At 46.9% G+C, this 71,188-nt stretch overlaps 1 protein-coding gene across 1 annotated transcript; it reads left to right on the top strand.

Annotated features, from left to right (window-relative positions):
* The first annotated feature begins 29,292 nt into the window (after nucleotides 1-29,292).
* On the top strand, nucleotides 29,293-65,478 carry SLCO2B1 (solute carrier organic anion transporter family member 2B1). Its single transcript, XM_078390237.1, has 14 exons — nucleotides 29,293-30,146; nucleotides 34,884-35,021; nucleotides 35,138-35,300; nucleotides 38,381-38,602; nucleotides 42,749-42,847; nucleotides 51,516-51,646; nucleotides 55,995-56,106; nucleotides 57,996-58,160; nucleotides 58,954-59,146; nucleotides 60,443-60,602; nucleotides 61,911-62,080; nucleotides 62,447-62,511; nucleotides 63,329-63,449; nucleotides 65,053-65,478. Exons 1-14 carry the CDS (start codon nucleotides 30,078-30,080, stop codon nucleotides 65,201-65,203), a joined length of 1,959 nt encoding a protein of 652 aa, XP_078246363.1. The 5' UTR covers nucleotides 29,293-30,077; the 3' UTR covers nucleotides 65,204-65,478.
* The last annotated feature ends 5,710 nt before the right edge of the window (nucleotides 65,479-71,188 follow it).

Here is a 71,188-nt window from a genome sequence, read left to right as displayed (position 1 = left end):
ATCTAGCCCAATGTGTAGGATTCTGAAGTGTCTACTTTGCTGGTATGGTATCACACAGTGGTTCCCAACCTGTTTTGAGTGGTGACCGCCCCCCTTTTGTAACGCGGACGTAACCTGTGACCCACCACCACCACCGTTTTTGCATTTTTAAAAAAGGCTATGTCCTCATTCCCTGACATGTTGAGGCTTTTGATGGCGGCTGCTACTGCCCTTGAGAGGGGGCTCTTGACAGTCCCCCGGACTGCAAGGAGAACAAACCTATCCATTCTAAAGGAAATCAACCCTGAGTGCTCCCTGGAAGGACAGATCCTGAAGCTGAGGCTCCAGTACTTTGGCCGCCTCATGAGAAGAGAAGACTCCCTGGAAAAGGCCCTGATGTTGGGAAAATGTGAAGGCAAGAGGAGAAAGGGGACGACAGAGGACTAGATGGATGGACAGTGTCATCAAAGCGACCAATGTGATTTTTGACCCAACTCCGGGAGGCAGTGGAAGACAGGAGGGGCTGACGTGCTCTGGTCCATGGCGTCACGAAGAGTCAGACACGACTAAACGACTAAACACACACACACCCCTTTACATCCTATTCAGGCTCGGGCACGTCGTGAGAATGGCTGATGGTCAGATTCCAAAAGATCTCCTATATGGAGAATGAGTGCAGGGAAATCGTCCCAGAGGGAGACCACAGCTGCGATACAAGGATAATAATAATAATAAAATAGTCCTGGTCATCCCTTCTCAGAGAGGAGAAGCTTCTTTCTCCTCCCAAATGACCTGTTTCTCATACATACACGTACACACTAACATTAATATCCTGCCCCAAAAGGTTGAGGGAAAAATTATTTAAGAACACCTATAAGGTGACCCCTGACCCCCCCGAAACACTTTGTGATCCCCCTCCCGGTTTGGGGTCACAACCGCCAGGTTGGGAAACTCTGATATAACAGATAGAGTCTTGATCTTGGACTCAAGGGACATGGGTTAAAATTTGTGCTTGGGCATGAGAACTTACTGGGAATAGCAACGATAAATCACTCCTTGAGCATGTTGTATACCTTGAAAACTCCATTAGGGTCACTGTAGGTCAGACATGAATTGATGGCAGAGAATAACAATAACGGTGAGACCTTGTGAAGATGCTGGACTCGGTTCTAGGTGGACCTCTGAAGTGATCCACCAGTGCTCCTTTTATGGCTTAGCAAGACTCAAGACATTTCTCCAAATTCTTCACCATACATCAGACCTGACACAGCCAAGCTAAAAATGCACGAGCTAGCCCTTGGTTGCAATCCATTTAAACTGAGAGCCCTGTGGAGTAATAAGGAGTCATTAAAATATATTAAACCGGCTAATGTGCCATGAATGTAGAACATTGTTCTTCAACCCGAATTGGGATTTGGGCAGAACAGCAAAAGCTAAAAACAGATGAGAAGGAAGGTCAGCTTGAGGGGTAGATGAGCTGGGCTGAACGGGAACCAAGCATCGCTGAAGAGAGGTCCTCTGGCAAAGGGGGATGGTGTTTGGTGAAGGTACGATCTGCAGTAACCTAGGGTGGCTAAAAGCAAATGTAGCAGACCCTTCTTTCAAGGTACTACAGGGTTGCTTTGACAGTAAACACCAACATGACTTTTCCAGCTGTACAGTTTTTAGATTTAGGCATCCTTCCATCTCAAGAGACGAGGGTAATGTGCTCTGAATAGAGGTCTTGGAACAGCGCCTAGTGTGGCTGAGAAGGCCAATTCGAGAGTGACCATCCCTTCCACACTAAGGACAAATCCAATCTGTCCCCTGTCCATCTCCCTGATTTTGCTGGTTTCGGGACGGCCTCTTGGCCTCGGCCTGTTGGATAAGGGTCTCTTCAAACTGGGAGAGGTCATGATGCATCGCCTGCCTCCAGGCTGAACGCTCAGAGGTCAGGGTTTCCCATCTGTTAAGGTCCATTCCTAAGGCCTTCAGATCCCACTTGCAGATCTCCTTGTATCCCAGCTGGGGTCTCCCTATGGGGCGATTTCCCTGCACTCATTCTCCATACAGGAGATCCTTTGGAATCCGACCATCAGCCATTCTCACGACATGCCCAAGCCAACATAGACGTCGCTGGTTCAGTAATGTATACATACTAAAAATTCCAGCTCTTTCTAGGACTACTCTGTTTGGAACTTTGTCCTGCTAGACTGCACAAGGAAGCCATTGAAATCCACAAAAACCAGCAGAGGTTCAACAAAAAAGAAGAAAGCAGCCTGCAAAAGGTCAATGAACTCTACCCAGCTACAAGGACCAGTGATCACTGCACACAGAAGACCAGCGAACAACACCCATCAATCACAGTGACAGATCATCTCCCCCTCCCTTATCACAACAAGACACCCACAACAACAAAAACAGGCTGATCACCATAATCACCCAATGTCCTGAAAAGGACAAAAGCTGATCCCACAGCTATAAATACGCAATTATCCCACACACTGCACCAGAGCACAGACAGAGTTCTGACTCCTGTCTTCTGAAGATGCCGGCCACAGAGAGACTGGCAAAATGTTAGGATGAAAAACCTTAAGAACACGGCCAAACAGCCCGGAAAACCTACAACCACCATCGGATCCAGGCCTTGAAAGCCTTCGACAATACATCAAAGGATTTATTATTTCTTTATTTTCACTTGTCTTATTCATAGGTTGCCTTTCTCTCGGTAAGGGTACTCAATGGAGCTCATAGCATTAAAAAAAAAAAAAACAACAGCAAACAAACCAGAAATCAAAGCAGAATGTCATACATTAAAAAACCCAATTAAACTATAACGTTTGTTCTATAAAGTTGAAGGCAGCAGGATAAGAAGATGGCCCAATAAGAGATGCATGGATTCCATAAGGGAGTCCCACAGCCTTGAGTTGCCAAGACCTGAACAGAATTGTTGAGGACAAGACATTTTGGAGGCTGCTCATTTAATTGGGTTGCCGTACGTTAGAGGTGACCTGATGCCACATAACAACAACAACAATGAATACATTGTTAATTGGCAATTAACAGTGTATTCCTTACTGTTGTAGGGCTCCTAAATGTGTATATAAATAGGGAAGAACAAGTACTCAGTCTTTTCAAAGTTCGGGAGAAGATCTGGAGCAATTTTGTAATTTCCACTGAGCTTTTGCCATTAATTCTCAAATTTTTCTGCTCTATTATAAATCAGATGGAGATGAATGAAGAGTAATAAAGGAACAGTCTAATGTGATGCATGAATTATATATGTCCCATTTTAAACCTGGAGTTCATAAAAATTGCATCAGACATCTTAATAGTTGAGCTTGAAATATATCTCAGTTACCCAGCTTATAACTGGCGAGGTGCATATGGAGGTACGTGACCGTATGAGAGTGCAGCCCTTTGGAATAGTCGGGGGTGAACGGGCTATGCAAAAAGGAGCTTCCAATTGAGTCTCCGGGCTTCATTGGGGTCAATTACCTCTTGGCTTTGGCCTGGGAAGCCATCTTTCATGCCAGAATTCAACCCTAAAATGAAAGAATGAAGCTTGGCTTTTCCCATAGAGTGCCAGGCCCACCTTATCAAAGCCTCCGTTGGAGTAAGGTAAAGGTAAAGGTTCCCCTTGACAATTTTTGTCCAGTCGTGTTCGACTCTAGGGGGCGGTGCTTATCCCCGTTTCCAAGCCATAGAGCCAGCGTTTGTCCGAAGACAATCTTCCGTGGTCACATGGCCAGTGTGATTTAGACACGGAACGCTGTTTACCTTCCCACCGAGATGGTACCTATTTATCTACTCGCATTTGCATGCTTTCGAACCGCTAGGTTGGCGGGAGCTGGGACAAGCGGCGGGCGCTCACTCCGTTGCGTGGATTCGATCTTACGACTGCTTGGTCTTCTGACCCTGCAGCACAGGCTTCTGCGGTTTAGCCCACAGCGCCACCACGTCCCCACATTGGAGTAAGGGGAGCTTAAATCTGTCTGAGACCATCAGTCGACTATATATCAATGCAGTAGTGATTGTGATGTATTTTTCTTTCTATCTCCTCCGTACAGGGATTTGTTCTTTATTTGTCCCTGGACACATGCAGTCATGTTGCCAGTTTCTCAGGGTAGGGGTTAAATGGCTTCTCAGAGCAGCCAGCTCTCTAGAGAGGATAGATAAGAAGAGGAATACGTGACGGAGGAAATATAATCACATTCTTCCCGGAACTGTAACAAGTTACTACTGTATGAGGAAGAGTCCGTTCTAATGCTCCTGAGATGACTTCTATTCTTTTCCTTGAACAGAATTTCTTGAACGTTTGTAGGCAAGGATAGCAGAAATGGGAGTCACACAGAGGCATGCGAAATGGGTTGCCCTTTTTGCCACCAGCAAGAAACGTAAGAAAACATCACTTAGGATGGTCCAAAAGAACGACTTGTTTATTTATTTCATAGAATCATAGAATAGTAAAGTTTGGAAGAGGCCTCTAAGGCCATCAAGTCCAACCCCCTGCTCAAGGCAGGAATCCAGATCAAAGGAGAGGAAGCTGAACACCTTCCATATGCGTTGTCTCCGACACATTTTTGGCATCACCTGGCAGGACAAAGTTCCAAACAGAGTAGTCCTGGAACAAGCTGGAATTTTTTAGCATGTATACATTACTGAAACAGCAACGTCTATGTTGGCTCGGGCATGTCATGAGAATTGCTGATGGTCAGATTCCAAAGGATCTCCTGTATGAGTGCAGGGAAATTGCCCCCGAGGGAGACCACAGCTGCGATACAAGGAGAACTGCAAGTGGGATCTGAAGGCCTTAAGAATGGACCTCCATGGATGAGAAAATTTGATCTCTGAGCACTCAGCCTGGAGGCAGGCAGTGCATCATGGCCTCTTCCATCTTGAAGAGACATTTGTGCAGCAAGCTGAGGCAAAAAGGCAGTCCCGAAACCAGCCAAATCAGGGAGCTAGATGGGGATACAGATTGTATTTGTCTTCAGTGTGGAAGGGATGGTCCCTCTCGAATTGGCCTTCTCAGCCACATGAGATGCTGTTCCAAGTCCTCCATTCAGAGCACATGACCATCATCTCTCGAGACTGAAGGATGCCTAAATCTAAAAAATAATTTGGTACCCAAGTCTCTATAATAGTTACTTCTTTAAGCTGCTGCAGGACTCTGATTTGCTGCAAATCACTAACACCATCGTTTACCCTTCTGAAAACTATAAACATGATTCTTGGTCTTTAGATGGCAGCATTAGCAAAAAGAACTCACTCTGGCTTTGGAATTCTTCCTCACAAGATTTTTTTTAAAAATGATTAACTGATAGAAGTAATTCATTTCATCCAACGACTCTCAGTTTTGATCTATGAAGCTTCCTTTCTGTTTTCTGCCTGATTTGTACAACATTCCTTCCACTGATTTCATTATCCCCTTTGTGGCCCGACCTGAAATCTTTTTTTCCTGCTACGTCTTTTTCTTTCCTGACACAGCGTCCATTGTATAAAAAGCTCGGTCCCTGCCATCTACTCAGGGACATCATGAGAAAGTCTGGCAGATGGTCCCGGACATCTCACAGAAGTCAACGGGCTTTTCTAGGCAACCTGAGAGAAATGATCTGCGTCTCCTCCATCTTTCGATCATTTTGTCCATCGGGAGAATTCTCCAACTGCCTCAAGCAGTGCACTTTGGTGGCCACTCAAGAACAGCAAATTGTTGGTTAATTAACTTGCTGTTGCAATTTTGCTGCAAGGAACAGGGACAGCTGCTTTTGGGAATCTTCCGTCTCATCTGCCAAAACAGTATGTCTGGCTTTGGGCACTATGCGTGTTGACACGGATGGGCCGGTACAGTGACTCCTGGCTTTTTTTCAGGTTGTGATCCCCTTTCATCAGAACCAAATAACCTAACCACCTCCCCACCATCTTTGCATAGAGGCATTTTTAATAGAGCAAAGTCATCCCTTCTCAGAAAGCAGAGGCTTCTGTCTCCTGCAAAGGGCCTCTTTCTCACACATACATGCTAACTTTAATACCCCACTTCAAAAGGTCAAGGGAGAAATTCTATAACAAGGGGTGCAACACATACAGAGCAACCCAGGACACCCCCCCCCCCCGATAAAACACTTGGAGACTGCCAGTTTCGGAAACACCGGACTAGTGGAATCATTTATGGGTGCTTGTCAAGTGCACTCTCTAGAGAGGAACTGAAGCAGATACCCGTATTTCTTGTCTGCTTCACACGGCAGGCATAAGCTGGTGGCAAGATCACATGAAGGGTGGATTGGCTATTATATCGTATGCTTTCGTTGCTTCGCTCCCTGCTTCCATGGCTTTGCAGAATATTGTACAGACCCGTCTCTGAAAAGACAAGCCTGTGAGTTGTTCTTCGTAGCTCCTCTGTCTCTCTTGAGGCTGCAAAGCACTTACTTGTGTGGAAAGAAAGAACTGTTCTGCCTTTCAAACAGGGTTTACTTTATTTTGTCGCCTTCTGATTGTAAAATGAATTTTTAAAAGGTGGCCAAGGTCGACACAAGGGACTTTAATTGTCAGGAACAGGTACGACTCCAAACTGGGAAGCTCCTGTTCTGTATGTACTGATGCCTCCGTATGTGGTGGGTGGGGAGCGAGGAGCTGGTTTAAACCGCACGGCCTTGAAGAGATCACTTACAGCCGAGTGCCTTTGATTACAAAGGATCCTTTGAGCTGCTTTGTGTCCTGGGGCCTTGAAGGACGCAGGGTTCAAATCAAGTCAATGCATTCTTTGCAGCTCTGTAACACACGGATCGTGATCTTAAGATGCGAGTAAGCAAAACTATCTGTCTGGAGGCTGAAGGCAAGGCTTCTCAGAGGCACAAGACTCTCCCCAGGCTAACTGTTACAAGAAAAAGTGACACGGCACCTTTAAAACAAACATGCAATGATCACATTTGGAATGCTTAAGGTTCCATGGATGGACAGGGTCACCGAAGCGACCAACATGACTTTGACCCAACTCTGGGAGGCCATGGAAGACAGGAGGGCCTGGCATGCTCTTGTCCATGGGGTCACGAAGAGTCAGACACGACTTAACAACAACAACAAGGTTCCACTGCTTGGCACCACTTTGGGATAAGTAGCATACAAGCATACTTCTGATCTAGGTCTTTGGCGACCTGTAAGTCCGCTCCACATTTCTCAGGAAATGTTACTGCTCTCTCCAGTTGATGAACTGATCTTCAGATCTGCTGCTCACCAGTGAGGTAGTGAATATGTGTGTGGTGTTATCTGGCAATTCTCAAGAGAAGGCATCCAAGCCTTCAGTTTGACTAGTCAAGTGATCTCAAGGCTGGAACTGCACAACAGACTTATCCCAGTGAATCCTGAGTATTATATTTTGACGTCAATTCTGAAAATTTCCTCGCCTATAGACATCTTAAGGTCCCAAACAGCCTGAAAAACCTACAACAACCATCTTTAGGTCCCTTATAATTCTGGGCTGTCAAGTCAGTTCTGTCATAGGATGACACTTTCTCAGGGTTTTCTAGGTAGAGCGTAGTCACAAGTGGTTTATTATTCCCTTCCTCTGGGGGGAGCCCTGGGACTGTGCAGCTTGCCCAAGGCCACCCGGGCTGGCTCTTAAATCAAACCCTCGATCTCTGGCTCCACAGCCAGATACCTAACTCACTAAGCTATCCAAATACCATATTCCCCGATAGCTCCTTAAAAAATAAGTATTCAGCAAGCTTAAGTCTCTAGTGTCGATTAAAACCAGAGAGGTTTTGATAGCAATTTGTTTAAAAATTGAAGCAAATAATGTTGACATGAAGAAACAGACTTTTTAGATAGAATAAAACAAAGAAAATCCCCAAGGATTAATTGTATGTGAGTGTCAAGGCAGTCTTCTTTCATCTCAGCTTGCTGATTAGTTTGCTTAGAGCCTGTTTACACTAAAGGAATAGTTCGGGATATGCGTCGGTGTAGATTTAAATCGACTCTGAGGCACGTGGTTTATTCAATTTTTCCCCCAAATTACCAAAACAGTCTCAGTTCGAGACCACCTGTGGACAGGAGCTTGCATAGTGATTTGAAAAGGTCTTCCAGTGGGTGAACTACTGTGTTAATTAGCCATTTGACCACCTTGGGTTAGCTGTGGCTCCTTGCTGCCTGCATCAAAAGATAATCATTCTCTCAGCAATGAGAGGCTCCAGAGGCTGGGGACACCACATCATCTTCATCCTAAAGAGAAAGCATTGGTGACTATTGGGGAGGGGGTGGACATTTACTTCCTGATGTTGCACACATAGATACAGGTGCATGCCCTGAAAGGTACCATATTTTTCCATGTATAAGATGCCCCCCCACTTTTTAAATCCAAAATTAAGAAAAATAAGTGGGCCTTAGCAAGCATAGGGGGAAGGGATCAAAGCCCTGCAGGATCACTTTGATTCCTGCTTTCCCCTCCACTTGTTTTTGTTCTCTCCTCAACTTAGTTCTGTGTATAAGACGAGCCTCAATTTTTAGTCTAAAGATTTTAGACAAAGGTATAGTCTTATACACAGAAAAATATGGTAGCCTTCGCCTGTAAAGTGGTGTCTGCTTGAAGCCCCCCTTGATTCATCATCTTCCAGCCAACTGCAAAACTTTGGACTGTTTGTCCTTTCCTGGCTCCACGTCATCTCAATCTGGTTCCCCCCACAACTGCCGTCTCGGCCCCCTATACCCATCCAAACAGTGCCGTCTACCCTTGAAAAGTCACTAAGGAAGAATCTTGACCTTATTCCAGAAAAGTGAAATAACCGTGCTGCATAACTGCCAAACAATCATCACATTGACTTGCAAGGGATGTAGTATTAATGCTTCCCAAAGGCCAGCTCCTTGTGCTACGTTGTGTGGCTGCTTGATTTCTTCCTCCTGAGTGGATTTCCTGTGGTTAAAAGGGGGGGGGAGATGGAAGACACAGTGGAGAAACACAAGAGGTTTAGAAACAGTAGATGGTGGAGCCTGGATTGCTCATGAAAGAGGTGGAAGGACTTCATAAGAACCTTGTATGTCTCTTCAGAAAAGTGCAGACACCGCTTTCAGTGCAACACAGCCTCATGGTTTAAAGCAGGGGTGTCCAACCTTTCACCTTCCCTGGGTCACATTAGAAGATGAAAATTTGGTTTGGGCCGCACATAAATTTGGTTTGGGCCGCATGGGGGGGGGCAGCCCTAGCCATCCTCCACAGCCCTGCTCCAAGCAGAGGCTGCCAGCTTCGACTCCGGTGGCTTTGTGGGGCTGGGAAGAGGTCCACCTATTGACGGGGACAGCGCAATGCAGTCACGCAGCCCCCCTGTCCCCTCCCCTCCCACCCCTTCCTTCCCTCTCTCCCCCTCTACTGTTGTGACATGCCCCAGCCGCATTCCGGCCGCAAGCGCCGGCAGTGTAACTTGAAACTTTGGAATTTCTTTAAAAATAAAAAATTGCACTGGGCCGCATTATGAGCCGACCTGGGCCGCATGCGGCCCTCGGGCCGCAGGTTGGACAAGCCTGGTTTAAAGCCTCAGATCCAAAATCAGAATAGCCGCGATGGCATCAAGCTTCTACTAGAAAAGGAGGAGAAGCTTCACCTCAGACTGGACCACAGCTGTGAGGGCATTTCGTTCTGCCCAGTAAGCAGAATGACCAAACACTACGACTATTTAAAACATTTAAAAAAAAAATCACAGGAAGACTAAAAACTGTGCCTCAAAAGCGATGCCAGAAGAAGTGACAATCCAGATTTTAAGAAGAGACTCCAGTCTCTCTCTCCTTGGATCATTTCTGAGGTTTCTGCTAAAACTTTCCCTTTCTTTTGTCATTGTCTCCATGATCAAGCTTCTCTAGTTTTGGAGAGCTCAGAGAATCTTCCCCAGAGGCCGGAGAATTCCAGGGAAAGCAGAGAAAGTGTCCCAGAGAAAGCAACAGGCCAGCCGCCTTCTCCAGCACCCTACTGACGCCTTAAAAAGAAAGGGAATCAGGCAGGCAAGGAAGCGTGTTAATGCCTGGAAACAAGGAACTCAGGAGTCAGCAGGTGGCTAGTGAAGCGTGACTAAAGCAAGCAAAGTGGAAGTTGCTTTGAATGTTTCTAGCCAGAAAAAGGGAGAACAGGCGAGGGAGGTTCAACTTTTGCAAGAATTCAGCCGTTTGGATTCACCTCACTGAACTTCGGGCATTGTAGCTTTGGCCCTTTTTCCAGAGTCTTAACTCAAGGCTTGATGACTCTGAACTTGACCAGCACATTATGACTATGGATGGAGGGACTGATGGTCTTTACGGACACAGCGCTCATCAGGTGCAACTCTCCAGGTACACATTTGCAAAGCAGCAAATGTGTACCTGGAATCTGGGGTCAAAGCCAGCCCAGGAACCTTTGAGGTGGCTTGTGTCAGCCCAAAGGCAACAGCAGCAATGGAGAGGATGTATACAAACCACACACAAGCCAAGACTGCCGACTGGGGTGTGTGTGTGTCTGAGACAGACATACAGGCATCAGGTTGGAGAAATAGGGATTTAACTTTAGGAGGAAACAAGGTGATACGAGCAAATGCTGGTTGATTTTTGAGGTCCTTATAGAGGGAGGGTATTGTGGAGAGGTACCCAGTCAAGGGACGTGGGGACGCTGCGGTTTAAACCACAGAAGCCTCTGTGCTGCAAGGTCGGAAGACCAGCTGTCATAAGATCAAATCCACGCCACGGAGGGAGCTCCTGTCGCTTGTCCCAACTCCTGCCAACCTAGCCTTTCAAAAGCATGTAAAAATGTAAGTAGATAAATAGGTACCCCCACAGTGGGAAGGTCATGGTGTTCCATGTCTAATTGTGCTGGCGACGTGACCACGGAAACTGTCTTCGGACAAAAACGCTCGCTCTACGGCTTGGAGACGGGGATGAGCACCGCACCCTAGAGTCGGACACGACTGGACTAAATGTCAAGGGGAACCTTGACCTTACCCAGTCATGTTGAAGATAAGACTTATATGCTGCACTTTGCCTTTCTATTGCCACCCCCTGTTCGTATAATTCAATATCTGAGCTGGCAAAATACAGCCCTCGAGGTGTTGCTAGATGGCAGTTTCCATTTCCCATTATAGCTGATGGGAGTTGGAGTCCAGAAGGCCTCCATTTAATCCATGTCTGCCCAGTATAGCAATTGAATGACTGAATGAATGAATGAAATGGCCAAAGAGAAGCACAGATGGACATTTTTACACTTGAGACATGGCATATCCCATACACGCACAGAGGGGCTTAGGGTGAAAATCCACAATTTCCAACAAACCAAGTAGGCAGAAGCAGGAGTTATGAACTGGGTCATATTTTTTCATTTATTCTTCCTAGAGAGAAGGCAGATGAAAGGAGGTTGGGTTACACCCAATGTATCAGGAAGATGTTGGAGCCCCAAAGGCTGGGATGCCTTGTCAAGGGAAAGCTCAGCTATTATGGCTAGTACCTTGGATGTGTAAAGAAAGCTTTTTTTTAATTCTCAAGCCTTTCTCCAAAGGTATGAATCAAATTCCAGTACCCAATTGACTGCCCGAGAAATGGATGCTGGCAGGTGAAACATTAATTGGGAATGAAATTGATTAGTCTTACCTTGGTGACATGTGTCGAGGCAAAATCCGGAGCTGGAGTCCCGAAGGCAGCATATGTCGTTCTGCCAACTCCTGCGACGTTGCTGGAACTAGTCGTATTGGCTCTTGCCTTTCCATTGGACCATTTCAGCAATGTGGAGAGGGGGGATCTGCTGCTTGGGTAAAAGCCTATCCTCCATATTACCTTACCCGGCTTCATGCTCTGGAGAGGACACTCCTCGATTCAGAGCATGTTACCATAGTCTCTCGAGACTGAAGGATGCCTATACTATGTGTTGTTTGCTAGGGAAATGATCCAAAACCTTTTTCTATGGTCCTCCTCACTTATTCCCGTCTTCCAATAACATCCCCCCGGCCTACCAGAATCAAATTAAGTGTCTCTTGTAGGGAGAGGCTCTGCAACCACGGAATTACCATTTCAAAAGAGCGACTGAGGAAAGGGACTACCTTAAAGGGCCCATAACATGGGCCAAACCTCCGCCTGAATACAGCCAATCCAATTCTTTTGCATAAGAACCTCAGAAGAAGGGCCTTGTGCTGGATCAGGCCAAGGGTCTCTCTAGTCCAGCTTCCTGGATCTCACCATGGCCCCACCAGATGCCTCGTGGGAGCCCACAAGACCACGAGGTACCGGTCTCCTGATACCAGTCCCCTGCATCTGGCCTACTTTCCTTTTAAGCCTGGAGATTATACATCCCCATCATGGCTTGTAACCACCATGGCTTGCATAAGGATCTGTCAATGTGGGAGCCGTGTTATAGTGTATCTGGGCCTTCCAGGGTTGAATCCCTGGAACTTCTGGGTTGGAAGGGTTGATAAGATGACTTGACATCCCCCTTGGGTTTCCCCTCTAAGCTTAACACATACACACACTTTCTCTCTCTTGGCGTCTCCCCTATATGCCATAGGAAACTCAGCATTCAGTGGCTGCAATTCAAACATCTCTTTGTGTCCTTTAAGAGAACCTAGCGAAGAAGCCCTCCACATCTGTCTTCTTCATCTGATTCCCCCCCCTCATTTCCCCAACCCCCATCAAGTCTTTTCTGGGTCTGCCTCCAGGCCCAGCCATCATCTATTCTTACACTTGCAAAATCTTGACATGAAAGCCTATGCTTAGCAGAGCAAGGAATCCCAGGGTAGTCCAGACGCACATCCCTTTGCTGACTCTGTCAACTCATGCAAAAGTGGCTGTGCATTGCCCTTGGCGATTTTGTTCAAACGTCGATTTGCACTTTTTAATCAGAGGTAGAAGTGAATTCAGGTGTTAACTAAGTCAGCCCAGTCTGGAGTTTCCAGATATCTTGAACTCCCACCAGGCCCAGAAAACATGGCTGTTGGCCATTCTTGTTGGGAAAGATGCAGGTTGCACTCTAAAACATCTGGAACAGTGGTCTCCATCCTTGGGCCTCCAGATGTTCTTGGACTTTAACTCCCAGCAATCCTGGCCAGCAGAGGTGGTGGTGAAGGCTCCTGGGAGCTGTAGTCCAGGAACAACTGGAGGCCCAAGGTTGGGGACCACTGATCTGGAAGACACCATGGGGAATGGGGGGCTGCCCTAAGATAATTACAAGAGACTCCCTTTCTCATACCTTTGGTCATCCACAGATTTCTTGTGGGAGAATCCAGACGAGACTCTTCATGCCACTGTATACTATTGAATTTCATTGAATTTCCGTATCATCCCATTTTATGTTGCATCTGTTTATGTTTCACTTCCAGTCTGATCATCACCCACACTCTTGTTTAAGCTGCAGCGAATACCAGAAGTACCACCGCAAACACTGAGCGAGGTCCTTGATTGCAACAGAATGAAGCCACACTCTCGTCCCTGCAAGATAAATAAAACACAAAATGAAACGGGCCCTCAGCTTTCCAAGATTGATACCTAAGGTTTCAAAAGTGCTGAGAAATAGCCTGCATTGCCGTCTAATTATGGATGCTGCCAGGTTTTTTTGAGGCATAGAAAATTGCCAGTTCCTCAGAGAAGTGTACAGGCATTGTGCTGTAATGACATTTGCATCGTGAGGACGAGGTAGCGTCAAGCAGTATTGTCTCATCTCTGTATATCAGCCAGGGACATGGTATTACAAACCCCCACCCCACCCCGAATTTGGTTCCTCCATTGTGTTGTTTTTGCAATGAAAGGGAGCGCCAGTGGGAAATCTTTGCTGCGCTTTCAACAAAGTGTCTTGAAAATCTTTGCTTAAAAAAAAAATCCCTGCGAAAACATAAATGGTAGTCAAGAAGACAAGTTCTAGTCTGATCTGCTAGGTTTTTTTTTTTTAAATGCATTCTTTTAGGACTTGTTTTTTTCCTTACTATTCTTTTAAATATTCATGAGCATTCAGCTGAGTAGGCACTCCCATCCGAAGTGGCACAACCTGATGAGGCAGGTTTACCAGTTCTTTGAGAATTAATTAAGCATTGCCAGGACTGCTGGATAGCTGAGTGGTTTAGAGGTTGGGAGTTCAATTCCCCCGCTGAGCCTCCTTGACAGGGGCTGGACTGGATGATCCAAAGGGTCCCTTCCAGCTTTGCAGGTCTAAGATGATTCTGATAACCGCCCCCCCTCCAAAAAAAATCCATGTTCAGATGCATATTTTGATACATTTAAAGATCAGTGGAAGTCTGGCACAAGGCTAAATTCTGATCTGCCCATTAATCCAGGAAGCCTGGACCTGGTCGTTTTGTACAGCAACACAGAAAAATCAAATTCCTTGAGCAAGCCATTAAAACATTAAGAGCGAAGGTTTAACTTGTGCTACACTAGCGCACTCATTCTTCCTGATTAATCTGTGCTCCGATCACGTTTCCCTTTCTCCTCTCCGTCAAACACAAGAGCAATTAAGAAGGCTTAATAGATGTAACATGATATAAACGAGCGCTCCAAATCAAAAATCCCAAGCTGACATCGCCACGGCCCCCAAATCTGCCAGTTGAGAATCACAAAAGGAGTCTCTTTTTTTGAGTGGATTCTGGAAGACGTCACTAACGAAAACTGGGCTGGACCCAGGATCGCCCTTCTGTGAGTTCTGTCCATGGAAGGTGCCCCTGCCTGATTTGGGGGGGGTCCCCTTTTGCAGAGCTCACCTCATTCAGCAAAGCCCCCCTGACCTTCTGAGTGGCATGTCCAAAGGGCTGAAGCATCTGCCACAGGGAGAGGTGAATGCGCTGGAGGACATCCCTTCCAGCCTGTCTGGTTGCACACGCGTGCCCCTACGTGCTTATTTTTCCCCCCAGCACAGAGTAAGTGGATGGCTTAGCGGTTGCTTCTTGATCCTCAGAGCCGGGATATGGGATGGTGGGCTTCTGCAGTGGGAGTTTCTGGTCTGCCTCCCTGCCTCGCTAGGTGGCTGGATCGTTTCCCCTCGGCTTCATCGGCTCCCCGGTGACATTGGTGGTGCAAAGAATCCTTGGGAGAGGACAGCAACAGTAAAACCAAAAGCTGTTGTGTCCGAGGAAGTTTTTCTCAGCCTCGAGACCAGGCTCATCCCCTGAACAGCTTCTCAAAAGGCCATCCTCAAACTCCTTTGCCACCTTGCCAGAGCCCTGAGCTCTCCGTGCCTGCTTTGTGGCACAAGAGAGAGGCCTCCTTCGGAGCAAGGGGAGGGATCCCAGCACAGGCTGAGGCTTGCTGCTTTTGCCTGCCTACCCCCCCCCCCCCCAAAGCCTGGCATCATCGGCTAGAGAGGTTCCCCTCCCCTCTCCCTAGAGGACCAAAAGAATCTGAGGGCAGGGTGGGGTATCTGTGGTAGACGGAGGTGGGTGGGACCATGCTCTTGTGTACTTTAGGGAGAAAGCAGTGCTCAGTCCCTTTCCTCTCCCCGCTGGCTAGGAGCGGCACTGAACACCCAGCGACAAGGAGGCACAAGGGCCAGGGAAGTTGGAGAGCAATTGTAAGTATCCCTGGGGTTTTACGCTCAGAGACAGTCATTTGGTTTCATGAACCGGTCCTGCCTTCCTGTCGCCTAAGTTAAAAAGCTTTATCACATCTTGGGAGACTCTTTCTACTCTTTCAGCTCTCCTCTTGCTGTTCTTCCTGTTCAGCTTTCCTTGGGCTCTTCGGGACAAACATTCCTTCTCGGTTTGGCCCTGCTCTGCCCTCTTGTAGTCTTTTTCAGGAGCCAACAAAACAGACCCATCTCCAACATATTCATTTTTTCTGCTGTCTCGGATCCCCCTGGAACAAAAACCACAAAGGGACTTCCTCCTGTATGTGCAAAAATTCAGCCTTAGCTCTTAGCTTTCAGAAGCTCCGACAAACCAAACATTTATTCTTCTTCCGTGATGACATCTGTCGATCACGGAGATTTCTGTAAGGCCTAACCTGAGATTGCACACGGGAACATCACCGGGGTGGTAAGCCCCTCTTACTGCAAGCTATGCAGCTGCTTTATACTGATTCAGCCCTTAAGTGGACACGCTTCTGCAAGATCTCAGAGAGCAGCCTTTTTTTCCCTGTGTGCTTGTCCTCACAGCATCCTTTGAGTGAGGGCAAAAACTTGAGGAGTTACTTTTAAGAAGAAGGAACAGAAGGATCCCTCTGAAGCTCTCTGACGCTTCAACGTGGCACTCTCCCTGTTCTTTTCAATGGGCAGGCTGATTTATGGGAAAGACATCACTATTTATTTTTGCAGAGTGGGAAGCAAGCAAGGAAAATGCCAGCAGACTGAGACAGGCTGGATTTCCATCAGAATCTCCCAGGCCATGTTCTCGTTTTCCTCCCCGCTCAGCACCGGTGGCCCTTAGAGACATATTTCTCAGTCCTGGACTGTTCTCACAAGTCCCGCTGAGCTCAGGGAATGGCATTTGTGAGAAGCATGCATGAAGTCCAAAGGTGGGGTGTGGGGTTGTGCACGAGGGGGTTCTTGGTATGAATAGGATGGACTGGCTTCATCACTGAGCACAGAGGGGCAGCCTTGCCAGATCAGAGGCCGGGTCATAGATGGGAATACAAATCTTTGCTCACCCCATTCTTTCCTGCTACCTACAAAAAGTTTGCATCACACAGAAAGTGAGGATGTTAGAGAGGGGGGCTAGAATAGAATTTTTCTGCCGTCCATGACGTGGGAGTATCTCTAAGTGGGAGGATTTATGAGTCGGGGGGGGGGAAGTGGAGCATTTAATTCCCGCTCTCGCAGTCTGAAGCAACTGAGTCCAGAGACAGGCCAGGCGACTCAGTCAACACTCTGCCTTATGCGCTTGTCCTCTCAACAACCCAAGAGGCAATCTTGCAACTTGTTGGTTCCCAGACTACTTCTCCCTTTTCCCAAATAACTTTTGAAAAGGTCCTCGCTTTGAGAAATAAGAGGAAGCCGAAAGAAACATGACAGAGTACCTTCAAGAGAAGCTGAAAGGCCTTTTGGTAGAGCTGAACAGAGCAAATATTCCTGTAGTTCCAACTGTTGGCTGTTGCACATTTCTATGATGGCTTCAGCAAAGTGATTTCCATCAACCACCCCGACCCTCTGAGGAGCCCAAAGTAGTTGCATGATGGAGAGAACACAAATGAGCAAATACAGCAAAACCCACAGCACCCGTTTGTGCTAAACTTAGGCTGTGGTGGGAGAGCGGTGTCAGCAGAAGAGGGCAGCTGTCTAGATGCTTTCCTCCTGCTTTTCTTTTCTTGAAAAGGAATCCACACGGCCCATGTTTCCTTCTGCCTCAACATCCCTGGAAAAATAGCCCACGGTCAAAGCCAATTATTCTCACGTGCTTATGAAATGGATGTTCATTCTATTTCTGAATATTCCTGGGAAGACGTCTTTTATTGTCTTCTAAGAACCGCAGTTTTCTTTTGGAAGATTTCTACTGACTTTCAGGACACAGCTGGCTGGGGGGGGGGAACACCCTGTTGCCTGAAATACAATTGCTTGGAGCAAATGGCTGGGTCTTGGAGCAAATGGCCTGAGAACGAAAGGATAATCCAGGCCACATGCTCAAGTCAAGGCTGACTCATGAAATTTTAGGTCACAAGCAGGAAAATCAAAAGAAATGTGCCTCATTGGCTCTTGTTCAGAGTTTGCACGAGAGAGCACGCCACTGGATCAGTTGTCTGTCTGTCTCACATTCCGCCATCCTTTAAGCGTGACCAAAAAGTGTAGCCTCCTTGTGGGACCGTCAGATGTGGCAGGTTTTCAGTGTTTTCACCTTTAGAAGATAGCCATTAAAATTAAAATCAGAATGGATGGGGCTCTAACCAAGTAGCGATCTTCCAAACAGAAATCTCCTTCTTACAAATAAGGATAAATCAAGTCCTTAAAAAATGAATTGCAGTTAGGAAGGGATCAGACTTTAAACAGATACACACACATGAATGAATACATGCAGATACGGACACACATACATAGAAAGCTCTGAGAAACCAGCACAATTTTTTTTTTTTTTTTGTAGTATTCAGGAAGTCATACCATGATTTTAAAACAAGCTAAGAATCTCCCTTGAACTTGGATTGTGCGTAGGAGACAATTTCTGGCTGTCCAGTGGGAAGTGATTGAAGGTTTAGCTCCCATTTTCACACACTGTATTTGCTGAAGTATAAGCTGAATAGGGTTATGTGGTAAGTTTTTTGAAGTCTCTATTTTTATGCAAACCAATCCAGTTTGCCCTTTCCAGACTAATAAATGCATGTTCATGCATTTGATTTTCACAAATGCATATGTTAGACTAAGATGCACATTAAAATGTGTATTTTAGGATGAATATGTACAAAAACATCTGCTTTGTGGGCAAAATAAGTTTTTAAAATAAAGTCAATATTTATGTGGTTCCAAAAAACCACCCCTCTCCTTCCCCCCCCCCCCAGAATCAGGAGAGACTTATGAATACATCCCTGTGAAATTGACAGTGGCTAGAAATAGGGTGATGCATCTATTCCTGACTTTTGACAGTTAATTCTGTATCCTAGAACAATTATTTCCCCCCCCCCCAAGGATATTTTTAACTGAAAAAGCAAACCTTCTCTTGGCTTTAAAAAGAGTGGACATTATAGCACAGCAGAAGAGCAAAGCCCTAAACTGAAGGAACAGGAAGCTATTCCGGAGTTGAACAGCTGTGGCCCTCCAGATGTTTTTGGACTACAGTTCCCATAATCTATCAAAACTGTCTCTGAGACTGATGGGAGTTGTGAGCAAAAATTATCTGGACAGGCTAGAGCGGAGACCCGCCCCGTCCACATGGACGAGCAGCCACCTAGGCCTGGACTTTTTCCTGGCCATCCCCAGAATTGTGAGAGAATCGAACACAGGTCTGTTGGTGTGCAAAATAGTAGCCCCCCCTGCCGTGTGTCATGTTTGATCTTTAAGAAATGTTGTAATTAGCAATGGGTTATGGTTAGTACAGGTAGAGTTAATTAAGTACCAAGTCACTGCCTATGTGACTAGTAGAACACAGCCTTGAGGGATAAAGCTATCCTGAAGCCAACCACTACAGTAATTTGATGGGTTGAAGGAAATATCAATGAAGGGACCTGCTCCTGTGTTCTTTGCCGTTCCTGTTTGACTGTCATGGTTTAACTTCTGTCCGGCCGACTGCTGAATGTTAAGTTTCTGTGAGCACGCAAATATATTTCTCCGCACGCCTTCCTGCTGTCTGTGTGTGACTTACCGCGCTGGAGATTGTGGTCTCAAGGCTTCGTTAAGGAGAAAGCTTCTGCTGACTTTTAAAGCTAACATGTAAAAGCCTGCAGAGCTCATGCCGTGTGAAGCTCGACAATCTTCTCACCCGCCCGCATTGCGTCTATGAAATGTTGCAAGGCACGATGGGGATCTGTTTGAAAGCATGTCCTGTTGAACCCCGGGTGCTGTAGCGCAGGGGTCCCCAACACCCGGTCCGCGCCCCGGTGACGGTTCGTGGCCTTGACTGGGCCGTGGAGACAGATCTTCCGCCACCGCAGCATGCATTCCCACTGCACACCCACCTACAGAGCCCCTTTGTGCATGCGTGCGTGTGCCCCGCAAGCAACCTCTGCCCCTTTGTGCATAAGCATGTGCATGCGCCGCGGGAATGCCCCATTCCTTCTTGCATGCATGTGAGTACCTCCACCCATTTGCACGTGTGCACGAGTGCCCACATGCCCGCACAAGTGAGCACCATACCTTTGTGCATGTGCGTGAACGTGGGGGGTCCCCCCGGTCTGCGGTATCAAAAAGGTTGGGGACCACTGCTGTAGTGGACAGAGTGATGGACTATGGCTCCAGAGAACAGGGTTTGAATCCCCTGTTCGGCTATAGAAAGTTTATGTTCTTATGGGGAAACCCACATGGGGCAGAGTGGAGTGAAGGACGAAGGGAAGGCCTATATTTGGCTTTGTAAGGTGTGCCTTAGTAGACGGACCTCCATGGACAGTGAGCTGGGGTTGAAGCCCAAAGATGCTTCGTCTCAAAGCGTTCCAGGCTGGCCCCTTCCCTGCTTCCACACCTTAGGCTGAGGTTCTACTACTGAGAATGTATGACATGGCCAAGAAAACAAAACTCCTTGTGTGTAACAATAGCATCTCTGCCTAATACATGCATTTTCTGCATCCTGTTTAATATTAGACAAAGGCAGGAGGACACCTGAGCGTGACACAAATTAATTAGGGCCCCTTCCAGAGGACAAAAAAATTATTTTGCAGAAGCTAAACTATATTTCTCCCGCAAACAATGCCAAATCCCTGCCCTATCGTTCATCCAGGTGTCAGATGCCAAAGTAGATATGTAATATTTAAAGGGAGGCTTCGGAAAACCGTGCAACTGCTTGCAATCCCTGCAGTGGTCCAGCCTAGCCGAGGAACGGTTTGAAAACTGACGTCCCTGGCCAATGGATTCTTTGAATTTCTCCTGGAATTGTGCATTAGTCTTGACCTGTGTGGGGAAGGGCTGGCTTTTGTTGTTGTTGTTTAGTCGTTAAGTCATGTCCAACTCTTGGTGACCCCATGGACCAGAGCACGCCAGGCCCTCCTGTCTTCCACTGCCTCCCAGAGTTGGGTCAGATTCATGTTGGTCGCTTCGCAGACACTGTCCAGCCATCTCATCTTCTGTCGTTCCCTTTCTCCTCCTGCCTTCACACTTTCCCAACATCAGGGTCTTTTCCAGGGAGTTTTCTCTTCTTGTAAGATGGCCAAAGTACTGGAGCCTCAGCTTTTAATGTTTTCCTGCTTTTAATTATTACACTGGATTTTATTTAGTGTATAGTTTAATTGGTTGTTGTGGGGTTTTCGGGCTCTTTGGCCGTGTTCTGAAGGTTGTTCTTCCTAACGTTTCGCCAGTCTCTGTGGCCGGCATCTTCAGAGGACAGCACTCTGTGCTCTGGTGTAGTTGGCTTGGGACTGCAGTATTTATGGCTGTGAGATAGGCTTTTGTCTTTTTCTGTAGATGGGTGATTAGTGTGTCTTGTTGTGGGTGTATTGTTGTGATAAGGAGCAGAGATTATCTGTCACTGTGAGTTTATTGCACATTAGAGGGGTCTCTGACACACCTCCTTCTATTGTGTGCTGGTGTGTTGCATCGTTCTCCTGAGAAATGATGTTGGCTTGGTCGTGCTGAAGAAGGCTGCCTATTTGATGTCATCTCCCATGCTCGCATTGGTGGTGATGGGGCTGGTGATGCTGCTGTATATTCAAAGACTGAACAAGAAAGGCGCTGTCTCTTGGGGCTTGGACTGTCTTCACTCTTTCTTTTCATTCTTCACTGAATACTTTTTCCTCTCCCTTTAGACCCTGGCCGTGAAAGCCTTCACGAGTATTGTTTAATTGTTTTTTTCATGTTTAACTTATGTTCTTAATTCTGTTTGTTTAATATTGTGAGCTGCCTTGGATCCCTTTATTGGGAGAAAGGCAGTCTATAAAAAAAAACAAATTAATAATAATAGGTAGTAGCAGATCCCAACCTGCAGCCTGCTAACAACACCTTTTCCTGACGAACCACAAAAATCTTGCAATAAAAGCACCACTTTTACATTTATAAAGCCTTTGATATCGTGACTGCCTTTTCCTTTAAAAAAGAATTAGCAGTTCTGCAGCAAATTTTCATTACAAAGCCAGCCGATTCTCTGGATGAATTATGAATGACTTCTAGAGTCTGAGTGGGAGGTGCGGACAAATTTCATACAATTCACAGGACTGCGTTTGAAGAGAAGGAGCCTTTAGAGATGCTCCACTCTGTTTATTTGATTGTCTTATTTGCAGCAGTATATATGAAAAGATCTCTCTTGGCCCTGCAGGAGACGTGAATATTGGTCTAATCTGCAAAAAAGAATTGACTTCCTCTTCGCTAATGATAAACAAGGAGCTACAGTAGTGTGCCGTGCGCTGGCTTCTGTAACAGCAAAGCACCACCAACTGCTATGGGAGACTTATATGACTGATTTCTGGACAAATGAATTTACATGGGATTGGTAATTTGTAGTTTTGCTACATGAATTAATTTCACAATATGAAAAACATCGTGTGATTCTGCAATTTATAATTCTTTAAATGTCTGGTATTATGTTATTGACTTCACTTGCTAAATGCTGTTGTGCCAACTCACCATAACTGCAGATTAGTTAATTGAGGCTCATTTGCATGCGTCGGAGAGCCGTGTTGCTCTTCCCATGAAAACAAACATTTTGGATGTTTTGCATATTATAGAGACTTTGATTTTAAAGGCCACAAAAAAGAAGAGAAGAATCCCTCATTCTAAATCTTAACGGAGAAAATGTGGGTGGCCCTTCGGAGAGATGATTCTTGTTCCCAGAGTTTGATTGCATCAGTGTGTGTTTCCAAAGCATCTAAAACAAGCCATTTCTATCCCTGCATCCACTAGCCCTCTTCTAGTTAGGGCAGAGTGCAATAGTGCATTTCAAGAGCATTAAAAATTCTGCCACCCCATTGAATTATGCCTGAAGAAAAGCTGGCTTCTTTACCCTGCTAATTATGCGAAGGGAACAATTTTGTACAATTTAACTTAACTGTGAAAGAATGTCTCCCCCGAAGCACACAGTGTTGATTCTGATACAATTAACTTTCAAGTAAGCACCCTGAAGATCTCAGCTTTGTTTTAATTTCTAGCTAATGATTCTGTTATAATGCATATATTATACTTGGCCTTATCCAAAAGGCCAAGAAGCGAGATAATACGCACATGAAACGTTTCAAGAGGTTCCTAAGCAGCCTGGCAGAAAAGTTCTGCACTTTGCTCTCATAAAGGCTGAATTTCCTGTGGGGTGCAAACTGTAGTCTCCAAGCAAAGAAATAAAAACCATACTTTCTTTACTTTCTTTTCTTCTAGAAAGAAATTTCTGGTCTCATTGTTGCGAAAGGGACCAGGGAATTGGCAGGGCTCCCCAGATTATCCCTTTGATTACAGGATGCTGGTTCTTCTCATAAGGCTTACTTCCATCTCGTCTTTGATTTCCCACATCCCTATCCTCTTGTATTTGATCTTTTAATTTTTTTTTTTTAAAGAGAGCTAGTTCGTAGATTGTCTTCGTATTCTGGACACTTCCAGCAATGATTTTGGAAAGAAAGGGTGCTGCAATCATCAGAAGTACAATACTCACCGTGGCTCTCTGAGGTCTCCAGAAAAGGGTTAGATAATGCTAGTAGGCATCCTTCAGTCTCGAGAGACGAGGGTCACGTGCTCTGAATGGAGGTCTTGGAACAGCGTCTCGTGCAGCTGAGAAGGCCAATCCGAGAGTGACCATCCCTTCCCCACTGAGGACAAATACAATACTGTCCCCTGTCCAGCTCCCTGATTTTGCTAGTTTCGGAACTGCCTCTTTGCCTCGGCCTGCTGGACAAGGGTCTCTTCAAATTGGGAGAGGCCACAATGCACCGCCTGCCTCCAGGATGAACACTTAGATGTCAAGGTTTTCCCATCTGCTAGATAATATGTTAAGCCAAATGCGTATTTCCTCCTCTTACATTGTTATCCCTCCAGACACGCATATATTTCAGAGCTACATGCCTGAGACATTAGGTGTGTGACCAAAGCTGTGCTTCTGGTTAATCAGCAGACCATCTTCTAATTGCTCAGCTACGAAACAAAAGCAAGTTAATTTGCCAAATGGGTATCAAGGCAACCATCTTTTCTCCTAAGTGTCCCTGCTTCAAGTTATGGAATCACACACATAGCATGCAGCCATACATTCCCACATTCAGGACAACTGGGCTTTTAGTGGCAACGAGCCATAAAGCAAGGTCTTTGATGAAGAACATTGTGGACGGTGGAGGATCATGTGACAGATGGTGTGTAGGCATCCTTCAGTCTTGAGAGACTATGGTATCGTGCTCTGTATGGAGGTCTTGGAACAGTGTCTTGTGTGGCTGAGAAGGCCAATTCGAGAGTGACAATCTCTTCCACACTGAAGACAAATCCAATCTGACCCCTGTCCAGCTCCCTCCTTTTGCTGCTTTTGTGAATTCCTCTTCACCTCGGCCTGCTGGATAGGGTCTCTTCAAATTGGGAGAGGCCATGATGCACCGCCTGCCTCCAGGTTGAACGCTCAGACGTCAAGGTTTCCCATCTGTTGAGGTCCATTCCTAAGGCCTTCGGGTCCCGCTTGCAGATGTCCTTGTATCGCAGCTGTGGTCTCCCTCTGGGGCGGTTTCCCTGCACTCATTCTCCATCCAGGAGATCTTTTGGAATCCGACCATCAGCCATTCTCACGACGTGCCCAAGCCAACGTAGACGGCGCTGTTTCAGTATTGTATACATGCTAAAAATTTCAGCTCGTTCTAGGGTGACAGATGATGGTCCTGCTAATACCTTGATCCCACTGTCTCCCATCAGATCTGAATAGTTTCCACAGTTGCTGCGGGAAGGAAGCCAGCGTGAAGCAGCACTGAGAAGGAAGCCGAAGCCTTTGCTCAGAATACTCTGCTCAAACTCGGAAGATTTATGTTCCGCTCTCAAGGGGAAGACGAAGATTACAGCCAAGATAAATTGGCAGCGCTGTGGAGAACGTTCTCCATTTCAGCTTTTACAAAGTGATTTATGTAGAAACGCTAGACAATTAAGCTTCACTGCGAACATTCTTCCCTTTCTAATTAGCTTTGTGTGAGTAATTTGTTGATGTTTGCACAGGCAGTTTAATTACATCAATGAGTCAGAGTTTTGACGTTGCGGGACAGCCCTGGGAAACTCTCCCCGCCAAAAGCCATGGTGCCCGCATCAAGGGAGGCCTTTATGACCACCCTCTTCTGCTTTGGTCAGACCTCACCTGGGCTTGTGTGCTCAATTTGGGATACCCCAATATCAGCAGGCTGGAATGTGTCCAGAGGAGAGCAGCTGAGATGGGAAATAGCCTTGAAAGCAGAAATGGTTCACGGAGGTTGGCATATTTGGCTTAAAGAATAAAAGGGTCAGGGACACGAGAGAGGGACCTTTCTTTGTGGCTGCTCCCAGAGACTGTGGAACTCCCTCCCACTGGAGGTCAGCCTGGCCCCGTCTTGGCTGTCCTTCCGCAAGCAGATGAAAGCAAGTTTTTCCTCAGTGAGAGGCTCCCTGAGCGCGCTTTTTAAAAATGTAATATTGTGCCTTGTTGCTTTGAATGTGGCTTTAGTGTTGATTTCGCTTACCATTTTTAGTGCAGGGGCTTGATTCTTTTAAAATATTTGTATAGGTACTGTTTTTCGCTTATAAATATTGCCCTTTCAATTATGTAAGCTGCCTTGGGTCCTTTTTAAGGACAAAGGGGGGGGGAGGGTAAAGTAAATAAATAAGGCATTGCCTCACGCCAGAGGAAGAATCCAAGCCGGTGGGTTCAAACTACAAGAAAGGAGATTCTGACTTCAGAAACAACTTCCTGATGGCAAGTGCTCTTAAACTTTGGAATGGACTGTGTTGGAAGAATCTGGATCCCTCCTTCTTTAAACAGAGGTCCAATAGCTGTCTGACGGTGGTGCTTTAGGCACATATTTTTGGATTGTCAGAGTAAGATGGACTGAACACCCACAACTCCCACTTTGACAATTCTATGATGCTAAGAGCCTGGTACAAGATATTTTGGGTGGGTATAATGCTGCTCCTTCAAGGATTGCTGCCTTGTCATGGCGAAGGGGCTTGAATCATTCGGAGAAGCTATGGGCTATGCCGTGCGGGGACGCCCACAACGGACAGGTCATAGTGGAGAGTTCCGACTAAATGCAATCCACCTGGAGTAGGAACTGGTAATTCCACTCCAGTATCTTTGCCAAGAACGCCCCATGATCAGAAACAAAAGGCTAAAAGATATGACGCTGGAAGATGGGCCCCTCAGGTCGGAAGGCGTCCAACATGCTACTGAGGAAGAGCAGAGGACAAGTACAAGTAGCTCCAGAGCTAATGAAGTGGTTGGGCCAAAGCCGAAAGGACGCTCAGCTGTGGATGTGCCTGGAAGTGAAAGGAAAGTCCAATGCTGCAAAGAAAAATACTGCATAGGAACCTGGAATGTAAGATCTATGAACCTTGGTAAGCTGGATGTGGTCGAACAGGAGATGGCAAGAATAAATATCGACATCCTGGGCATCAGTGAACTATAATGGGCGGGAATGAGCAAATTCAATTCAGACGACTATCATATCTACTACGGTGGGCAAGAATCCCGTAGAAGAAATTGAGTAGCCCTCATAGTCAAAAAAAGAGTGGGCTCACAAACAAGGAGCGGAGGCCACATACCTGTTAAAGGTAGACTGCTTTTGAAGAAAGAGGTACCATTACCATTGGCAGACCTATCTTCTGTTTTAAAAAACATCATCTTCTTTGACAGCTATGAGTTTATTTTACAGTTTAGAGCTTGGAAAAGTTTTGTTTTGTTTTGGAGTTCAACCCTCCTAATCCCTCAAGCAACAGGCCTGTAACTTACTTTTATTTATTTATTGAAAATATTTTTACCCTGCCTTTCCTCAGTGCATATTGACATCCAATATGCAGTGTAAATATTGCAGATTTTGGAGGGACAAGGCTGAGAGATGGCAACAATATTGAGAAGCAACGGGTTCATAAGGAGCATTTAATTGCTCGAATTCAGACCAAATTAGATGCAGCGTCTATTTCAGAATGAAATCATGAGAAAAATACATTGATGTCAGTAGGAACATTGTGCGACTACATTTAGTGTGGATCCAGCCCTGAAGTTTGATCTCTCTCTCTCTCTCTCTCTCTCTCTCTCTCTCTCTCTCTCTCTCTCTTGCGTGCACGCGGCAGTATTGCTTCCTGAATATATCAAAAAAGATCTTAACACATCCCTCCCCTGGCAATCTTTTTCTTCCTAGGACATTTAATCTGCAAAGGATGCTTTTTACCAAAGGAACATTAGCTTGCCCCTGGGCCTCTGTTGAGCCCAAATTACCCCCATCCTTTGCCCATTTTTATAAATTATCTGAAACATCCCTGAAGGCTCACACATGTAGCTTCTGAGAAATGCTTCGGTCCTGGCAAACCACCACGGAAAGGGCTGCGGAGCATCCAACAAAAATGTACCAAATTATGTCCACAGGCAATCCTATCAGAAGCTGGTTCTGGTTCATTGGGACGAGAAGCCATCTCTCTACTGTTTCGTGTAGCGAGCCGTGATGAAGAACAAGGATAGAGTTGGTTGCTGCAGGGATTGCTGGATTGCAGACTTTCTGCTTTGGAAGGTCTGCAAGACTAGCACAAAGTGCAAATGGAGCCAAATGTACCTCTCGGGTGGGGGGGGGTACAGGTGCTTTCCTGGGAGGGGGGCTCGAGTTGCAGGACTTCCCTGTCAAGCCGGATTTAAGTTGCACCGGTGACTCAACTCAGACTTGACTGGTTTCTTTTTTCTTTTTTCTTTTTTTCAATGACTTGGACTCGTGACTTGGAATCCACCCAGCCACCTCTCCTTTTTTTTTTTCCGGGGGAGGGGGAAAGCTTGTTTTAAAGAGGGACTTGAGACTTCAGACTTGGTACCGAAGACCCAGACTCAGCTTTTGGGACTTGGATCTTAAAGACGTGTCAATATCCCTGGTGCTTTCCGTGCAGGACATCCGAGGGTTTACTCTCCAGCCCTCCTGGTTAAAAAATAAAAATATTGCCCGGAAAGTCTGGAGAAGACCCTTGGCTGAGACTTTGGATTGCTGCTTCCATTCGGTAGAAGCCATACTGGGCAGGAGGCAGCAGGCGCCATGTAGTGGGTCAGAGTGTCCGACCAACGCAGGGGAGACCCAAGTTCAAATTCTCACTCGGCCATTAAATTCATTAGCTGAGCTTGGGGATTCCGTCTCTGGGAACGTAGGAGACTGTGTTAGGCTGAATCAGAGCCTTGATGTGGCTCGCCCAGTATTGTTGGATCTTGGCAAACTTCCTATTGAGATTCGAAGCAGAAGGTCCTGCTCACATAACACCATAGGGTCCCACTTGTGCCAGTGTTAGCTCTGCACAGGTTTTCCTTGTGGAGGTGACCCACCTACCTGTGCAAGGGTCCTGCGCGCGCAAGTGGGTTTCAGGCCCGATGTTCTCCTAGCCCTGCCTGGAAATATCTAGCATTACCTGGACGTCTCCCCTCTCTCCCCCAAGGAGACACCAACCCGGACTAACCCTCATTCTGAAATGTGGCATGATTGGTGTGTTCAGGATGGTTAGGTTGACGTCTCTGAGCCTAATTGGCCACACCGTGTAGTCCCCAGGATCCAATCAGAGTTTTCGGGAAGTGGAGGAGAAGCAATGGGATAGGGACCTATTAAGTACAGTGCGGTCTCTACTTAAGAACTTAATCCGTATTGGAAGGTGGTTCTCAAGTGGAAAAGTTCTTATGTAGAATCTGCATTTCCCATAGGAATGCATTGAAAACCATTTAATCCGTATCTGCTCTTTTCCGTCCATAGAAACTAATGGGAAGCTGCTATTCCGCCTTCTACCACTAGAGGGGGATTTTTTCTTTTTTTCCCCTTAGGTCAGGGAACAGTGTTAAAAGCACTTCTGACGAAGCTAATTTTGAAGCAATGGACTGAAAACCAATTAATCTGTTCTGGCTGTTTTTTTTATGTAGAGGTGCGTTCGTACATTGAAGCATTAGTTCCCATAGGAACTAATGCAAAGCTGGTTAATACGTACTCTACCACTAGGGGGAGAACTTTTTTTAACCTAAGATGACCTAAGGTTAAAAAAAGAGCAGGAAAGGTTTTTTTTTCCTGTTCTTATCTGGATTTCTGTTCTCAAGTAGAAGCAAAATTTAACAAATGGAGCTGTTCTTAAGTTGGATTGTTCTTAAGTAGGGACGTTCTTAAGTAGAGACCCCACTGTAAAATAAATACATGAGAATGGTCTGACATCCACGTAATAGGGCCCCTTGTCTCTAGGACATGATCTGTGTTGAAGCGGACTGATTATTGGTTAAGGGCATTTCTCTTTCAGTCCACTTTTGTGGACTTATTCTGTAATAGGCTAGATTTGAGTGAGCCTCAGCTCCACGTGTGCAGAAGTTGATGAAAACGATTTGCGAGGGTCAGCCTGTGCTCTTTGATTTGTCCCTTCTGTTTGGGATTTTTCCCCCCCTCTCTCTTCAAGAGCCGTGCAAACATAATGCTGTAATTCAGCTCGGTCGGGCTTGCCATGATGAAGCTTGACAACAGAAAAGTGATGCCAATTGTTTCAGTGCCCCCCCTTCCCTCCCCCCCCATTCTCAATGTAAGACAGCCTTTTGGCGGCGAGAAAAGAAAGCAGAATGCACCAAAATTAGCTGCCTTTGCACAATGCGTCTAGAATGACATCTTCCTACAGAAACGGTGCCTTTTGGACTTCAGGATTTCTGGAATGGTGACCGTGATCTAAAGGGAGGACGGATTATCCCATGACTCTCTTGTCTGCCCAGGTCCGTATTCTGAACCGAGGACCCTGTTAACTCCATCCTAAAAGAGGATGCAGTCTGATCCACTGTTTTCCACTCTTCAGCCTGAAATTTGAGAAAGAGGGTGAGAGACTGGGTGCCCAGGAATCCGTGGCACTTCCGCATCTCTTAAACAGAGGTGCAGTGGAGAAGGACAAGCCTAGACAGAGGATAAGGTTTGTCCTTGGCAGCGCTAGTCCACCGAGGTTCTGTTCAAAGCATTAGAAAAGCCTTCGCGAATACATTAGAAAAGTCTTGCTGTGTTTCGTAGTCCAGCATTCTGTTCTCATAGTCAGGGCTGTAACTAAGGGGAGGGCATAAAAGTATTTTGGCCTCCCAAAGCGCCAACATTGAAACAGCACCAAAATTTAGAGGTTGTGCTTTCTTCAACCAACAGCTCTTGCAAACAGAAGCCTAGGGTTTCCTTTAGGGAATCTATCCATCTTATATTTGGTCCTCCTCTTTTCCTGCCACCTTCAACTTTTCCCAGCATTATGGTCTTCTCTGGAGAATCCTGCCTTCTCTTTGTTACTTTTATCTGGTTACCTCTGATCTTTGAACAGGCCTTTTAAAGCGCTCCACGGATGCAATGCGTCTTTACAGCTACACCTCTGTCTTGCTTTTACTCACGTTCTCCCACCAAACAGGGTCACCGTGTGTGAAACCAAATGGGAAAACAACCACACATTTGATGGCACGATTTCTGTTTTGCAGACACGCACACGTTGTATGTGAAAATAGAAAATGCCAGACGAAGCAAGCAGTGGGCTGTTCAGAAGACTCTCCTGCACGAACCCATTCCACACCATCAAAGTGAGTAATAGCTTGTGCTCGTCCTACATCAACACCCCTCCACAAAACCCCCTGTGTTGCCATTCTCCTGGGAAGGAAGGAAGATGGACAGCTGGCTTCTAGTGGCAGCCCCTGTTTTCCTGTAAGTGTTCTTTTGAAAAGCAAGCTGCTTTTTGGAGAGGGTCGAGAGGCCAAATGCAGGCTTAGAGACAAGAAAAGCCTTCGCCAAAATGGGCTGAGCTTTAAAGGGCACACGGCGGCTCCTTTCTAAAGTTCAGCTTTTCAGGCTCAGCATTCCATTTACCGGCACGTAAGTGCTCCAGGCTGAATGCGATGGGGCTGCTGCCATTCACAGAGGATGGAATGAAGAATGCTCACAAAGTGGTTTAGGGTTATTCTTTTAAAAAAAATGGGCAGGCTCTGAGGTGGATTTAACTGCTTCCGCAGCACTGTTCGGGTTGGCGAAGAGCTTTATTCCTCATGAAGATGACTAAAAAAGTCACCTTGAGTTGTGCCGATGCACACACAGGGTGAATTCTTGACCCCCCCGCCTGCTCCTCACGCCCTTGCACCCGTACCCAGAACCAGCTGCTGAGCATGTCCAAGCCATTCACCCACCTGGCCCATGGGTTCTCTGTGACTTCTTTCCCAGCAGATGGACGGGAGCCCCCATCCTCTTAGCCTATCCTTTGCAGCAGGATTGTTCCATGTGGTGGTGGTGGGGGGGCTGTGGCTACAGCTTGCAGGATGGCAGCATTTAAAAATAGATATTCTGTGCAGGTGGAAGGATTGAAAAATTCCAGGGTTTAGGGTTTGGGGTAGGTTTTTTTAAAAGAAAAAAAAATCATTACTAAAATGTATCTCAAGCCAGGTAGAACTTAGGGAGAGGTGGAAATACATGCCACAAGACTCCACAATGAGTGATGGGCATGAACTACTGTTTCAGCAGTTTGTGCCAGTATTGTTTCGTTTTTTTGTCCAAGCAAGTGTTCGGTGCTTCCCAGCCCTGCCTCCCCTGGCAGACACCCACTCAGAGGCAAGTTCTGAGTAGAGGTTTGACTGCAGTAATACAGTTTAACCCCTGTGTCATGGGACTATTCCATTCACCAATATCCTGAAGTGGCTCTCTTCTTAAGCGACTTGACAATACTGGGAAACTGACAGCAAGCTGTTATGGATCATATAGCATCGTATGAGGTCCATATGCCATTTGGATGCAGGGCTCTCTCCAGACGGCATAGGGAACCTCCCGGCAACCCTATTTGGCCTCACCCAGCATGCTCCAAAGTGGGCATCTGGATAAGCCCCAAGACAAAATAATGAACAATAACAACAACAACAACAGCAGCAAACAACAAAGAAAGGCAACTTAAATTTATTTTTTATTTTATTTTTATTTATTTGATTTATACCCCAACTATCTGGACCGATGGACCACTCACATCATAAATCACACCATCAGAACTACAACAACAACAATAAGAGAGAAGCAATATTAGGAACAGCATCTACACCGTGTCGATATTTAACAGACCGACAGGTTTTGGGTTAAAACTTGCATCTGTTAAACAACACCAGTCAGTGTTTTTATAGTTTTGATTGACTCTGCCTGGCATTTTTTACTAATAGCCGTTGTAATAGTAATACCACCAAGTTGATTCTAATGTACGGGGACCTTTTTCCAGGGTTTCCTAGGAACAGATAGTATTCAGAAGTGGCTTCCCCTCCCCTTCTTCTGGTGGCACCTCTGGGACTGTGCAGTTCGCCCAAGGCCCCCCAGGCTATCTTCATATGACTTTGTGCACATCTCTTCACTGAAAGGCATGGGAAGTCTCAGGAATGCATGGCTTTGGGGAGCATGATGTGCTTCATCTCATTCACTTCTTTGCCAAGCAGCTCCTACCCAGAAGGGAAATGAAGTCCAGCAGAAGACACCTGTTCCATTTCTATCTGTAATCAGAGTCCTTCCTTCCATCCTTTTATCCATCATCAGCTCCTTCCTTCCTTCCTTCCTTCCTTCCTTCCTTCCTTCCTTCCTTCCTTCCTTCCTTCCTTCTCTCTCCTCTTCCTTCCTTCCTTCCTTCCTTCCTTCCTTCCTTCCTTCCTTCCTTCCTTCCTTCCTTCCTTCCTTCCTTCCTTCTCTCTCCTCTTCCTTCCTTCCTTCCTTCCTTCCTTCCTTCCTTCTCTCTCCTCTTCCTTCCTTCCTTCCTTCCTTCCTTCCTTCCTTCCTTCCTTCCTTCCTTCCTTCCTTCCTTCCTTCTCTCTCCTCTTCCTTCCTTCCTTCCTTCCTTCCTTCCTTCCTTCCTTCCTTCCTTCCTTCCTTCCTTCCTTCCTTCCTTCTCTCTCCTCTTCCTTCCTTCCTTCCTTCCTTCCTTCCTTCCTTCCTTCCTTCCTTCCTTCCTTCCTTCCTTCCTTCCTTCCTTCCTTCTCTCTCCTCTTCCTTCCTTCCTTCCTTCCTTCCTTCCTTCCTTCCTTCCTTCCTTCCTTCCTTCCTTCCTTCCTTCCTTCCTTCCTTCCTTCCTTCCTTCTCTCTCCTCTTCCTTCCTTCCTTCCTTCCTTCCTTCCTTCCTTCCTTCCTTCCTTCCTTCCTTCTCTCTCCTCTTCCTTCCTTCCTTCCTTCCTTCCTTCCTTCCTTCCTTCCTTCCTTCCTTCCTTCCTTCCTTCTCTCTCCTCTTCCTTCCTTCCTTCCTTCCTTCCTTCCTTCCTTCCTTCCTTCCTTCCTTCCTTCCTTCCTTCCTTCCTTCCTTCCTTCCTTCTCTCTCCTCTTCCTTCCTTCCTTCCTTCCTTCCTTCTCTCTCCTCTTCCTTCCTTCCTTCCTTCCTTCCTTCCTTCCTTCCTTCCTTCCTTCCTTCCTTCCTTCCTTCCTTCCTTCTCTCTCCTCTTCCTTCCTTCCTTCCTTCCTTCCTTCCTTCCTTCCTTCCTTCCTTCCTTCCTTCCTTCCTTCCTTCCTTCCTTCCTTCCTTCCTTCCTTCCTTCCTTCCTTCCTTCCTTCCTTCCTTCTCTCTCCTCTTCCTTCCTTCCTTCCTTCCTTCCTTCCTTCCTTCCTTCCTTCCTTCCTTCCTTCCTTCTCTCTCCTCTTCCTTCCTTCCTTCCTTCCTTCCTTCCTTCCTTCCTTCCTTCCTTCCTTCCTTCCTTCCTTCTCTCTCCTCTTCCTTCCTTCCTTCCTTCCTTCCTTCCTTCCTTCCTTCCTTCCTTCCTTCCTTCCTTCCTTCCTTCCTTCCTTCCTTCCTTCCTTCCTTCCTTCCTTCCTTCCTTCCTTCCTTCCTTCCTTCCTTCCTTCTAAACAACTCCATATAGCTGAGTGGCTTACTAGGACACATATATGTTTTACTGTGTAAGGATTTAGATTAGAAGAGTGATGTAGAGGGAGTTAATTAACCCTGCTTCCTCATCTTGCTTCCCTGATTTTCAAAGCAATTGTAGTGGGGGCTGTCTTTAAAATTGTTATTTGTAACAGTATATCTATGTTTATTTTTGCAGGAAAAAGAAAGGAAAAAGAGAGAGGGTGGGAGGGAATGCCATCCTTAGGTGTTCCCCCCCCCTTAAGCGGGCTAGATGGAGGAAAGGTCTCAGTCTGTGCCAGGCAGATTCCAATGTTTTCTCTGCTGAACATCTTGGCTTCAGCATCTCCCCCTCAATGCTGTTGCTCTTGGATGGTTGACTCCTGGAAAGGGTTAAGGTTAAAAGGGCACAGAGTCTGTTGGCATGGGACCAACTCTAAAGGCTTGATATAGCGTATGCCTCACCTGAAGCTTGGAGTCAGATTTGGATAATGAAGCTTCAGTTAGTGGAAAACAAACCTTGGAGCCCAAGATAACAAGTTACACAGAGTCTCTTATCTGGTCTTTTCAAATCCTCCCCTTAATAAGCAGAGCAAAGACGCAGACGTAGGAGAAAAATACACGGAGAGAATTCTAATAAGATGTATAGCATAATATATTAGACTTGGTCAGACATACAGTATATACATGGTGATATATACATAGGCATACAGTAGATCTCTCCGAGCAACGTAACAGTCACATCCAAGTAAAGTCTTGGCTACCAGACTCACCACTGAGTGGCTGAGTGCTGTTCTCACTCCCTTGCTTAAATAACAAGAGCAGCCGATCACAGCAGGCACGGCAGCTGAACGTGGTCGAAAAGCATTACCTAAGCTTGTCCCATCTGTATGCCATCAGTCATCCATTGACTCGACGTTTACAGGCATGGCTTTGCATGCTTTAATACAATATTAAATTTAACCCCTTGTTCACTTAAAGGAACAAATCCTGACAGAGTCACCTAGCAGTTTGTTCTCTCAAGGTCACTATGTGGCCAGCATGGTACAGGAAAACAACCAGTTGTGTGTCTGGATGATGCCGTACCCTTGCTGAAGCTTAGCAGATCTGGTCCCCATCTGGAGCCCTATAGTGGAAGAAAAGCAGGATGGAGATATGATAAAATACAATCCTTAAATGACAGAGTCTTGTCTTTAACACTGTATATGCACAGATTTAATTCTCAAGCAGGGCAGTGGGAGCTGGGGCATTACCGTGGCCAGCTGAGAAAAGGGCCCAAGGAATTGGTGGCAGTAGGGAGACAGGGAAAGGAAGAGGCAGATGGATGTGGCCCGTGGGTTGGCGGGGGGCGGACTCTCCTGTGGCCTGGAGAGTCTGTCCAGTGGGAAGCAAGGGAGGAAAGAGCTCACCGGATGCTGCAGGGGAAAAAAAGGCCCGTTTTTACCCGAGTTCTAGTTCCCTTTCTTCCATGCCACAGTTCTTCGTTGTGTGCCAAGGGTTCCTGCAACTCACCCAGCTGCTGACATCGGGCTACATGAAAAGCACAATTTCGACCATCGAGAAGCGCTTTGGGCTGTCCAGTCAGACCTCCGGATTGGTGGCTTCCTTCAACGAGGTACTGCCTTTTATACTCGGATCCTGCCCCCCCCCCCCCGCTGTTTGTTGCTTTCAAAAAGACGTCCCTTCTTTAGAGGGTTGGAAGGCGTCTCAAACTCTCGTCTCACTCCCCAGGTGGGCAACACCATGCTGATCATCTTTGTGAGTTATTTTGGCAGCCGAGTCCACAGGCCCCGTTTCATCGGTTTCGGTGCCATCCTTGTTTCCCTGTCTGGACTGATCATAGCTCTTCCCCACTTTATCACGGGACCCTATGAATATGAACGTTTCGCTTCTGGTAAGAACCCCTGTTCTATCGACCTTCTCAATGAACAAGCAGATTGACTGGGGCCTTTTTTCATTATGGGATTTTATGACCTCTTCTCTTATTTTCCCATTCCTCGCTCCCTCCCTCCCTCCCTCCCTCCCTCCCTCCCTTCCTTCCTTCCTTCCTTCCTTCCTTCCTTCCTTCCTTCCTTCCTTCCTTCTGGTCTATCTTTAATCCTTCCTTCCTTCCTTCCTTCTATCTATCATCATTCCTTCCTTCCTTCCTTCCTTCCTTCCTTCCTTCCTTCCTTCCTTCCTTCCTTCCTTCCTTCCTTCCTTCCTTCCTTCCTTCCTTCCTTCCTTCCTTCCTTCCTCTCTCTCTTTTGTTCTTTTACTTTCTTTTCCTTCCTTCCTTTCTCCCTCTCTTTCTTTTCCTTCCTTCCTTCCTTCCTTCCTTCCTTCCTTCCTTCCTTCCTTCCTTCCTTCCTTCCTTCGTTCCTTCGTTCGTTCATTCGTTCGTTCGTTCCTTCCTTCCTTCCTTCCTTCCTTCCTTCCTTCCTTCCTTCCTTCCTTCCTTCCTTCCTTCCTTCCTTCCTCCCTCCCTCCCTCCCTCCCTTCCTTCCTTCCTTCCTTCCTTCCTCCCTCCCTCCCTCCCTCCCGCCCTTCCTTCCTTCCTTCCTTCCTTCCTTCCTTCCTTCCTTCCTTCCTTCCTTCCTTCCTTCCTTCCTTCCTTACCCTCCTTTCCTTCCTTTCTCTCTCTCTTTCCCTCCCTCCCTCCCTCCCTCCCTCCCTCCCTCCTTCCTCCCTTCCTCCCTCCCTCCCTCCCTCCCTCCCTCCCTCCCTCCCTTCCTTCCTTCCTTCCTTCCTTCCTTCCTTCCTTCCTTCCTTCCTTCCTTCCTTCCTTCCTTCCTTCCTCCCTCCCTCCCTCCCTTCCTCCCTTCCTTCCTTCCTTCCTTCCTTCCTTCCTTCCTTCCTCCCTTCCTCCCTCCCTCCCTCCCTTCCTCCCTCCCTCCCTCCCTCCCTTCCTTCCTTCCTTCCTTCCTTCCTTCCTTCCTTCCTTCCTTCCTTCCTTCCTTCCTTCCTCCCTTCCTCCCTCCCTCCCTCCCTTCCTCCCTCCCTCCCTCCCTCCCTCCCTCCCTTCCTTCCTTCCTTCCTTCCTTCCTTCCTTCCTTCCTTCCTTCCTTCCTTCCTTCCTTCCTTCCTTCCTTCCTTCCTTGACCAGCTGTTCCTGCAACATGGCACACAAACAGGACATGGTCCTCTCGACACCTATTTGCACCTGTTCAACTTGGCCAATGCAAATCAGTTGGTTCATTCCTTAGTCATTATTAACCACACTCTGCAAATTCTTCAGAAAAAGGGAAATCCGGCATTATTGAAAAGTGTGTGAAAAAAAAAATGAGACTGGCAGGTTCATCCTTTCTTATTTCGTATATCAAGAGAGCTGGAGATGGAATGACAGAGGTGTTGACGCCTTCACTCACTTCTACTTTTGTGTCCCTGCTGTCAGTTCTAGCCAGGCTGGCTTTTTGGAAACACTTTAAGAACCTGAAAAGTCTTGTAAAATATAGGAGAAAAGGTCACGGTGGAAGGTGCCTGTGCATTATGGGCAAAGATGCCTTTTGGTGTGTGTGTGTGTGTGTGTGTGTGTGTGTGTGTACCACCACCTAGAGAGGCATACGTGCTTGGGTTGGAGGTAACGGTGGTCTTGGCATCTTGGAAGGGGGCAGTCACTCAGGGTCAGCAGGAGAGTTACAGTTACTCACCTGGTACAGAAAACACTGCTGGCCTTCTACCTCTGTGGTCCCAGAGACTCAAGGGTTAAGATGATACTATTCTGCCACACTTCCCTGTAAAAGTCCATAGGATTGCTCCAATTCCCAAATAAGGAGCTGCACAGGGAGAATGAAAAGCAGAACCTGGCTTTGCCAACAGGCCAGGAGATCATTCCAGAGAAGGCAGAGGTGGTAGAGAAATCCTGGCCAAGCCAGAGTTCAGTTTCTGCTCTCAGAAGACAGCAGAATCCTCTTCCCGGTGCAAAGTCAAGCCTTACTAACATGGTCCCTTTTTTAGCATTATTTATGGAAGGACTAAGGTGCACTGCCCCAGTGCTTCGACCTGTTGCCTTTCTTGCACTACCTCTCCCGGAATCCCCCAGCCATCGTAGGCTAAAGGATTTGGGGAATTGTCTTAAAAAATTACAACATTTCCAAGCTCTGCCATGCTTTATCAACTCAGCTCTTCGAGCAGTTTAGATTTATTTTGTTTCAATTCCATACCACTTTTCTAACAAGCATGGCCTCCAAAACTAGCTGAAGTTGGCTGAAAATAGCTGTCTGGTTCTGCCAGATCAGAACTGAGTGCCTATGAATCTCGGAGAGCCATGGTTTGGGCAGATGTTCATGTCTGAGAAATCAGCACCCAACACCATGACTATTATTTTTTCCTCAATAAGGATAGTTGCAGAAGCAAGTTGCACTCAAGTAAGTCTTCCATCTAGGGACGTGGTGGTGCTGCGGGCTAAACCACAGAAGCCTCTGTGCTGCAGGGTCAGAAGACCAAGCAGTCGTAAGATCGAATCCAAGTGACGGAGTGAGCACCCGTCGCTTGTCCCAGCTCCCGCCAACCTAGCGGTTCGAAAGCATGCAAATGCGAGTAGATAAATAGGGACCACCTCGGTGGGAAGGTAACAGCGTTCCGTGTCTAAGTCGCACTGGCCATGTGACCACAGAAGATTGTCTTCGGACAAAACGCTGGCTCTATGGCTTGGAAACGGGGATGAGCACCGCCCCCTAGAGTCGAACACGACTGGACAAAAATTGTCAAGGGGAACCTTTACCTTTACCTTTTAAGTCTTCCATTTACTACAGTATCAGATCTTCACTCAGTTAATGAGTCAGTTCATGAAAAGGCTCTATTGACTCCCGCTTCAACGTTCTCTCTTTGTGCACAGAAATCTGTGCAGTTTTTTTTGGGGGGAGTGGTTGGGGTTATTTTTCTCCTGTTTTGCTTTCTTTTGCTGTGCCTCTTCCAAATCTAAAAAAGCGAAGGGACCGACCTTCGGAACAAGGAAGTACGGAAGCCTCACCGTGTGGCCGCTTGCCCTTGCAGGTTCGTCCCCCAATGCCACCGACATGTGCCTCCCCCACCAGAAGGACCCGTCTGCCACAGAGGACGTCTGCACAGAAGGCATGGAGAGAGAAAACCAAGTGGTCCTGGCCTTGCTCTTGATCGGGCAGACGCTGCTGGGGGTCGGCGGTGTTCCCATCCAGCCTTTCGGCATTTCCTACATTGACGATTATGCCAGCAAGAGCAACTCGCCTCTCTATATAGGTAAGAGGCTAGAAACCCAGGCTAAGTTAGTAGGCTGGTGCTTCCTCCTAGCTGGGGTGAACAGAGAGGGACCTGGCCATGGGGAGGAGCAGGAAGCAGGGGCTAAAGAAAGATGGCGTCATGGGGTTCCTACAGCTCCTTGCTTCTCTCCAGGCTTCTCCAGACAAGGGAATTCCCACCTTCCCTTCTCCTGGTTTGTTCCTGCTTGCTTTGGAAAACAAGGACTCACGGGGAGTCTACACTGACTCGTGTCCACAGGCACAAATGCTTCTTGAGCAAGGTGCTGCTCCTGCCTCGACTGGGAAACAAGCCAAACGGAACACCCCTTTGCCGTCCGCAGGGGTGACACCAGCAGCGGCAGCTTCTTTGGCCTGCCTTCTTGCCAGCCCGCACGCTCTGTCCGGGGGTGCCAATGTTGGGCTGCTGGGCATGTGTTGCTCTGGCGAGGGAGGGATATTGTTTGACTAGGTTTCTGTTTGTGTCTGTAAGGATACAGATCCATAGAGTCATAGAGCTGGAAGAGACCACTGAGGTCATACAGTCCAACCCCCCCCCCCATGCAGGAACATCCATCACATGGAACATCCATCCCGACACATGGCCATCCAGCCTCTGCTGAAAAACCTCCATAGAAGGAGACTCCACCACCCTTTGAGGCATCCTCTTCCACTGCCGACTAGCTCTGACCATCAGGACATTCTTCCTAATGTTCAGATGGAATCTCTTTTCCTGTAGTTTGAAACCATTGCTCTGGAGCCCTGGAAAACCAACCTGTCCCCTCTTCAACATGTTGTTGTTGTTTAGTCATCAAGTCATGCATCCGACTCTTTGTGACCTCATGGACCAGAGCACGCCAGGCCCTCCTGTCTTCCACTGCTTCCTGAAGTTTGGGTCACATTCATGTTGGTCTTCAACATGACATCCTTTCAGATATTTAAACATGGCTATCATGTCCCCTCTCAACCTTCTTTTTGTAAGGCTAAACATTCCCAGCTTCCTAAACTGCCCCTCGTAGGACATGCCTTCCAGACCTTTGACCATTTTGGTCGCCCTTCTCTGGATACAGGGTACAGAAGGATGTATTCTGTGCATCAAGATGTTCCCAGGCACTCCTAGTTTTTCTTTTTTAAAAAAAGGATCCGATGGCAAACGGCGGAAAAACCCTTTCTTGTGATTCTGGTGAGGCCTGTCCATGTTAGCAGTTCTGATCTTGATGAGCAAAAAGGTCTATTAGGGTATTATAAGGCAGCTTCCTCGGTGTCTCTGCATGGATGGAGCCCATGCACAGCATGCAAAAGGCTCAGCCTGGGGCATCCGCAGCTTCCAGGAGCAGATAGAAGGCCATGGGAAAGAGGCATCCATTCCATGGTTTGTCAAGAACCACAAGCAGTGCAAGAAAAGAGTTTCAAGCAGCAGGGAATAAGAATCTAACTTGGCAGAGAGCAGCACACTTGACATCCGAAGTGCCAACTCACTCTTCAGTGTGCGGAGCCCTGCAGGGTATGAATCGTCCACTACAGAATATCGATTTTTGACTCACGCAATGAGCACCGACCATCGAGGCAGAGAAAGAGTTTGGAGCCAGAACGCTGTCTTGTAGGGAAGAAGGCAATCTTGGCCGGAAATGCAAGCGCTCCCCCGCCCCGAATGTTGACAGCAGCTCGAGGGCTTTAACAGGAACGAGGATGCAGAAGAGCTGCTGAATAGAGCAGATGGCCATCCTTCGTGTCCAGCATCATCTGTCCACCCTAAGCAGCATGGAAGGTCTTGGAAAGGGGAGGGGATTCTTGCCCCACAGATTTCATTTCAAGCTGGCCCCAGGCCTGAGTCGCCGCCCCGACCTGTCTTGTAATGGGAACAAATGGCTTTTTAAGTAAATGTCAAGCTGCCGTCAGTCCGCTTCAAAGGGAGTGGTGTTGGAGACATTTTAAGAAATTTAATTTGTAAGATGGCGTTGGGTGGGGAGTGAAATAATAACAGAGGCACGAAAATGTGACTCGGAAAAATGGGTCTAAGTTGCAAGTTGAGCTCAAGTCTTAAAAAAATCCCTCAAATCAAGTAGGAGTTGAGTCACGAGGCCAACTTAAGTCAGACTCAACTGCAAGTCACAAATCGTGATTTCCCCATCCCTGGTTTAGTAGCATTTTGCAGTATTCACAAAAAGACGGAGTTGACTCATGTCTTGAAGGTTATCTTGGCAACTGATGAATGGTGCAAAAGACCGTTCTGGCCGTCTTTTTAAAAAGCCCAAGTGCTTACTCAGAGATGGGGAAAGTTACACTTTGGAACCAAAAGAAAAAAGAAAAAGAAAAAAAAAAAAAAAGAAAAATGTGCCCAAAATGGCTGTGGAAATCTGGGAGTTGTGGTTTGAAGCTGGATAAACGCATTGGCAAAGCAGCTACCATGTTCTCTAGACTCACAAAGAGAGTATGGCTCAGTAAGAAGCTGATGGCATACACCAAGATCCAGGTCTATAGAGCCTGTGTCCTGAGCACACCCCTATACTGCAGTAAGTCCTGGACCCTTTGTGCACGGCAGGAGAGGAAGCTGAACACCTTCCACATGCGTTGCCTCCAACGGATTTTCGGTATCACCTGGCAGGACAAAGTTCTAAACAGAGTAGTCCTAGAACGAGCTGGAATTTTTAGCATGTATACATTACTGAAACAGCGACGTCTACGTTGGCTTGGGCATGTTGTGAGAATAGCTGATGGTTGGATTGCAAAAGATCTCCTGGATGGAGAATGAGTGCAGGGAAAGCGCCCCAGAGGGAGACCACAGCTGCGATACAAGGAGATCTGCCAGCGGGATCTGAAGGCCTTCAGAGGAATGGACCTCAACAGATGGGAAACCTTGACATCTGAGCGTTCAGCCTGGAGGCAGGCGTTGCATCACGGCCTCTCCCAATTTGAAGAGGCCCTTATCCAGCAGGCTGAGGCAAAGGGGCAGTCTCGAAAGCAGCAAAATCAGGGAGCTGGACAGGGGACAGTATTGTATGTGTCTTGAGTGTGGAAGGGATGGTCACTCTCGAATTGGCTTTCTCAACCACATTCAGCGCACGTGACCCTCATCTCTCAAGATGGAAGGAGGCCTACAAAAACTGCTGTCACAGGGCAGGTGCTTCAGGGAATGGGGTTAACCCTTTCCACCTTCATTTTCCCCTCCCCATAAACCATGCTCTCAGGAGCCATGTAGTTTTTCACTGTGTGTGTGTGTGTGTGTGTGTGTGTGTGTGCATGTGCGTGCGTGCGTGCGTGCGCTCGAGGATGAAAGAACCACCAACACACACACTCTCAGTCCTGCCAAAATCACCCACCATATAAAAAGAAATCACTGTCCTTCAAACATAATTACTTCACCTCTAATTGGGCCTTAGACATGTTTTGTTCTCATTGACAAGCCTTTATTTAAGGAAGAGCAGTAAATAATGCAAATGGCTCTCTCCATGGTACTACTGGAGATGAATTTCATGCTGTTTCTCTCCCTAATTGTATCTCCCGTCAACGCAGGGCTTTACAGACCAACCTGAACAAGAAGTCACTCGTAGTGTTATCTTAATCAGTGGTTCTCAGTCTTGGGTCCCCAGATCTTCTTGGACGGCAATTCCCAGAAGCCTTTACCGCTAGCTCTCCTGGGCCAGGATTCCTGGGGGGGGTTGCAGTCTAAGAATATCTATGGGTCCCAGGTTGGGAACTGCTATCTTAAATACTTTGCAAAGTGTTTTGCAGATAGCTGGTTGGATTGAGGCGATGAAGTCTCTGTTTGGGAAGTTTGAAATGTGGTATGAGCATCATACCACAAATTTATTTATTTGTTTATTTATTTATTTATTTATTTATTTATTTATTTATTTATTTATTTATTTATTTATTTATTTATTTATTTATTTATTTATTTATTTATTTATTTATTTATTGAATTTCTATCCCGCCCATCTATACCAAAGGTCTACATGAGTCTTGAGATGATGGATTCCGATAAAAACCAGGTTCCCTGAAAAAAATCAATCAGGAAATTGGTTAGAAACCCCCTGGAAAGGTATAAATGTTCAGATCTTCCCCCATGATTTCAAATAATGGAGGCAGCGTTTGAGGTTTCTTTATTAGGCTTCTCATTTACAACAGAAATTCTGTTTTCTCTTTATAGGAATCCTCTTTGCTACAACTAGCATTGGTCCTGCCATCGCTTTCATCGTGGGGTCGGTCATGCTGCGTTTTTATGTCGACATAGACAAATTTTCTCCATGTGAGTGAACAAAGCATTCAAATCAGCCTATTTCTCTCTCTCTTTTTTTAAAAAAAAGAAAAATAATATATTTAACAAACTATAAAGAAATTTGGGTAACAAAACCAACAGCTGTTAGTAACATTCTCTATTATTAGAAAAGGAAAAAATGAAAATGAAACATTTTCAACCCAGATCCTACTCCTGGGTAGAAGATTATTATCGTCCCATGGGGAAAAACATGATATTTTCATTATAGTTCACACAACATCTTTCCAAGTCTAAGTCGATCTTGTAGTACTCCAGGGAAGGTAGAGTTGTTATTGATAAATGTTTTGAAAAGGTGACCAGATTTCCGAAATCATTCTTTCTTTTCTATTCCATTTGTTACTCTCTTTTTACATGTCAATCTTTCACTGAATTCAGCCGACCATACCAGACCCATCCCGGTATCTATCAAGAAACCATCCAAATTTTTCCACTTTTGAGAACTTTCCAGCCCTGCAGCTGCTCACAACATTACTGTATCATCAGTTCTTTATATGATAAAAACTGATCAAACTAAAAGCCAACCACAGTAATCTATTGTCTTGGCTAGTTTTCTCAATTAGGAACGAGACAACACTCTCCCAATTTTGTATGACAGGAGCACATTTCAGCCACAGAGGAAGAGATGAGCCATCCTGACCACGTCCCCTCCAGCATGTGGCTAGCTGTGTGCTGTCTAATGTGCATAATTTATCAGGGGCCAAATACCAATGGTGTAAGCAAAGCAAAGTGTGCTGCTTATTATTCTGCCCTCTGTGTGAATTACAATTTAATGACGCAGGCTACACATTTCCCCTCTCCCGCCAGCTGAGTGCTCCGTCTACTGACCTCAGAAGGATGGAAGGCTGAGTAAGCCTTGAGCCAGATAGCTGGGATTGAACCTGGGTTGTGTGAGCAGAGTTTTCGCTGCAGTGCTGCAGTTGTTGCTCTTGTTGCTGTTGTTGCTGCTGCTGTTGTTGTTATCCATTGGGTCAGGGAAGATCATAGGGAAGGGGATTTGGAACAAGGTACTGGGGTGTATTATTTATTTATTTATTTATTTATTTATTTATTTATTTATTTATTTATTTATTTATTTATTTACTTACTTACTTACTTACTTACTTACTTATTTATTTATTTATTTATTTATTTAATCAATTAATCAATTAATCAATCAATCAATCAATTAATTAATTAATTAATTAATTAATTAATTGAATTTATACCCTGCCCATCTAGACCGAAGCCTACTCTGGCGGCTCGCAATAATAGATAAAATAAAAACACTATAATAAAATTTAAAAAAAAATACAGAATGTGGTAGAGAACAATATATACCATTATTATTTTTGCCTATGTGCTTTTCTCACTAAGCTTACTCCTCACTAATCTTGCCCATTTTTTCTAAGCCTTTAAGATCTACAATTATATCTTACATCTTCTTATAATCTTAACCCATTCATGTTCTCCTCTCTCATCCAATTATACAAAGGCTCCCATTTTTTTCCTAGCCTTTCTTGGTCTTTTAATACTTCAATTAAAATATCCATCAATGCTGCTTCAAAAAAATTTTTTTTCTATTAACTCCTGGGTTGTTTGAGACTCCTCTTTTTTCCAGTATTTGGCATATAAAATTCTTGCTGCTGTCATTACATGCGTGATCAAATATCTTTTTTTCTTTTTCTATCGAATATGGTATTATATTCAACAAAAACAGTTCAGGTTCCTATGGAATTGTACAAGATAACATTTTTTGTAAAATCTCATGGACTAGTTTCCATAAGCTTTTAATTTCCCTGCAAGTCCATCACATATGATAAAAACTACCTTCTATTAATTGCAGTGCTATAGTTTAACGAATATGCCATGGGGTGTACTTCTTGTTGTCGTTTAGTCATGTCCGACTCTTTGTGACCCCATGGACCAGAGCACGCCAGGCCCTCCTGTCTTCCATGGCCTCCCGGAGTTGAGTCAAATTCATGTTGGTCACTTCGATGACCCTGTCCATCCATCTCATCCTCTGTCGTCCCCTTCTCCTCTTGCCTTCACACTTTCCCAACATCAGGGTGTTTTCCAGGGAGTCTTCTCTTCTCATGGGATGGCCAAAGTATTGGAGCCTCAGCTTCAGGATCTGTCCTTCCAGTGAGCACTCCGGGTGGATTTCCTTCAAAATGGATAGGTTTGTTCTCTTTGCAGTCCAGGGATTCTCAAGATTCCCCTCCAGCGTGTACTAGTTTAACATATTTTCTTGGAACTGGGAAGTTCCTTAAAAGGAACCCTTGACCAAGTCTTTTCCCAATACTGAAGACTTAAAAATTCTTTTTCCTACACCCTTCTTAATCCCTTGACTTTTCCATATATGTCTTCTAATAGCCATTTATAAATTTTTGATCTCTGCCCCGTAGTTGTATCGGTGGATGAAATGCAAACTTCTTCCCATGGTGTTAGTGGTCTTGGTGGTCCCTGAGCATGCATTATACATCTAAGAAAACTTCACAAAATCTGTATATTTCTGGAAGATCAAGTTCAGAGACGTAGAGGAAAGTGTCGGCTAGAATTTCTTCTTCGACTCTCATGATTGCCACTATTTCTAGTAAGCATTTTCAACACACATAGAGACAGACAGACAAAGGAGCTAAGGAATAAGAATTCTCCCAGCAGAGGCATAGGTTTCTAAGGAACCCGGGTTAACCGTGAGAATGGCCTGCTTGATAGAGAGTCATCGTGGGATGCTAAATATAGTTTTAACATGAAAATATCGATAGCTTAGCACAGGCTTTTTCTTGGATAAAATTCTACTAGCGCACGGTTCTCCGGTACAGTATATGATACCGTCATCTCCCGCCACAGCTCCCTTGTTTGATAAACCTCTCCTCACCTTAGGCTCCCTGAGGCCAGTTCAAAAAGCTCTGTTCTTAAATACTGGGGATGTTCATCCTAAAAGAGAATTCTCTTTTCCTAGATGTACGCCCAAACCCTTCTTTCCCTCCTGAAATGTTGAGTTTTGCCAAGTCATTTCAGCCTATGGACACCTCAGGGGAGCGAGTTTTTATTGCTGCAGATAAAAATGGCAAGAGGATGTTAAAGAGGTTTTGTGGCTGTGACAAAATGTCCCTCGTAATTCTCAAGCTGTTGGATTCAATTTTACATGGGTCTATTTCAATTCCCTCATTCTTTTATGTGAAACCGTGAAATGAGGGGGTAGCTCTTGGCTCCATGATCATCTTTGCTTCTCAGCCCAGTCTCTCTGATTCACACCTGCTCTCCCCTCCGCCAGACAGACAGCAAAGCCTTTCGCTGGAACACAGCCAGACCAGGGTTGGGAATCTGTTCCCTGTAAGAGAAGTGTTTGAGCTCACTCGCCTGAGTCATTCATGTCCCTGAATGGCTACTCCCCTGCGATGGACAAATAGTCTCCAGAAACATTTAAAAACATGCATCCTGGACAGGTGCGGTAATGGAAGGTTTTTGTTGCTTAGTCGTTAAGTCGTGTCCGACTCTTCGTGACCCCATGGACCAGAGCACACCAGGCCCTCCTGTCTTCTACTGCCTCCCGGAGTTTGGTACCAAATTCATGTTGGTCGCTTCGATGACCCTGTCCAGCCATCTCGTCCTCTGTCGTCCCCTTCTCCTCTTGCCTTCACACTTTCCCAACATCAGGGTCTTTTCCAAGGAGTCTTCTCTTCTCATGAGATGGCCAAAGTATTGGAGCCTCAGCTTCAGGATCTGTCCTTCCAGTGAACACTCAGGGTTGATTTCCTTAAAAATGGATAGGTTTGTTCTCCTTGTAGTCCAGGGGACTCTCGAGAGTCTCCTCCAGTGCCACAATTGAAGGTGGGCAGCCACTTAACATCTACAGGAAACCTACTCTACAGAGTGAGTGGGTTGTTCCACTTCACAGCTTGTTAAGTCAGATTTCGGTTGAATTTCCTAGTGCCACAAGGTAACCTATTCCCTTGAAAGGCAGTGAGTGCTTTAGCACTGGAGGCCTTCAAATGGACCACCTTCTGTCTGATCTGCTTTGATTTGTACCCCTCCTTTGAGCAGGGGGTCAGACTGGATGGCCTCAGAGGCCCCTTCCAACATGATGACTATACATATCAGGACTAGTAATAATATTTCCTGTACCTGCAGGAAATCTCCCCAGTTCTTGCCCCCGCAGCCTTCCAGCTCCTTTCCAGAAAAAGTGGACCTTGAACAAAACACTCATTTTGCTCAATATGAGGTGGCCCAATTTCCATCAGTTGGAAAAAATATTTTGTGTGTGTGTGAAGGACTGGGCTGCTTTGATTTTCTTAATTATCCTGGCTGTAAGGGCTCCTTGGATTACTGAAGAGTATCTTTCCCTCCTTGTATTCAGGGCACGTCTCTTGCATTATTGGGGCGGGGGGGGGGACCAGGCTTTGTTAGTTTTCTACACTGTTATATTATCTTATTATAAGATAATCTCCTTCCCCATCATTCCTGCATCTTCCATTCTTTCTCTAAATCGAAAAACCTTCAGAGCCAGAGGCCTGTTTATATACAGAAAATGCTCTTTGGACTCCCAGCTGATGATCCTTCTACCTGCTGAGCCTTTATCAAATTTATTTATTTTATTTATTTTATGAGATTTATACCCCGCCCATCTAGACTCGAATGTATTCTACTCTAGTTAGGATGCTTTTCTGCAGCAGAAACTGGCTTCACCTTCAGCTTGTGATCTCCTTAAGAAAACTCTCTTATTCACCGGAGGTCATCAGGTTGGTAGCTAGTTCTGAGTCCGAATCGCATCAAACAACATATTCTGAAGAAAAACAGATCTGTGTTTACCCTCTCCTACACCTCAAGGGGTTCTGTTTCTTGATGTTGGCTTAAAAAAAAACCACTGCAGATTTTATCTTTCTCAAAAGACATCAACCCTTCATTCAAAAAACAAAAAGAAAACCCAACCCTTCATTTTTATGCATGCAAACTCTTGCTCTGAATTCCACCTTGTGGATTTATGAGCTACGTCCGTTGAAATACTGTCGGTTTCCACGATGGGAACAGAGATAACCAGGTCTGTGCCTCTCTTTGGAAGGGTCTGGAAATTTTCACCCTTGAGGCAGGAGGTGCGTAACCCAAATTTAGCCCCTGCAGTAGCTAGAAGACCTGTTCGCATTACAAAGAATATGGTGCACTTTCTCTTCTGATGAGACCAGCTTTTTCATAATAAGAGAGACGTCTCTTGTTGCCCACGTGGTCTCCAGTTCTTGCAATCCATGGATACCGACTATCTCATGCTAGAGAAACTGTTTAGGGCTGAAGGCTGACAAAACGCAGCCGGTCACCTGCCTGTCACGTTTTGTAGCTCTCAACAAGAAGCTGGTGGAGACCCGGTCTGTTCCCTTGACTGGTTCGAGACTTGAGGCTGCTGTTCTCAAGAAATCCAGCATCCAAAGAGCTACACACAGCTTCTCTCTCTCTCTCTCTCTCTCTCTCTCTCTCTCTCACACACACACACACACACACACACACACACACACACATACACTCACTCACTCACTCACTCACTCACTGAAGGTGGAGACTGGCTTTTGCTTTGGTGCTGCACTAGGAGGTGTTCCATTGGAGCGCTTCCCTCACTGTGGGCTCAAAAAGCCCAGCTCCACTCCTTACATCTGGACTGAAAGGCTGCGGTGTGGTTAGAATTCGAGGCAGCCTCAGGGGTTGGGGGGCTCTTCCTTACAGAGGAACTAGGCTCCTTAGCATAGCACCGTCCCAGAAGAGATGTGTCCATGCTGAAAGTGCAGACCCCTTCCATCCTCCTCCGAAGGCAAGGATGCATCGTTCTTCTTGGCCAAGACGGCAAACAGGGTCCTTGGTTCTGAGGAATAGTCTGCCTTCATCGTGTGGCTGGGCATCAGCTCTCAGCCTTCCTCCCTGCTGGCTTGAGCTTGGGGGGGGGCTTTTAGAGGGCTGTGTGCTTCCTTTACTCCTTTGGGGGTCCCATAAGAGCCGACATTCACGTCATGTCATCTGTTCTCCGATGGGAGAAGCCGCTAGCCCACAATATGCACCTTCTGCCTTTGGAAGGACTTTTGAATGTTTATGATAAGTCGGCTCCCACGTTTTGTGGCTTAACAGCTCTTGGCTCATTATTGTCCCCAAAAGCTGTGTTTGTTCCTCCATCTGCTCCATCGCACGCACATGCTCACATGGACGTGATTCTGGCAGTGCCAGGCCATTCCAAGTACAAGTGGGGAACACTTGGGGGTGAGAAATTTCCTCATCATTAACCCACCCCCACCCTGTGAACCTTTTCCCTGCCGACTTCCTACCTGCAAATCTGAAACAGCCTTGTTTTGTAAAATAGATAGTGATCCCTGTCCTTATAACCCTGGAGCACACGTTCATTAAAGTCTTTCAGGGGAGGTGAAATAAGGTACATTTTCACCCAAAAAGTTTGTGGCATCTGCTGTCCGTGTGTATTATTCATGGATTTAAAAAAAAAAAATCGCCATTCTGCCACAACTTGGACGCAAGGCAGTTTATAATCATCGGTGCAAATACAACGTCAACATAGGATCGTGGTTAGGTGGAATGGCAGGGAGCAGCTGAGTTTCTGGTAGCAGAAGACAAGTAAGAGAGGAAAGGAGTGACCTTCCTATCCTACTTATAAGCTGCAAGAAGGCAATGGAATTGGATCAGGCCTGTCTCCCTAGTCCAGGGCATCACCGGCCCTGATCCCTGGAGCCTTCCACTGAGAGGGGATGGATTCCCTCACCTGTGCCCATCCTTCTACAATGCCTTCAGCCTGCAGGAAACCTCTTGCTCTTGATGCAGATCAGCCATGGGGAGGTCACCTACTCTTCCTCCCCATGACTCACTCTCTCTGCTAAGGAGCATGAAAAGTACTCCTTTTTCTTTTGCCCCAAGGAGAACTCCCAGAATCCCCCAGTCAGCAGGGCCACTGGCACTGGTGGGGCTGTAGTCTGAAAGTTTTCCAAGTTCTGGACAAGAGGTCACATTGGATCTTCCCAGAGACACGCAGCTACCTTCGCCTGCAAAAGGAAAGCTGGAAAAGAAAGAATTTTAGTCTGACCCTGCTGGGCTCCTCTCACGGTGTGGCAAACCTTTGGTCTCGCATCTGTGCATTTCGAGATTTGCATCCTGTTTTTTTTAAGTAGAGTCTAGATGTAGCTGGCCATATCTCTCGAAAGTGCTGGGCAACAACAGTGCCAAACAATCTGTGCTGCCAGCCGTTGTGCAGGGCTCCCATCCTGATTAAGTCCCGGATAGAGCCAGAATAGGAAGTTAGCCCCATGTCCGCAACAAGGTTGTCAATGGCTGGTCCTCCACTGTGCCATTTCAGAGCACTAGTAGGGTACTGTCCATAAGACAGGGTGCTCACGAGCGCAGGCCACCTAAAATAGACCCTTTGGGACCTTGGGCATCATGTCGTGGTGGCTATATACCACTTTAAGCCTGGATTCCCCCACCCCCACCCCATTTTGAAAGGCACCTTTCCCAAAATGGCCATAAACAGGTCCATCGCAGGTGACAAGCCATGACAGGGAGGTACAATCTCCAGGCTTAAAAGGAAGGGACCTCCAAAGGCCAGAGGCAGGGGAAGATTTATCGAGAGACAGGGTCTCTCATGGTCTCGTGGGTTCCCAAGAAGCATCTGGTGGGGGCCACGGTGAGAGACAGGGAGCTGGACTAGAGGGGCCCTGGGCCTGATCCAGCACAGGGCTCCTCTTAGGTTCTTATGTTCTTACTGTCTTACATTAATTTTTGCTCCAAAAACACATTAGGACTTATTTTCAGGGGATGTACTTTTATATTATTATTTTATTTCACATACAACAGTGTACCTTGATTCAAATACAGTCATGTCATCTTCTTCTGGTTGCTGCACAGGAGTGGAGGATGAGGTTTCACTTCACTGGGGCTTATTTTTGGGCTAGGTCTTATTTTCGGGAAAACAGGGTACTGTATTAACATACAGATGGACCCCACATGTATTACCAGAACGGGCCACTAGAGGAGACCAAGGAGCATTCGATACATTATTCACTAACAAATATTCACAGCATGGTCTAAGTGGCCAGTTCTGGTAATACATATGAAAATAGTTTTTCCCCCTTTTCTGGATGCTTTTCCTTTTAATATTTTTAATGCTTTCAAGATCATCGAATCCAATCCATGAAAGCTCACAGTGAAAAAAAAATCTGTAAGTTGCAAAGATGGCATAACGTTATTGCTCTTGCTGGTGTTGAAATAGATTTGCAAGGCTTCCTGTCTGAAAACCGAGGCAGACTCTCCACTCTGCCCCATGACAGGGGCGGAGAGCTGCTGCCAGTCACTGTGGGAAAGTCCTGAGGTGGATGAGCTGGTGGTGGGTCCATGGTGCAGCGCCTCCTCTGCCAGGAGGGCCCCCCGAGTCCACCCACTGCTTCTCCCGGGATGGCTGGGAAGGAGGAGGCCTGTTGGAAACCACGCTGGGGCCCTGCCCGTCAGGATAGGCTTGATAGATCGATGGTCTGCCAAGGTGCAAGACAGTTTGTTATGTTCTTTGCAAAATGTTGGACCATGATCTGCACTGCAGCTATAGAAACCTCGGGGTGGGAGTTCTTGGGCCAGCAGGACGTCCCCTGAGAGTCGCTCACAGCTGTCCCATCTGGTTCTGTTTCAGCGGAAATTCACATCAACAACAAAGATCCACGATGGGTGGGAGCCTGGTGGCTCGGTTTCATTTTCGCCGCCAGCATCGTGGCCATCTCCTCAATACCTTATTTCTTTTTCCCCAGAGAATTGCCGAAAGAGGTAAGTTGTCGTTGTTGATGATTATTCGTTAAGTTGTGACCGACTGTTCGTGACCCCCATGGACCAGAGAGCACGCCAGGCCCTCCTGTCTTCTGAAAGACAAAACCGACATTCAGCTCCTCCTCCTCTCCATGGAAGGATGTTTAAATGGGGCTTTTCTTCTTGTCAGTGAAGCACTGACTTTGCTGCATCTGTTTGATTTTACGCTATGTTCTCTGCAAAGAATCACATTGATTTCCCCCCAGGGAGCCTGAGATTAAAAAAAAAAGTCCCCTGTCATGAAACCTGCAGAGGAGAGCAAATTGCTGGGCACCTTCTCTTCAACCCCAAGTCAGACAGGCAGGAAGAGAACGAATGGAGTTGATAAAATCTTCACCATTTGCGTCAGCCAGGGAGGGCCTGGGTAGGGGCATAAAATGAAAAGTGACTCATTTTTGGGTACTGGAGAATGCTGAAATCTTTATTCTGGCTGATTTGGGCTACCTCAACTGGACTGGATACCTCAGTGAGGAAATTTCCAGCCCCACAATATTCCTCACTTCTAGTGCAGACCAAGACAAAGGACTGCTAGATAGCTCCATGGTTTAGGCATCTGTTGGAGTTTGATTCCCCATGGTATCTCCTTAAGAGGGGCCGGACTCGATGATCCATACGGTCCCTTCCAGCTTCCAATGTTGGGAAGCCATTGAAATCCACAAACACCAGCAGAGCTTCAACAAAAGAAGAAAGTTTAAAATTCAACAAAGCCTGGCTCCCAGCACTGAAAAACACAGCCTGCAAAAAGGTCAACAAACTCTACCCAGCCACAAGGACCGGTGATCACACAAAAGACCAGCTAATGACACCCATCAATCACAGTGACAGATAATCTCTCCCCCTTATCACAACAGTACACACCACAATAAAAACACACTGATCACCCTAATCACCCACTCTCCTGAAAAGGAGAAAAAGCTGATCCCATAGCTATAAATACTCAACTATCCCACCAACTGCACCAGAGCACAGACAGAGTTCTGACTCATGTCCTCTGAAGATGCCGGCCACAGAGACTGCTGAAACGTTAGGAAGAAAAAACTCAAGAACACGGCCAGACAGCCCGAAAAACTTACAACGATCAATATAATTCTTCTTCTCTTCTTTCTCCTCCTCCTCTGTAATTTGCATAACCTTTCTCTGTGCAAAACGACTGCCTGTTCCCTTTGAAAAGGGAAGCTCAGACACAAATAGCAAGCCACAGAACAACTAGCGGGTTGACTGAAAAAAGACACACAGAGAGAAAGAGAGAGAGAGTAGCAGCCATTGTCATTTTGCACTATTTGGGTTGTTCCTCTCTCTTTGCTTTATTTATGGAGACCAAACACTCACAGCCTGCTCTCAGAGCCCATAAACACCGGGTCTCTCCGTTCCTTCTCTGAATGTCTTTAGCTCAGACCATTCTGTTTATAGCAAAGCAGCGCGTCTCGAATTTTGACTCGCCTGTGTCACTACTGCCTTTCCCCCATGCTTAGAAAGATCAACTGGCATTGGTGGCAAACCATGGGGTAGCCTGAAAGCCAGAATACGGTGAAATCTCACCAGAGTTTGGGTTCTTGGACAGGACAGGCTATCTCGAGACAACCTCAAGTGGTGTGAGAAATCCCACTTCCAGCATAAGAGCAAGACAACGAGTACAAAACGCAGGCACAGAACCAGCCCCTTTCTCTAAGCAGACCCATATTCATAGCAAGCACAAGGTGCTTCTACTTCTTCAACCTTCACACAAAAAGGAGGCGCCTATCATCATCATCATTTCAAGCTTTGTGTACCTGCAGGAAAATCATCCATCTTGGAAAGGAGCAAATCCTGCCTTTAGCCAACAACCGTTCCCTGACATCTTTTGTCAAGAATAAACATTGCTCTACTTCCTATTTAACACAATAGGATGAATCCGATTGTTATTTATATCCCGATCCGAAAACAATCTTCCCCAGTGACAAAATGTGAAGTATAAAATATCATCTATCACAGCTTTTTAATATGCTCTCTGTTTTTAGCAATGAATTTATCTGTGTATGGAATGGAAATGTCTCCTACTGACATCTGACTTCATTGCAAAGGTCAGGTCACAAGAGTTCCTGGACACAATTGAATGAAATAGGCCCAACGGTCATTTCTTTCTGCCAGAAACACCGCAGTCTATCATTGTGTCCCTGGCCTAGGGGCCTGAAACAGCAAATTGTCCCCAGCCGACGACCAGCCCCTTGGGAGAAGCTGCGACAAAACTGGCAGAAACCTGACATTACATCCCAAAGTTATTTGGTTGGATACCCTGCATTTGTGGATTCCAGATCCCAAGAGGCAATAAATGTGCACTGCACCACTTTAAAAACCCTAAAAGACTAAAAGAAAATAAATGTACTGTAAATTGTGAATGCAAATATGTATTAGATCAGCGCAGCACAACCTGCTGTCCAAAAACATTTGTGGACTCCAGATCCCAAGAGGGAATAAATGTGCACTGCACCACTTTAAAAAACCTAAAAGACTAAAATAAAATAAATGTACTGTATATTGGGAATGCAAATATGTATTAGATCAGCGCAGCACAACCTGCTGTCAAAATACACGTTTGCTTTCCATGAGTCTTTTAGGTATTTGAATTGATGCAACGCACATTCTCTGCCCTTATAGACACTTCAGATGTGGTTTTTTTTCACTTCCTCTGCTTCCCCACGGAGTGCAGGAAGTTTTTAATTTGCCAGAACCCTGGAGTGTCTCTCTTCTTAAGCCGCTTCATGATATTGGCAAATTGAAGCGGGCTGCTTTGGACCAAATAATTTTGGTTGAGATCCACATGCCCGTTGGATGTGACGATTGCTCCGAAGGATTAATTTGCCAGTGTCCCAAAGCCATCTTCCCCATAAACCTGCCACTTCCATTGATGGTTTTGCCCACTTTCTGTGGGCCAAAACTCATGACACAGGCACCGATCCCCTTAGGAATGCATCCTCCCACATTGCTGTCTTTTCATAATCGGCAGACAAATGGAACACTCTTGTTTCCTCCATGTGACAAACCACAAAACAAAAGCAGGTGAATTTGCAGGTGAATTTGCTTGTTTTTCTGCTTATAAAGCAGCAAAACAAGCATGAACAAATGGAAAATCAGAAGATTTTCATGCTTAGGCCAGATCCCCTCCCAAGTGAGAAGCTACCCTTTCTTGTGTATTTTGGCCCCATGTCTTCCTCCAACGCAAGTACCGTATTTGTTCCACAAATTCATAGCCTTGTCAGAGGCTTGGCACTGAAGTCAAATTAAATATTGTCCTTGTGGTTTGGTTTTCTGATTAAATTCTACCCAATCAGGAAACACCGAGAGAGGGAGAGGACATTATATGAGTATCTGAGTAATTGAATAGAGATGTGTGAACTAATCAATGCAAGTGAGGGCAGTTAGAAGAGCGTGATGGAGAAGTGAATGTTTTTAACAGCTTGCCAGAAAGAAAGGGAGGAAAAAGGAAAGCTCTCCAATTAAGGCTTTTGGCACCGCTCAAAATATCTGTTTGAATAGGCTTGGCTCAGCCCTAAATAGAAAATGATGAAACAATCGATCAAATAAAAAGCGATTTGCATCGGCTAGCTAAATTATCAAAACAGTCAGCCAAAACTGGTAATAAAAAGCAATGCAAAAAAACCCCTACAAAAAACCAGGTTGTATAGTTATATAGAAGCAGAATAAGTATTGTGTAACAAGGAAGTCTTGGTAAAAGATTAGGGTGTTGGTTGGTGGGTTGGTGGGTGGGTGGGTTGGTGGGTGATGGGTTGGTGGGTTGGTTGGCTGGTTGGTTGGTTTCCCTACATTTATATCTTGCCTTATTCATCATGGTCTCTGCAAAAATGCACTGTGCCTGTATAGAACACTCCGGAACCTTTCAAAGCTGAATCTGTTTTGCGGGACCCACCCTTCAACATTGGGCATGACAGGCAGTTTTCCTCCATTTTCCCTCAGTTTCATGCCCAGAAAAGGCGCCATCCTGCAACTCACTCACTGGGTGCTTGGGAAACTTTGCTTCTTTCTGTCCTTCTTCCCCCACCCCAAACTCCCTGTGTTATGGTGTGTATGTCTCTCTGTGTGTGCAAAAGTCTCATGGAGGGACTCTTCACTTCTGAATTTGTGACTCTACTGCTGATAGGGAGAGATGAAAACTGGGTTCCTTCTTTTGGGTGAAGAGGGCCACTATACGGTCTTGTGGAGGCTCATGATGTAATTGGGGATGTGACACATCCCAAGATTTTGGAAGGAGCCACCTATGATGAAGAGCCGTCTGGGGAATAGTGGTGCATTATGTCTACTTCTCTTTTCATAGGAGGAGAGTCCACAAAAGAACATTACAGAAATGAATAAAGCGGACTTAAGGGATGAGCTTAAAAATAAGCCTGCAGATATGGAAGATTTCACTCTGGGTCAGTTCATCAAAAGTAAGTCGATGTGCATTACTTGTCTACAACTTTGTCTTGGTAATCAACTAGCGAGACTGAGTTCTTTTAGGAGGAGCAAAAGCTCAAAACCAGAGCTTGGAGAAGCTAAATGTTTAGACCATAAAACAGACTATTCTGATCACCCTGGCCAGGGTGTTTGCAGCTGTAGTCCAAAAATGTCATTTTGAAGCTCTGAAAGGAAGACCAGAACATTTTGTTGTTTTGTTGTTTAGTCGTTCAGTCGTGTCCGACTCTTCATGACCCCATGGACCAGAGCACACCAGGCCCTTCTGTCTTCCATGGCCTCCCAGAGTTGGGTCAAATTCATGTTGGTCGCTTTGATGACCCTGTCCAACCATCCCGTCCTCTGTCATCCCCTTCTCCTCTTCCCAACATCACCGCCTTCACACTTTCCCAACATCAGGGTCTTTTCCAGGGAGTCTTCTCTTCTCATGAGGTGGCCAAAGGATTGGAGCCTCAGCTTCAGGATCTGTCCTTCCAGTGAACACTCAGGGCTGATTTCCTTCAGAATGGATAGGTTTGATCTCCTTGTAGTCCAGGGGATTCTCAAGGGCCTCCTCCAGCAGCAGAACACATAAACCTATAATTATTCTGTCTCCAAGGTGCGAGAAATCTCAACACACTGGGTTGTTGCCCGAGGCCCTGCTTGTTGCCACCCCAAAATTGACCACCAAAGGATCCTCACATCCTTACTTCCACACTGTCCACATGTTGCTTTCTGCATCATGCAGTGGTGGCTGATGCAGGATCACAAGCACCTCCAAGATAATCGTAGCAGAGCCTGGCAAAGTCACCTTTGGGATTACAACTCTCAGACTCCACCAGTCAACCCCACCAGCTGAGGCATTCTGGGAACTGTAGCAAACAAAAATCTTTGCCAGTTCTAGATCTCCCCTGGCTGTGGTTGCGGCTCTTTGAACGCACTCTTAAATGAATGATGCTGCCTGAGGCCATTGGCCCATTGACCTCAATACTTTACTGCCCCATCTATTCAGATGGGCTCCCCAGAATCTTGTTCAGAGATTATGTCCTGTGGACAGAAGGACAGTATTAGACAGTCAATGACAGGAAAGGTTTGGCCGTGGTGTGTGGCTTCTTATCCCTGCCGAATATTCAGCCACGCTGCCTATTCCAGAATAAAACATTTGATATCCTGCTTGCCAAATGCAGAGGTAGCGTGCAGGAAAGTAAGGGGAGGCGGAGCGGTCTCCTGTACAGCGAGGGCCGTCCCCCCATTGGAGCCTGTTCTTGACCAAGAACCATGCAGGAGGGCAGCTGGAATATTCTGTATAAAGCATAGTCTGGTTTTCTTATATGTTTTTCTTTATTATATGGGGCCAAGTTGTGTCCTGCTTTTAGCGATCCTATCAGAGCTCTCAAGGTGCAGAAGATATTTAAGGAGGAGTTTTACCAATCTCTCTCTCTCCCTCCCTCCCTCTCTCTCTCTCTCTCTCGCTCTCTCTCTCTCTCTCTCTCTCTCTCTCACACACACACACACACACACACACACACATGCAAAAGACACACATCTGGTGAGTGTGTGTGTGTGGCAAAGCAGGAATTCAAAGCCAGGTCTCCTGAGTCCTGATCTCTACTCTCTTCACTACCTCGCACTAGCTCTCATTTTCCTGGATATGGTTTGTTAAATACTTCCTGTCCCTCCAGGTTTTAATTGTGGGACAGACCTCCCTTCAGGTGGCATGGAGGCACCCCTGCATTTGTATGGATTTCCTTATTTTTCAGTGCAGTCTAATATACCTTCATTTGCAGTAGCTGACAATCACTAAGGTTACAGTGCTTATGGGTAACTAGTTGACGGGCAGGAGAGATCATCGCCTGCTCTTCTTTCCTCCGGTCTTCTTACACAGTGTTTCCGGTGGTACTGATGAGAAATATCAAGAATCCCATCTTCGTCATGGTTATCTTCGCTCTGATCAACCTCTCCGGCATGATTGCCGGATTAGCAACCTTCATGGCGAAATTCCTGGAGCGCCAATTCACCCTGACGGCATCGGTGGCCAATATGATCATCGGTAGGCAGTTACAGATGGCATGACATGGATCAGTGTGTGTGTGTGTGTGTGTCTGGCACCCTAATAGCCAGCGCCGTGTGTCTCCAGCTGCTGTGGCCATCCTTTCTTTTGCTTCAAGCCCATGCCTCCGGGTTGCAAGGGATTTTCCAAAGGAAGGGGAGGAATCCCATTCTTGCTTCCAAATGCAATCCCCACCCCCCCAATCAGCATCTCTGTCACACTCTTGACAGCCCTTGCTTTTTGCTTGTATGACTTCCATCGTTGTGATTTGAACGGAGATGCTTTTATGGAACCCGTTCGTTGTGCTGGGTTTTCATGGGGAAGGAGAGGATGATCATGAGGGTATCAGCCACAGTGAGTGCAACGAAGGGGCAGGAGAGAGACCCAGATTCTGGATCAGCCGTTGGTGCCTCGTCCCTCCCATTCCCTCTTCATGGGCAAGGGCGTCCCTGATAACTGCTTTGGAGGAGGCAACCCAAGATAGTTTCCCCCCAATTAAACCTTGATGTCAATGAAGGCTGGAAGGCTTTTTGAAAGGCCTTTTGTCTCCTCCCTAGTAGAAGAATGGAACGATGGCCTTCTTGGAGGAGACCAGGCTCCCAAGTTCCTGCAGCCTCCTCTCTCTAACACCAGCCCGCCGAGACCTAAGCGCTAAAGAAATGTTATCTATGCATAGTCCCAGAGATAAATCTCTCTGCGGGAAGCATCCGGTTCAACCAGAACGGAGTGTATGGTTCCCCCAGAGGTGGCCAAACACTCTTTTCCTTTCCCCTCCCCCCTCTCTGCCCCACAGGCGTGGTCAACATCCCTGGCGCCATGTTCGGTATCATCCTTGGAGGTGCCATCATGAAGAACTGCCATCTCACCCTCAAGCAGGCCACCATCATGTGCATGTTCAGCATGGGCTTCTGCGTCCTCTTCGACGTCCCCCTTCTCTTCCTGGGTTGCCCCACCCAGGAGGTGGCCGGCCTCGACTACTCCGGGAGGTACGTACTGTACGTGGACGCCTGGCCTTGGAAGAGAAACCGAAAGCCGCTTTTGCCCCCCCCAAGCTTTCCCCCCTCCTCTGATTTCGGCCACGATTTTTCCCATCTTGTCCCCCTTTCTGGGGGGGTCTATCAACCTCTCTGGTGTCTCTGTGGGAAGCTTTCATCCTTTTTAAGATGCCGTCTAGTATCCGGTGCTACAATTCCTGTTAAAATTACTACTAGGAAAAGCAAAAAGGGAACCGGGAGCCAATCTTATTAGAAATACAGAACCAGTTGAACAGGTTATGGCTAGCGGATTTTACATTTTTTTAAAGACTCAGAAATAAATTCACTCATCTGTCCAGATTCAGGTCTTTACGGACGGGTCAGAACTTGCTGTCGGGGGGTGGGTGGGAAGGGCAAGGGGGATCGCAGAGAAGCTGGTCTCCTTCCCCTTCCTTGCTTCCCTCCACTTCAAGGGTGGACCTAGAACCCTAGAATCGTGGTAGGGTTGGAAGGGAACTTAGAGGTATTCTAGTCTAAGCCCCGGGGTCCCAAGGCAGGAGACCTCAGACCATCTCGGACAGAAGGATGTCCCATCTTTTCTTGAAAACCTCCAGCGATGGGGCACCCACCACATCAAGAGGCAAGCTGTTCCACTGCTGAATGGTTCTCCCCATCAGGAAATTCCTCCCAGTGTGGCTCCAAGCTCCCCAGAAAAAAAAATATATCAGTGTAGAAAAAGCCTGGAGGCAGGCCGAGATCCCCTATTTGTCTATCAACAGTCAACCATCTATTGTTGAAACTATCCAATTTGTGGTCGAAACTAACAATCAAGTACGGATGACTAATTTATGACACCTTCAACCCTCTTTGCAGGGCAGAAAAGAGCGGTCTTAGGGCTGGCATGGTTTGTCGGTCAGTTAGCTTAATAGGTTACGAAAGGCTGAATGTACCATCAAGAAAAGGAGGGAGGGAGGGAGGAGGGAAGGAAGGACAGACAGACAATAGCTTAGAACTTCAGAGCTGGAAGGAAATGTACGGATCATCCTGTCGGACCTCTCTCAAGGAGGCGCAGGGGGGAATCGAACCCTCAGCCTCTGGCTCCACGGCCATATGCCTAAACCACTGAGTTATCCAGCAGTTAACAAAAAGAAAGATGCTGTTTGTTTAACGAGTGAGTTTCAAGTTCCAATAAGCCGGCAGAGTCAATTGCCTAAGAGCGTTTGAATAACAGAACGAATAAAAATTGCTCGCTGTATCTGCTCAAGTGTTGTATCAGCTGAATAACCTGTTGTTGTTTTCCCTGTGTAGTTCTGAAGTTGGACAACTTGTCACTGAATGTAATAAAAAATGCAAATGCAGGTCCTCTTCCTTCAACCCCGTCTGTGGGCAGAATAACGTGGAGTACATCTCCCCTTGCTATGCTGGCTGCTCGGCTCTGATCTATAACAGTGAGCTGAACAAAGTTGAGGTGAGATGCCTTTACCTACCCTTGAAATCTGGGGCAGGGGGAAAGCGACAGGAGCCTCATGGCACAGTGGCTAAACTGCAATCCTGCAGTCAAGACTCTGCTCCCGTCCTGAGTTCAAGCCCTGACATGGTTCAGGTAGCCAGCTCAAGGTTCAGTCAATCTTCCATCCTTCCAAGGTTGATAAATTGACAATCCAGCTCACTGGAGGGTGGGGGGGGCAATGTGTCACCTGCATCGTTAAATTATAAACTGGCCAGAGAGTGCTTTAAGCACGATGGGGTGGTTGATAAGCAGCACACTTTAATTTTTGCGTTGATTGCAGGGAGGAGAAGGCTCTTTCCCAGCTGTTCTCTTTTTGTGTCTCAGAGAGTGGATGGGGAGCCCATAGGGAGCATCTGGGGAGCATCTCAGGGGCCGGGGCCGGCAACAGGGGAGGCCGGCTGCCTCGGGTGCTCTGGCTGAAGACCACGGGGCTTCTGCCCTCAGACACAGCTCCTCTGCTTCCTTCTCCTCCTTTTTAAAGGGTTACATCACCCAGCTACAAGGACCGTGATCACTGCACACAAAAGACCAGCTAACGACACCCATCAATCACAGTGACAGATAATCGCTCCTCCTTATCACAACAATATACCCACACACAAAAAAAACACTGATCACCATAATCACCCATCTCCTGAAAAGGACAAAAGCTGATCCCACAGCCATAAATACTCAACTCCCAAACAAACTGCACAGATTTCCTACTCCAGTCCTCTGAAGATGCCGGCCACAGGGACTGGTGAAACGTTAGAAAGAACAACCTGCAGAACACGGCCAAACAGTCCGAAAAACCCACAACAACCATTGGTTCCATCACCCACTCAGCTTTTGCTAGGTGTAATTCTCCCATACAATACCATGGATCCTGCCAGTTAACCCCTGAAAGTGTTCAGGGTGAAGAGAGAAGAGTGGAGCAAGGGTGGGCAGCTTTGGCAGGCCCGGGGGCCAGTGGTGTGTGTGTGTGTGTTGCTCTTTCCGTGGCCTGGCCAGCCTGCACCTGCCAATTTTCCAAAACTGAAAGCGACCAGAAGGGGAAATAGACCTTCCGGGGGGTATGAAATGACTAATTGGGGTCTTCCCAGAGGCTTCTGGGGATGCAGCAGTCTGGGGCTATTTTGGGGGGGCTCGGGGGCCAGCCTTGAAGTGGAGGGAAGTAAGGAGTGGGGAAGGAGACCCATTTTGTTGCAGTCCTCCTGCCCTCCCCAGCTCCCCCCCCCCGCAACACAACTGTATATGTGTTTTCATGGCTTCCTCTCCCTCCCGCAGAATTACACCGCGTGCAACTGTGTCGTGGTCGACGGGGCGCTTGGATACGCCCTCCCCGGCAGCTGCAGCACCTACTGCTCCCGATTCCTGCTGCCTTTTGTGATCATCGCCTGCATCTCTGGATTCTTGGCGAGTCTCTCGCACACGCCGGCCTTTGTGATGATCCTCAGGTAGCTTGAGATATTAAAGAATAGCAGGTTAGGAATATTTAAATGGCTGCCTTCTCTCTGTGGAAGGACTGAGGTGGGAAGAGGTGGAGGGATCCCCATGAATTCTCACGGCTGGCATTCAGAGAGTCCCCAAAAGTTGCAGTTCTCTTCAGAAGGTCCAGCTGTTGTCTGCATTAATATTATGTGCATAGACAGCCTTCTCTTTCCAAGGGGTTTGCAGCCTAAGAGCTGACAGTGGGAGGGGAAAATCCCTGTAGGGTGCAAGGAGAATAAAACAGCACAGGGCATGAAGAATCACGTCCAAAGCTGTCCTACTTGGTCCCCGGAAACCCTTCGTCATTTTCCTCTTCCCCCTTTTGCTTTCAGGAACGTGAAGCCCGAAGACAAGTCCTTCGCCATTGGAATACAGTTCCTGATGCTCAGAGTTCTTGGTGAGTCAAAACCAAGGGGTGTCCTGGTGTGGGGCCAGGTAGGTAGGAAGGGTCTGTTACGAGGGGGGGGGGCGCTGAATGTAACACCTGAAGGCAAACTGCCAGGGCAGAGGACAGGAAGATCCACAGCAGGTGCACTGCGTGGTGCCAGAAGCTGGGGAGGGAGGACTTAAAGGGCTTTTAGGGTGGCAGGTGGCATCTTAGCCTTACCAATCTCCTCCTCTCCCATGACCTGCAAGTACACAGGTGCCCATGACTGCAAAAACGAACCTTCCCATGCCCCTTGGGGTTAAAATGTAGGCATCCTTCAGTCTAACAGTTAAGGTTACTTGGTTTGAGCTCAGAATTCAATTTAAGGTTAAACTGGTGGGGGCGAATATTTAATAAGTTTTAGTGTAGGCATCCTTCCGTCTTGAGAGAAGATGGTCACGTGCTCTGTATGGAGGTCTTGGAACAGCATCTTGTGCGGCTGAGAAGGTCAATTCGAGAGTGACCATCCCTTCTACCCTGGAGACAAACACAATCTGTTCCCCGTCCAGCTCCCTGGTTTTGCTGGTTTCGGGACGACCTCTTGGCCTCAGCCTGCTGGACAAGGGTCTTTTCAAATTGGAAGAGGCCGTGACGCAACGCCTGCCTCCAGGAGCTGTCAGGGTTTTCCCATCAGTGTAATTCTTTACCTCCTTTCTCTCTCTAAAGCATTAAAAAAATGACCTGTTGGTTAGGGCTCAGTTCTGGCGGTGGAGGAGTTGCAGGGCGACAGTGAACATTCGGAGGGCGTTGCCTCTTACACGGTGTGGTCCTCGTGCTTCTTTTACAGCTTGGCTGCCTGCACCGGTGCTGTACGGCAGTGCCATTGACACGTCCTGCCTCCTCTGGCAAATTAAATGTCAAAAGAAGGCAGCCTGCCGATACTATAACAATACAGCCTTCCGGCAAAGGTAAGTCTTGCCGTATTTATTGCAGACCAATGGCAAAGGATGTTGGGGGGTGGGGTGGTCTGAGCGCACTTGTCCTTGCCAGGAAAATGGAAGAAGCCAACTGGGAAAATACAGTCATTGGCTTACTACGTAGGAGTAAGTGCTTGGAAACACTTGGGGTTTTTTGGGCCAGAATCTGCCAGGTAAGGTGGGCGCTGGTGGCACCGAGAGAGGGTTCCTGGAGTTGTATTCTGAAGAAGCAGCCTCCCCACGCTCTGGCAGTGGAAAGTACTCACAGCCAGGAAGAAGGCTGAGGTGGAACATCCTTACCTTTTCTTCTCCCTCTTTGACCACCCCGTGTGGTCCCCTGAACTCACTCCTGCATGGGAACTTTGCTTCTTATTTGGGCCATCGATGGCGGCTCGTCAGCCTCGTTCACCGGAAAGTAGTAGCAGAAGACGGGGTCACGCCCCTGAAGACGCAGGAGGAACGTCTCTAGACACTGGGTTCCTGGGGCCTTTGGGCAAGAGAAGCACCAAACGGCGCCAGTATTGCAAGCTATTTTGACACCAGAGGCAGAGTAAGGAATTATGCTACCCACCCCACAGATGCAAGCCAAGGGGAAATAGACCCCGAGCATGCCCCATTATTCTAACAGGTGGAGCAGAAATCTCATAATCCCCCCTCTCTCTAGCCCTATCTCCAGTATTTTCATCATTACACCTAAAATCAGCAGCCTGAGAGGGCTGCCTCCCTGTGTGGAATAGGAGGTCTGGCCTTAGTCCCTGCAGAGCTTTCAGGCTTATCTGAATGGAAGATCTGGTCCACGGTACCGATTCGATGGTACACTGGTTATAAGGATTTTTCTTGCCATCCAAATGACACAGAGTTTAAATCAGAACCAAGAGGTGACAAAAATTGCAAAATAACCCAACCTTCCAAACTACCTTCTCTGAGTGTCTTGTTTTTTTTTAATTCATTTTGTTTCAGTCATCATTTTTACTGTTGTTTTGCTTTGTCTGGGGGTGGAGTTCAGACGGCAACTGCTTCTTGGCCCCGAAAGTTCCAGTGTTAGCACTAATCAATGAAAACACAGAGAGAGAGAGAGAGAGAGAGAGAGAGAGATCTAGCACAGACGTGTACTCCTTAAAAGGCGGAAAGGCTTTCCTCGCCGTTTTTAGAAGGCTTGTTGTGAAAGACAGCTGATTTTCAAAACAGCTCAGTGGTGGGGTGGCCTAGGAAGCTGGCAGTGATCATGTGTTACTCTAAAAACACACACACTCGGGAAAGGACAGATCATTCTTAAAGCAGGTTTTCTAAACCACTCCTTTAAAAGATGCCAGTTCCTTAAATACAGAGAAAGTGAGGTTTTAGGAAGAAGTGTGGACAGAAGCCCTTGTGAGAACTGCACTCATCCAGCATTGAGTGGCACCACCACCACCCCCAGGATAAAAGGGGAGGAACCCTTGCGCCATCCAGATGAACCCACGTTGAGCGGATTGTGTCACACTGTCTCCAGAAGCCCTTGAAGGGCACCACAATCACCTGGGATAAGCAGTCAGGCAGGTGCAGACTGATGGGCCAATTCAACCGTACTGATTGACTCTCCTCTTTGCATCCTCAGGTTCGTCGGCGTCCAGATTTTATATGAACTGTCCTGCTTTTTGTCCTTTTGCATCGTGTACTTTCTTCTCATTCGGCAAGAGAAGCAAGCCCTGCAAGAGGAAGCCAGTGTGGGCCGGTCCCCCGAATCTGTCGCAGAGTCCCGCGTTTGACCCATGATGGGCAGGATCCCCAATTTCTCCTTGGGCAGAAGGCGGACTCCAGCTCTGTATGTCAAGCCTGCGTCCCGTCCCCCCCCCCCCCCCCGCCACCGCTGCGGGATTGAGGACAGACTGGAACTCGGTTCTGGAACTTGTAGCCATTCCTGCTTTTGTACAGACACCTTGGTTGGTTAGTTGCCCTGATGCCACTGGGTGAAGGGCTAGGTATAAATATTTTAAATAAAAATGTAATCTACCTGGTGGTATTACCAAACTGATAAATACAAGAGTCTTACCTGTCTGTCCTGAAGAGGTGAATATATACTCTCTGTCCTGGAGAGCCTGCAGCCACTGGGAAATTCGGAACGGAAGGAAGAACCCCCGCCAGCAGGGGCGAGGACCCCCTGGATCTCCAGGAGATTTGGCCCATGGCACCCACCAGCCCCGTCCGGCATGGCTAACGGTCAGGAGCTGTTGGCCAAAACATGCAGGGAGGGAAGCGAAGAGCTGTCCTCCCTCCTCTTCTGCAGAAGTACCTTCTCCAGATGCAAACCGCACATGGCTCTTTTTGACTCATGAAGCACAGGCCCAAGGCAGTTCCCTCTCAGCCGGTTATGGTTGCGATGCAACATCAAATGCCAGCTTTCCAGGTAAGGGCACTTTAAAAGGAACCCAACGGACAGGGAGAAATTTCCCAGTTCTGATGGCCAAGGGGCTATCGGAACCCAGGCATCCCGAGTCCTCCTCCGACATTCTATTCCCGACGGTCTCCCATCATCAGGTTCTGGAAGTCATGTGAGATGTCTTTGTTGTTGTTTAGTCGTGTCCGACTCTTCGTGACCCCATGGACCAGAGCATGCCAGGCCCTCCTGTCTTCCACTGCCTTCCGGAGTCGGGTCAAATCCATGTTGGCCGCTTCGATGACCCTGTCCAGCCATCTCGTCCTCTGTCGTCCCCTTCTCCTCTTACCTTCACACGTTCCCAACATGGGGGTCTGTTCCAGGGAGTCTTCTCTTCTCATGAGAGATGGCCAAAGTATTGGAGCCTCAGCTTCAGGACCTGTCCTTCCAGTGAGCACTCAGGGTTGATTTCCTTCAGAATGGATAGGTTTGTTCTCCTTGCAGTCCAGGAGACTCTCGAGAGCCTCCTCCAGCACCACAATTCAAAAGCATCCATTCTTCAGCGGTCAGCCTCCTTTATGGTCCAAGCCCTCACTTCTATACATCGCTACTGGAAAAACCACAGCTTTGACTGTGCAGACCTTTGTTGGCAAGGTGAGGTCTCTGCTTTTTAAGATGCTGTCTAGGCATGTAGACAGCATCTTAAATGTCTAAGGAGAGATGTCTAAGGAGAGGCTTCTCACTGCCTGCCCTCCAGTGGATTTCCGAGATCAATCTGGGATTTTCATAGGGATCCCGAGAGACGCTCCATCTGTTGCCCTTCGCTGGCTCTCCCGGTGCCCACAGACAAGCAGAGAGCTCTCCTTTGAAGCCGACTCCTCATCTCTTCACAGGATGCCTGTGGAATCCATCTTTTGAACATGGTGCTAAGAATGCCATTGCCACTTGGGAGCCTAAGAATGGCGTTCCCGCTCACCCTCTTTCTCCCATCGCACTGGGACCCAATCCCACAACCATGTACAGTATTCAGTGTACATAAACCTGTGAACCCCAACGTGGGCACTCAGTGGAGCTCAGGATGTGGACTATAATCCATGGAAGATCTGATGGGGCAGAGAATATGTTCATTATTATGGTCCCTTAAATTTCATGAGTGGGCACTCCGCCTCACGCCCTCCCCCCTCAGTTATTATAAGAACAAATCGGAGGAGACATGGCTTCTGCTGTATATGTTTGAAGCGTCCGGTTGCAGAGTCCATGAACAGTCAGCTTGAATCAAATATGAATCACGGATAAAAAAGAGTCAAACGCTGCTTCTTCTGCGTAGTATTTTCAAGCTGTCACCAATGTCCAATTTCAAATATTGTGAGCTGCCTTGGGTCCCTTATAGGGGGAAAGGTGGCATGTAAATAACATCAATAAAATAAAGTGAATAAAATAAATCAGGAAGCATTGGAAAGAGAGGGGGTCCCTAATATCTCCATGTAACCCCCCCATGCAATCCGTTAGTTCTAAGACATGAACGATACATGTTCTGGGCCCGAAGGCGTGATGCAAGTAAGGTCTCCTTTTTTATTCCCTTGGGATCCGGGGAGGGGGCCGAGGGGCCGTTGAGACTCCGTCAGTCAGAGACAGTCTGTACCTCACCAAGGAGCTTCCCTGATCCCTTCGACAGCCTCTTATCACTTTGTCGGCAGCTGAGAGGTGCGAAGGGGGAATATTGACTTCTCTGCACTTCCAAAGTCCTTGCGAGAGAATCTCTCATGCGGCATTTCTGAGCTAGGCATCGAGCGGCAAGGCTGCGTGGCAGGAAGCATGCCCTGCCCTGCGGACTCCTGTCTTCACACAGAACAGGATGGCGTTCCCTCTCTCATAAGAGGTTCTGGAGCCGTGCCCGGGGCCCCTCAAACACCATCCGTTATCTCCCAGTAAAATGCGGGAGCCTCCATCTGTCCGAGGGCAGCTATGTGGCTGAAAACAGGAGATCTTGGACAGGAGGGGGGCTGAGGATTTCCTTGACTGTGAGCCCGCCTGCCTTCTTTGGTCCCACCTGTTCCAGACTTCCCTGGTCAGTGTCATATTTGTAAAAATTCTGCAATATGGCTGTGACAAACCCAGACCTACTGGGATCTATCACACAGTTACTAAGCTGCCACCAACCATTCCCTATAATAAGTCACACAGACCAGGGATGGATTTTTAAACAACAAAAAGAATAAAGTTTATTTTAAATACACACAGGGAAAAATAAGCAATCAGGTGAATAAAATAAAGTAACGTGGCTTATTTTCACACACACCAGCATACAGTTTGGTTCACCTAGAACCTTTAACTTAACGCACAGACCCTGAACCCATCAGTTCTGGCTAACCAACAGACCCCTGAACCTTTCAGGTTGGTACTCTGACACACAGTAGTACCCTGTCAGACACACAGACTCCCACAACAGCTTCTTCTTCCCCAGCTGCTGCTTCGTCCCTCCCAGTGTCTCACAGTCTGTCTCAGCATCTCCTCTTCACCACACAGGCATCACATATTTATACAGTACAGCCCCTCCTCCTGATGTCCCGCCTTCCACTCCCCATAGGATGGAACTTTCCCTCCAAACCCATGACAGACAGGTAACATCAGTGCTGTTATGTAACACCTCCCCTCTTTATAAGTTGTTTTGTAGGGGGAAAGCTAAGGTGCTTTTCACCAAAAAAACAACCTGTATAAAACATACAACAACAGTTATACATACCCTATAATACTTACATATACTTACACTCCAAGTTAAACATAGCAAATAGGCATTTCAAACATTTACCATATGCATTACATCAATTTTACCTTTATTAATACAAACCAATTTAAAACCAGGTACATTTTAACTTTTTATCTTCATTATATACATATAGTCCATGTTCTTTCGCCGTCTTCAGTCTTCAGGTCTTCTTGATAAGGCGTCAGCAACACAGTTCACTGACCCTCTGACCACCTTCACTTCAAAGTCATAGTCCTGTAAGTTCAAAGCCCACCTCATAAGTTTGCTATTGTGGGTTTTCATTGTCTTTAACCATTGCAATGGTGAATGGTCAGTACACAGAACAAAATGTCTTCCCCAGATGTAAGGCTTGGCCTTCTGGATCGCGTAGACTATGGCCAAACACTCCTTCTCCACGGTTGCCAAATGTCTCTCACCTTTTTGAAGTTTCCTACTCAGGTAGGACACTGGATGCTGGTCACCATTCTCATCCTCCTGGCACAGAACTGCTCCTACCCCGCTGTTAGACGCATCGGTGTAGATGATGAACTCCCGGTCGAAGTCTGGAGCACGCAGGACAGGATAGTTGATTAACGCCTCCTTCAACCTCTGGAACGCCGCCTCACAGTCGCTGGTCCACGGGATGCGGTCATCAGTCTTCTTCCTCGTCAGATCGGTCAGCGGAGCCGCAATCTCGCTAAACCTCGGGATGAACTTTCTGTAGTAGCCCACCAACCCAAGAAATGATTTGACTTTTCTCTTGGTGGTGGGTCTAGGCCAATCTCGAACAGCTTCTATTTTGGCCTCCAGGGGTTTTATCATTCCTCCCCCTACCATGTGACCTAAGTATTTTATTTCTGGGCTACCCAGCTGACACTTGCTGGCCTTTACCGTTAGCCCTGCTGCACTTAACCTCTGCAGCACTAACTCCAGGTGTATCAGGTGATCTTCCCAGGTATTACTGAAGATCCCTATGTCGTCAATGTAGGCCACTGTAAAGTCACTGAGCCCTGCCAAGGTCTGGTCCATCAGCCTTTGGAATGTGGCTGGTGCATTTCTGAGACCAAAGCTCAGGACTCGAAACTCATAGAGACCAAAAGGGCTGCAAAAGGCAGTTTTTTCTTGATCCCTGGGATCAATTCTTAATTGCCAATATCCCTTTACCAGGTCCAATGATGAGATGAACCGACAACCCCCTATGGTTTCAATCAGGTTGTCTAGCCTGGGCATTGGGTAGGCATCAGGAGTGGTTACACGGTTTAATTTCCTGTAATCAACACAAAACCTAATGCTCCCATCAGGCTTGTCCACAAGGACTATCGGAGAGGACCAAGGACTAGAAGAGGGGACGATTATGTTCTCCCTCAGCATCTCGTCCAGCTCCTTCCGCACCTTGTCCCTATAGGGTCCCGTTACTCGGTATGGGGATACTGCCTGCGGGGGTGCATCCCCGGTGTGGATCCGATGCATCACTCCCTTCACTATCCCCGGCTTGTTGGAAAACACCTGTTGATATTTACTAAGCAGCATTTTTAGTTCGTGCTGCTGGTCTTGGGTGAGTGCAGGACTGATCTTTACCTCCTCTGGGTTGTATTTTACTTCCCCTCTACCCTCCCAGAAGGGTAATTCAGCTTCCTCACTCTCAGCTGCTTTTATCGCGAATAAAACCCTCTGTTCCCCTCTGTAGTAGGGTTTTAGGGCATTCACATGAACCACCCTCCTTGCTTGGTTCTCCTCCTGCTCTATTAGGTAGTTCAGGTCTGACATCTTGGAAATGACCCTATATGGTCCTGCCCATTTGAGCTGCAGTTTATTCTCTCTGCAGGGCCTAAGCCAAAGCACTTCCTCCCCTGGGTCAAAGTGCCTCTCTCTAGCTTTGTGGTCATACCATGTTTTCTGTCTGACCTTCTGAGCTTGCAGGTTTTCTGCTGCCAGCTCTAGATTTCTCCTTAGGTCATTCATCAAGGTGTCTATGTAAGTCACAACGTCTTGTGGGTCATCCTGGGTGATCTGCTCCCAATCTTGCTTGATCAAATCAAGGGGCCCTTTCACCCCTAAGTGTGCAGCAAACATGTCAGAGTGCCCCCTTTGTAAGATCATGGGGCGATACTTTTCAGGTACCACCAGTTGACTTCTGATCCCATCTCCCCCTTTTGAGATGTTCCTCAGGGTTTCTCTATATAAAATCCCCTTTTTCTCCAGAAATCTCACTGGGGTTTCAGGTGTTAGCTGGGCGTCAGTCACCTGTTCAAAACACTTTTGGAGAGTGGCGTCTGCCTTTTGCTCCTGTCCAAATCTGCTGTCTGTGGTTAAGGTTTCCACCACAGCTTCTGAACTCCCCTCTGCTTCCGCCTCTGGCTCATCATTACCCCCCTGAACTGTCCCCGTGGTGGCTTGTGAGCGTGTAATCACTAGCACCCTTTTCACATGTTCAGCCAGGTCATTTCCCACGAGCACGGCTGCTGGCAGAGTAGATGAAATCGCTATCCGCCAATCTCCCCTCCAGCCTTGAAAGTTGACAGGTACCTCTGCTACTGGCAGAGAGATTACCTGCCCCTCAATACCTGCTACCTTTATGCTCTCATTTGGGATTATAAACTCCCGGGGAATGATATCGGGATGGCACAGGGT

The sequence above is a fragment of the Pogona vitticeps genome, chromosome 3 (assembly GCF_051106095.1).
Source record: "Pogona vitticeps strain Pit_001003342236 chromosome 3, PviZW2.1, whole genome shotgun sequence".
NCBI lineage: Eukaryota > Metazoa > Chordata > Lepidosauria > Squamata > Agamidae > Pogona > Pogona vitticeps.
The sequence above is the reverse complement of the archived record's forward strand: the minus strand, read 5'-3'. Positions and strand labels throughout refer to the sequence as shown.

Coding starts and splice junctions, on each gene's coding strand:
- SLCO2B1 (XM_078390237.1), top strand. CDS start 30,078: ATGCCAGACGAAGCAAGCAGTGGGCTGTTCAGAAGACTCTCCTGCACG. Junction 30,147..34,883: donor ACCCATTCCACACCATCAAA/GTGAGTAATAGC, acceptor TCCATGCCACAG/TTCTTCGTTGTGTGCCAAGG. Junction 60,603..61,910: donor GTGAGCTGAACAAAGTTGAG/GTGAGATGCCTT, acceptor TCCCTCCCGCAG/AATTACACCGCGTGCAACTG.